Source organism: Ailuropoda melanoleuca, chromosome 8 (genome assembly GCF_002007445.2).
Source record: "Ailuropoda melanoleuca isolate Jingjing chromosome 8, ASM200744v2, whole genome shotgun sequence".
Lineage (NCBI taxonomy): Eukaryota > Metazoa > Chordata > Mammalia > Carnivora > Ursidae > Ailuropoda > Ailuropoda melanoleuca.
This window is the reverse complement of record NC_048225.1, coordinates 20,959,851-21,029,846: the sequence shown is the minus strand read 5'-3', so window position 1 is coordinate 21,029,846 and position 69,996 is coordinate 20,959,851. Positions and strand designations below refer to the sequence as shown.

Genomic DNA, 69,996 nt, shown 5'->3' with positions numbered 1-69,996 from the left:
TGATACTTCCAATAACTTGAACCAACAGAGATGCTAGTAACATTTGCATGGACTTCCTTTTACTGATTGTCATATGCCCCAGAAATGTACCATTCCATGTTAAAAAGAATTCTTACCTTTATTCCCTAACATTGCATAACTACATCATACTACCAGTCAGTGTTATGTGTCTTCTATCTAACATGCCTAAATCAAAGCCAAATGAAATGTCTTCATGAGACTCTTCTTATAATTTTGGAAATAAAAAATATATTCCTGTAATTCCAGCTTTTGTTAATGATGGACTAGCTCGATCATCCACAGGTAATAATGATGAAATCTGGACCATTTGGAAGTATTGGAGAATAACCAGAAGCAGGCAGAAACTGAATAAATCTAATTTTGAAAGACATTGTCCTGACATTTGTTCATGGATTTTTGCTGGAGGGCATTCTCCAGTCTTGGGTCAAGGGCCCAAGCAGAAAGTGTCAGAGGATGGAATTCACGACCGACAGAATAACCAGAAAATTAGAGGGGGGAAAACAGTAAAAATTACTATACATGTGAAGAAATAGAAAAATGTGATACTTAAGGGAAAAAATGTCAATAGAAACAGACCCTGAGGTGACACAGATATCACAATTAGCAGGCAGTAACTTAAGGCAGCTATTATAAATAGGTTCAAGCACCTAAAGGAAGATAAACACACAATGAATTCACATATGAAGAATTGTAGCAGAGAAATAGAAACTATAAAAAGGACCAAATGGAAATTCCAAAGCTGAAAAGTACAGTTAACTGGAATGAAGAATTTACTGAATGAGCTAACAGCAGATCGAAGACAACAGAAGAAAGAATCAGTGAACTAGAACATCAATAGAAATTATCCAACCTGAAGAGCAGAAAGAAAAAAAGAAAACACATATCTTAGATGAGTGCAGGAGGTAAAAGTAGGGCAGGATTGAAATGCTCAGTGCTAATAAGTTCTAGCAACTATTCTGCAAAGAGAAAAGTTTAAAAATAAAACCTGGATTTTTGAATGTCCAATCCGTGTAGTGTTTTTTTCAAGGGTGAGAAGGAACATATTATCTGATTTCAAAGCAGTGTGTTTTTGTTGGCTTTCATAAGATTAGTCCGCTCATGTGGCCATAGGTTTCTTAGCTTTCTGTTTTCTTCTTCCTCTTTTTCTCCCCCATTCCTTCCAGTGGCCAATGGCCTTTTTCTTCTGTGTGCTATATTCAGGAACCAGTTAATTATGAAATGGAAGACAATTTCAGACATGGACCAAGACAAAGGAAGCCTGTGAGATAGGTCCTCACCTATGGTTTTGTTTTGTTTGTTTTTTTTAAGATTTATTTATGTATTGGCAGGGGGAGGGACAGAGGGAGAAGGAGAGAGAGTCTTAAGCAGACCCCGCAGTCAGCACGGAGCCTGACGCGGGGCTTGATCTCATGACCTGGAGATCACGACCTGAGCTGAAACCAAGAGTCAGATGCTTAAACAGTTGTGCCACCCAGGCTCCCCACATACAGTTTTATTCTTAAGTGGTGCATTCTCTTCCTATATTCCATTTTAACTGTAATTTTTGAGTTCTTAATATCTCAAATCATAGTGAATCATTTCATTATTTTTAAGCACTAATCTTTCTTAAGAGTCTGTGAATACAAAATCCCAAATGGTATTTCAAAATACATGTGTTTTAATTATTGATCCCTCTAGACACAATTCTGTTTCTTTTGGTTGTATTTTGTAGGTGTTTCACCAAAACTAACAGCACTTTCAGCAGCAGCCCCCTTCCTGTGGTCCCAGTGGTAGCACCTTACCCTCAGGATGGTTTGGAAATGAAGCCCCTCAGTCACATGAAGATGTCTGCATGTCTGGCTTCCACAGCCCCCGACTGTGGCCAGTCACCTGAGGAGAGTTGCAAAGATGACACGGCACCAAGACCTGCTCAGCATACTTGCTGTCAGGACAGTAGGAATGAGATCAATTCTGAGTGCACAGAAGATACAGCAGAGTTCAACAGAGGTACTGCGAGGCATTATAAATCGGAAGTTTCTAGCTAGTCTTCAGTTAGCTAAGACCTCTATGAGGGCAGTTGCTTTCAGGATGTTCTCTCTGTGATCATCTCACATTATTTCTGAAATACTGGGTGGGGGGGGGTATTAGGTACTTCGAAAAAATTGACTATATAAGGAATTCTGTGAAATTCTGTTATTCACATCCTTCATCTCAGGCTGTTAATCCCATTACATTTTGGAGACTAAATCCAAGTAGACTTTGATTTGGTTTGCGCCCGGACGGTAGACTTGCTGGAAGAAGGTATTTTGTGATCATGGGCCTCTTTTATCATTTGAGTTGCTTCTGAAGTTGTAGCCTTTCCTTGAAGTGGTTATCTGCGGGGTTTTAAGGGTTTTAGCCCTCAGATGAATTGTACAACTGTTCGTGAGAGCTCAACCTTATTTTAAATCTTTGAAGCTTTCTTTCTCTCTCAAAGTCAAACTCAACATAACTGGGCTCATTATTCTTTCTTTATTGCTCAAAGCAATGTTGTGAGACTGTTTTTAAAAGTCAGCCTTTCTGGTTTCTTAATGCTTCCAAACCTTTGTGTTTTTCAGGAGACAGCTGCGTCCATTCAGAACCAGAGAACAAGATTTTAAGTTGGAACCCTCTTATTTTGCCACATGTGTCCAAGGACTGTACGGAAAAGACTACCTGGTCTCCTCCTGGCATTCCTTTAGACAGCCCTGCAGGGGTCCTTCAGCAACCCCGAGAAACCTGAGGGTGTGCAAATGACCAGTCGTGTTCCTGCTTCAAGCCAGTAACTGCACAAAACAGGCCTGGGGATGGACTGTGTGAAGGACATGAATTCAGATCAGAGAAAATCATTATTTATTTTTTGTAGTAGTAATTTCCTATGAATGTATCTTAAAATGTGTGCCCTTTTATATTATTTATGCCTTAAAATTTCCCTCTTCCTCCTTCCCCCTCAGTAGGAAACAACCTAGTTTTGCGTAGTTTTCAATCATCTGAGAGTGGTGGGATCATTCCATGTTTCCGAGAACCTCAGTGACCATAAGTCTCCTCCTGCAAGGATCCAGCCTATTGGCAGATTCGGCTAGGAGGGAACTGAAGTTTTCACATGGAAAGCTGTCTTTCGATGTATTGTGTTATCAGACTTTCTGAGAACATTTGAAGTCACGCTCAGTTGTAACCTAGCGTTTGTAATAGTAGATGTCTTATGAATTTTATGAGTGCCTTCCACAGAACTCATAGGTGACCTGTTGACGCTCTGTCTGCACATGGGCACAAATGATGTGCAGTTTTCTAGCACTAGTCCCAAACGGTGTCATGAACATGGTTGAGGTTAAGGTCTGTAGAGTTATTGCCATATGCAGACAGGGGACCAAGGCCAGAGAGAAAAAGATAGCCCCCTCAGGTCCCACTGCATTAAAATTGGATTGGTTTATTAAATTGTCACTATAGGGCTCTTTTTGACTGTTTCTAAGAGTAGGAACAAAATGAGTTTAAAGTGGCAGCTTGGAAAGAAAGAACCACATTGTGCTCCCAGTGTCATGCCACCTGAAAATTATTATTTTTCAAGCTTCCAGCTTGGGCAATACTTGGAAGATGTGAGTGTCAGAAAAGATTTAATTTGGAGGGAAAGGGGTATGGTTTGAAATTTCCTGACGTTTTTCAGAATGTCGTCACTGTAAACACACACGTGAAGCTTTGGTTAGCAGAGCTCATAAATCAGTTACGGCTCCCTCTGAGAGACAAGGGCATTTGCAGCTGCCTTTGGAAGGCTTTTCTTCTCCACATCTTAAAAAAAAAAAAATCCCACAAAAAAAACACTACTCCTATTTAATAACTATTTTAATAGCTTGATTCAAGCTTCAATAGATCACTGCTTGTTTTTGGATTGTGCATCCCTTTGGGGGAAAAAATAGAAAATGCTTCTCTTTATGTAGAGTCAAGCAGTTTCAGCATCAATGAGAAAAGTTCACAGTTTCCCAGAAATTGCAGTGAAATAGACTAGAATACTATGTTAATCAACTGTTTATGTAAATGCATCAGTATTCCCTTATATATGTCTACGTATCTTATAAATAGAGCAGTTTGTGAAATACGCTGTCGGAGCTGGGTCCCTATGCAAGAATGACTTCGAGTAGAACATAGTATAATTTCAGGGTCAGGTATTAGGGATGCTGTAGGATCAAGTTCTGCATTCCCAGTGTCCATACTTAGAGTATACTGGATTTATTCTTCATGTGGTGTAGATGCAATTAGCTTTGGAGGCGGATAGCTGCATCCCTTACTTCTGTGACTAGCAAAGGACAGAGTCCTCGTGCGCAGAATATGAAAACATACCCTGTGTTTTGCCAGGCCAGATACAACCATGCTGTCACAAAGGGAGTTTCGGAGAACTGGGGAGTAGATGTCATGGGCAGTTGTCTTGATTCAGGAAACAGTGGTGTGCTAGCATGAGCCTTAGGCCATAAACTGCTTTGAAAGATGGAGTTTGAATATGGGATTTGTCCACTAGGAAGAGGAGACGACTTTACCTTTAGGGCAATCTCATTGTGGACTGCTTTTATTTATATTATTAGTAACGCTGTTTTAAGTGTTATCCCTTTTATTGTATTTTATTTATAAAAAATGCCTTTATATATTGAGACATATAAATATAAATATATAAATATATAAATATAATTGCCTTACCGCTTAGGAGTTATGCATTCTCCCTAACATTGAGTTGTTCTGAACTTGGATGACCTACACGGTCACCAAGGACAGTCCTGCCTGATGTCGCTTCCCCAGGAAGTCAGAGGACACAGCAGCATCTGCGGGGTGACCGCAGCGTCCCAGGCACCGTGCTCGGTGCTGCTCTCGGCTATCTCGTTAACCCTCACAACAAATCTCCAATACCGTCCCCCACCTCAGAGCCTGCATTTCAACCCAATTTACCCAGAGCCGTAATCCGAGCTCCTTCCAGTTTTCCAGACGGCTTTCCAAAAGCATGCGGTTCCCTCTTGTGATGGAACCAGCCCAGTTCTGCATGCTCCCGCCTCCCCTGCCGCAGGGTTCCTCTGACCCCGCAGCCCGAGAAGCCGCCCTCTTTCCCACGCAGGCAGAGCTCCGTGCCCATCACTTGGCCTTCCCAGAGTCCCCATGTCTCCTGGTGACAGCCCTCACCACCCCCACCCCCGCCTGGAAATGGGATCTTCCCTGGGCTTAGTGAACACGTCATTGGTTAGGCCTCTTCATGTTCCTTCTCGTCTTAGAATTCTCGTTCTTTGTTTAAGCGACAAACTCCACCCCTGCCCCTGGTGTATCATTTTACTGTGTCCTTTGTGCCCCGTTACGAACCCATAGTCTACCGATAGGTACGGTACAGGATGTAAATGAACTCGTGACGTTTTAATGCCTTGTGAAGTGGTCTTTTTGAAAAGCATGTCTTTCTGGGTTTTGGTTCTGTGGAGTGAGTCTGAAGACCAGCACATCTGTATAGGCCGACTGTGTCACGGAGAGCTCATTCCCGGATCGAGTACTGCCAAGAACTTGACCCCATGGCTGGATTTCACCTGTGTTGCTCTGTTTTTTAAAGTAATGGCTTTGAGATGCATGTTTTTGTATCCTATTGAAAAGTGTGTTTTATTTTCCTGAAAGTTGTAATGTTATGTTTGGAGCTGTACATATTTTAAATGATGTAGTGTTGACAGGTTTTATCTGCTTGATACGACTTTATATTAAAAGAGAATGCTGCTTTCCTGTAGAGTAGCACGTGAAGATGGGGACCCTCAGATCCTCCCTGTTTGTATAAAGCTGCTTGTAGCTTGTGGTCGGGGTGGGTGTACGTCTTCCTCGGAAATTCTTTGGAACCTCCATCCCTGTCCTCCCCTGAAAATCCCCATGGCACGTCCCAGGGTTAATCCCTTCTGTTCCGACTGCCGAGATCCAGGCCCTGAGAACAGGATCTAGGACAGCAAGTGCTTTATGGGGAGGCTGGGAGAATCCCTGAGCCCAGGAGCTGTGTCCAAGCAAGCGGACGCCCCTCGGGGGGACTCAGTATCTCTTCAGAAGGAAGAGAGGACGGGGGGCGGGGGGAATAGCAGCCTGAGGAACGTGGGGAGGAGGGGGCCCTCCTCGCCTGTTGTCTGTGTTTACCGTTAGCATCCAGCAACATCTGTGTGAGCTCCTGGGCAGACATTTAGCCTCCTCAAGAAAAGCAGCCCTAAAAAACAATCAACGTGTCTGAGCTGCTTTGACCGGAAAGCCAACAGGGTCTTTGGCGTGGGGTGGGGCCTTGTTATAGTTGATTCCCCATGTCGAAATAAGCCTCCCTTAAACCTTAGCTCCAGCCCCGAGAGCCTTGAGAGAACTTGAAATCCCTTTTCTAATAAAGTCTAAATCTGTGAGAACCTAAGAAGCAACTGAAGTTTCTGTCCGTTTCCCGTCTCCTTCCAGGCGCCACTTATCCTGGCGAGCTCATCCGCTGGCTCTCCTGCTGTTGCCTCTCCGAGTCCCCTGCCGAGGCAGCGCCAAGTCCTGACGCTTCTAGTCCGTTGAACAAGCATTCGTTTGTGTTTCACCCAGATTTCAGACACGCGCGCGCACACACACACCCTGGAGCCAGTGAGTCATGCTGGCAGCTGACACAGTATGACTCTGGAACAGCCCCCGTCCCCTGTCAGCCAGCTCCCCCGGACCTGGTGGCAGGAAGCTACTTCTGGAATACCTCTGCTCTGTCATGTTGGCACAGACGCCTGGAGTCTAGCGCCTGTGCGTCCCTCTGATGGCTGCAGACTCGGGGATGCTCCTCCACCCAAGAGAAGAGAGAGACAGGGACGCAGGGATGGGCACCTGGCTTCAGTACCCCTCTGATGAAGCCGGTCCCATAACTGAAGCTCGTGTTCTTGCGGAAGGAGTCTGAGATTTGGGAAAGAACTAGAAGAGCATGTTTCTTGCTACCGTTGAAGGAAGGGAGCACATACCTACAGGTCTCGCTTCCCATCTCCTCGCTTCCTGCCAGGAGGAGAGGCTGGGACCCGGCTGACGCTGGGGTCCCTGCGGGAGTTGCAGGGAAGGAGTCTCTCCTAGTGACCGCATCGAGGAGGTTTATTTAGCAACTGCTCAGTTCACCGGCTTTGTGTGGAAGCGACTAGCCTGCTCGTAGCGCACCCGGCACCGTTCCCAGAACCACCCTCGTCCCAGGGCCTTGGACACCCAGCTCGGCTTTTCTCCAGTTAGCTGTCTTCCTCATCCTTCCGCCCCTCTCTTCCCCCAGCTGGGCCAGGGCTTGTCCTGTAGCCAGGTCACTGAGAGGCACTGCCGCTGAGTCTTGTCCTCGTGTGAAGGCTGGGCATTGGGGGGGAGGGGTAGCCGGTGGCTTAGCCATCTGGGTTTTAAGACCAAGCGTGACACAGGCATCTTTGCAACTCCCACCTGTCTCCTCTGTGCATATCTGGGGCCTCACGGAGTTGCAGTCACAGTGATGGTGACATGAGCTGGGGCATCTGTGGGTTTTTCTGTGGGATCTGGACCTGGGGTGGTGGGTGGTGGTTCGACGCCTGTGAAAACCAGACACAAGCAAAGGAGACAGGTGCCGCAGAGGCGTCCCAGATTGTTCTCAGGACCAGAGACCGAGCGTTATGCGTGCAGCTCCGGACTGCTGTCCTCACATATGAGTAATCCTCCTCGGGATAAAATCCTTCTCACCCGCCGGTGCCTCCAGGCCTTCTCCTGAATCCCCGTATTGGTGACTCTGCTCCCTGAGGGTGACGTGGGAGAGTGACGTTAGTGACAACTACACTTCCCCAGCCTTCCTTTCCGGTTAGAGGAAAATCCCAACCCCCGGAATGACTGGGGTTCTATACTTCCGTGGGAACAAGCAACTGACCAAGGCCTGTAGGAAGAAAGGAAGGTGTGTTACTCCAGCAACTTGAGCATGGGTTCCGGGAAAATAACCCGCCCTTCCCCGATAGGCTCCGCACTGGAGACCCCGGAACCCAGAGGGGTTAGCCCCAGATCCTAAGGTTGGCAGTTGGAGCCAGGATGGACAGCTAGCATTGGGGAGAGGTCACAGTTAAGGAAGAGCCTAGATTCCTTGCCCAGGGGGGTCTGCCTCTCTCCTTGGGTAGGTCTAGACCTGGCCACCTATGGAGTCAAGCAACCCTGCCCTTGAGCTTCCCACTCACAGGGGAGAGTCTCCGGGTGCCGGGCAGCATACTGGAACACCAGTAGGGAGGCCATGCCAGTAGGGAGGCCACGGCCACCACCACCACTCCTGTGCCCGCTGCACCCAGCACTGCTGGATAGGCGCTGAAGTGTGGGGTCCGCTAAGAGGGGAGAGCGCTGGTTACACGGCTTTGGAGCCACTACTGAACTTCCACAAAGGCTTCGAGGGCAGCAAGCAGGCAATGCTCCGCGGTGGGCAATCAAGAGCAAGACTGGACCCCAGAGTCCGGAGGTCAAGTCTTTCCCAGGGGAAGAGGTGCTCTGCATGCCTCGTGCTCTTGAGCCTTCGAGTCCCCAGCCAAGCCCCCCATTTCTGGCACAGAAGGCAGGAGGCCAATTATCTTGGCAGCTTGGGGCTGAAGGGAAGGACGCCATGAAACACGAGCTCTCCACTGGAGAGAGAGCAGCGGGAAGCTGAGGCCCACCTGTGCCCTGGGAGATGAGACTGAGGCACAGAGCTGGGCCCCTACTCTTACTAATCACCAGCACCCTGTACCCCACCCCATTCCCATTTCTGTTTCTTCTGATTCAAGCTGAACCGTGGCTCCTACCCCCAAGCCCGGGACCTCCAGAGCCTCGCAAGGAGGAATGGGGAAGACAGCAGTGGAGATGACCTGAGGGGAGGGTGGAGAAGAGGAAAGAGAAGGATGGAGGCCAAGGAGGGGATGGAGGCATTCGGTGGGAGGGAGGCCGAGGAACAGAGCAGGGGACGCCCTGTGCGGACCAAGATGACCCTGGGCTCGGGTTCTGTTTTGCCGAGAAAGGGTGAGTCCCTCCACGGCTTTAGGCCCAGCACCTGGTGTCTTCACCTCAGACGGGTGTCCAGCCGTGCGGTGATTCAGAGCCAGGACGCGGAAGGCGTAGCGAACACCTGGGTCCAAGCCCCCCAGCGTCCGGCCCCTGCTCTCAGGCTTGATGTCCCCGGCTGCCGTCTCCCAGGCCCCGGCTGCTGGGCTGCGGCCGCCGGCCCTGCGCTGCACCAGGAAGCCCGTCAGGTTCCCGGGGCCCTGGACGGCCCACCGCAGCAGCACCTCTGACCGGCTTCTCCCTTAGGTCAGGCGGCGGATGGTGACGTTGGGAGGAGCCGGGTATCCTGGGGGAGGGGCGGACACACACTGGCGCCTGCACCCCCACGACCTCACGTCGTGCGTGCGCCCCGGCACCCAACTTCGTTCCCGTTTTGTGGAGGGACAGCCAGTAGCTTGGCACCGCGCGGGAGCGCCGAGACTCCATCAGTCCTGTGTCCTTCTGCTCTGTGCTACCCCAGAGTCCTATAAACTGAGCCAAAGGTGATGCGGACAGCAAGGGGACTGCTTGCCTGCCTTCGAGAGTGCGTCACGGTCCCCTTCACCTAAGCCCAGCTGGGCCCGTGCTGCGAGGGTCTGTCGGTCCCTGGGGGGCTCCAAATTTTGGAGCAGGGGATTCCTGTGCCTTTCCCCTACAGGGCCGTGGCTGGAGGTCTCCCCTGCCCCTCGCCACACACACGCCCATGACCCCTGCCTCACTCGGGACCTCCAGCAGGACGCTGCGACTGCTGTCGCCCACAGTGTTGTGGGCCACGCACTGGTAGGCCCCCCTGTGGCGCGCGGGGTCAGCCTCCCAGATGTGAAGGTGCAGCTGGGGGGCGTCGGGGTGCAGCATGAATCCGGAGGTGCCCGCTTCCACCTGTTGTCGCTGGGGTCCCAGCCACCGGAGCTGGGCAGGCGGCGTGCCCCCCAGGAGGGCGCAGCCCAGCCAGGCCTCTCCCCCTTCCAGCACCGACACCCCGGGGCTGAGCCACGGCCCCCTGCGGAGCTTCTGCAAGGGACAGAGCGGGTAAGGCTGGAAGGGGTCCCCCACGGCGGGGCTAGGGGGAAGAAGGCTTGGGGGTGAGGTACTGGCGGTGGTGAAGGGGTTGGGGAGGGGACAGAGAAAGAGGAGACTGGGCCAGCGGAGTTGGTAGTGATGCTTGTCTTGGGTCTGTCTGCCACCGCTTCCAGGCTCCCATTCCAAGCCAGAATCCGACCACTATCTGCTCCAAGATTTCCTGATAATAACAGTGTGCCTCCATGCCCCTCAGCCACCCCACTCCAGTCGCAGCTCCTCCAGGTGGGGCCCCCCCCTTACTCACCTCTGTATTAACCGCCTCCCTTCCAGCACCTGCCAAGGGGCCTCCTGCTCCCTAATGGCCCACGAGTTCCTTGCCCCGGGCACAGGGCTGGGCCCAAAGCAGGGGCTTGGTTTTTATGTACTGAGTCCTAAACACCCAGAGTTTCAGGTGTCAGTGAATCTCCTAGGATGGATTTTCCAGCCCTGAGACTGAGTAATAAGGGAGGGAGATATTCCCAGTGGAGGGCCTCCTGAGAGCCCCCGGAGACCAAGATGTGAATCATTCTGTGCGAACTGTTCTATATGCCTGCTCCTCTGTGTGCTTTTCTCACACTTTTCACTTCAATATTAACTCTTTTTTCTGGAGTTGGCAATAAATAGGACAGGCAGGTCCTGATGAAGATAGAAAGAAAGCAGACCCAAAACACATAGAGGCAGTGAGAGAGGTCGAGACCTCTGGCGCCTGAAACATCCATGCAAGGCAGGAGTATAATCAGGCACCGCTCATGCAAATTGATGCAAATGAGGGAGACAGAGGCCACGGCCGGCCAGACGGAGCTGTCCAACAGCGGTAGCCCTGGCCACATGTGACTCGCAGTGTGGCCAGTCCACGCCGACATGTGCTGTGACGAATTACAGCAGATTCTGAGGACAGTAGAATAGGATATCTCATTCATAATTTTTTTTTATTATTATACATTGAGGTAATAATATATTGGACATCTTGAGTTCAATAAAACATTTCTCTTGTTTCTTTTCCTTTTTCACATGTGGCTACTAGAAAATTTAAAATTATATATATGGCTCACATTATATTTTTATTGGACAACACAGATCCAGACCAAACCCCCTGATTTTATGAATCAAAAAAGTGACTCGGTCTCCTGACTCACTTTGCATTCCAGCAGAGACAGCCCCCAGAGCCCCTCCTCCTGGTTCCAAAGGGCTGCTCTCCCACTTCGGCCCCAGAACCAAGACACCAGCCCCTACTCACCCAGCTGGAGCCGGCAGTGGGCGTCAGGGACCCTGAGTGGGTGCGTGCCCCTTTAGGTGAACTCTCGGCCAGCCAGATCTTCCCGGGCCTGCAGGAGGTGGGCGGCCAGCGAGGGGCTGCTGCTGTCCATTCAGCCAGCTCAGCATGGCAGGGGCTCGCCTCCAGGCCACTCACAGCTCAGCGTGATGAACTGGTCTCCGACTGTGGCTGCGGTCCAGCAGGTGGGGCTCTGGAGGGGATCCCCTGGACAGGGAATAATGGCTCAGCCTGGCTCCACAGGAGGAGGAAGGGCTTGGTAGGCCCCCCCCTTCCTACTTCCCTCCCTTCCTTCCTCCTACCTTCCCTCCCTCCTTCCTTCCTTTAGATTTTGTTTATTGGTTTATTTTGGAGAGAGAGAGAGAGCACAAGCAGAAGGGGCAGTGGGAGAAGGAGAGACTCTCAAGGAGACTCTGCATGCATGCAGAGCCCAACGCGGGGCTCCGATCTCATGACCTTGAGATCATGACCCGAGCTGAAGCCAAGAGTCAGACGCTTAACCAGCTGAGCCACCCAGGTGCCCCTCCTTCCTTCATTTATTGCTTCACTCACTCATTCCGCCATTGACTCAGTGACCCATTCGTTCGTTTGTTCGCCATTTATGGAGGGCTAACCATGTGTCAGAGAAATCGTGGGAAGAGACACCAAGCAAATGATTACAATATCATTTGATGAATGCTTGAGTACAGGAACAAAGACAAACTGGGGCTTCAGGGAGGAGGACTTTGAAGATAGGATGGCATTTGAACTTCATCTTGGGCGGTGGGTAGAAGTTCTCAAAGCAGAAAGAAAGCTAAAGGCACAGTTCAAGACCAGCATGCGAGGGCAGTAGTGTGAGGTCAATGACAGCCTGCTGCCCCGGAGGCGAGGAGACAGGAGAGTGTCACAGGGCTCCAAGCCCAAACTGCAGAGGACAGGGCAGTGTGGCGGAGACCGGGCTGGAGTGAAAAGGCGCTGGGAGGGAGGTCTCAGCAGAGTGCTGCCCACGTCCTTATTACACGGCGAGTCTTGGAGTCTGTGATCAGAAGCCCCGTGCCAGATCCCAGGGCCCCTCTAGGGCTCTCCCCGGCCCCCACCCACAGCTCGGCCTGGAACATCAGAGCCCTGCGGTGTCCTGAGTCCACTCACGCAGTGTGTATTATGTACCCACTGTGTCAACCACTGGGCAAGGCCCCCAAGGAGCTCAGAGTCCAGGGGCCATGAGCACAGTCAAATATAGGTGTTGAGGGTCCGTGGGGGCAAGCTCCCAAGGCTGCAGGAGGCTTCCCGGAGAGACTGAGGTAGGGGGATGGCAAGAGCTGGCTAGGCAGGAGAATGGGAGGGCGCCAACCTTCCCGGTGCGCCCACAATCGAGGGGCTTCTTGGGACCGGGACAGTTGGCCCCTCCAGGCTGCAGAGGGCAGAAAACAGGATTGAAGTTGCCCCAAGCATAATCCCAGAGCCAGTCCTTCTCACTTCTTTGGGTCACTGCCTTCCCTTTTTTCCTGTGTCCCCTCTTTCTGCCACCCAGAAAGGACTGAATCCTCCACCTGCTTCCATTCTGCTCCTCTGTCTTTCCCAAGGACCGCTCACCTGTCTCCTCCATGGTCCTAAGTTTGCAATCCTACAAACCACCACCCACAAGACAGACAGGACATCACTAGTCCCGGCTTTTGAAATCCTCTAGACCAGCACTGGCCAACAGATATATACAAGCCACAGATTTGTTTTAATTTCCTAGTAGTCAAATCTTAAAAAGGAAAAACAACTAAACCCAACCAAGCAAAAAGCACCAATGGGTTTTAATAATTTTAATAATATTTTGTATTTAACCAAATACATCCAGAATATTGTTCCAATGTATAATCAAATATAAAACTTATTGATGAGCTATTTTATGTTCCTTAATTTTTTTTTTAATACTAAGTCTTCAAAGCCAGTGTGCTGAGAACACCTGTTTGATTCAGGCAAATCTGTAGAGCTTGGAGCCCCGCGAATGGCAGCCACATTAGAAAGCATGGCTCAAGACCATCCTGGTCTTCTTCCCATAAACGTCTAATTCCATTTTTAAATTAATTTTTTTTAATTTGCAAAAGTTCCTTAGCTTTATTTGTTCTCTTTACTGAAAGAACTACTGTGGTCTTTGTCCACTTTTGTATTAGGTTGCTGCTGCTTCTCATTGCTTGTTCTGGAGTTCCTTGTAAGTTCTGAAAAGGAACCCTTCCTTTGCTCTTCATGGGCTTTATTTATTCTTTAAATGTTATGTATTTATTTGGGAGAGAGAGAGAGCAGGAGCAGGGGAAGGGGCAGAGGGAGAAGCAGGCTCCGCACTGAGCGGGGAGCCCGCCATGGGACTCGATCCCAGGACCCTGGGATCATGACCTGAGCTGAAGGCAGCCGTTGAACTGACTGAGTCACCCGGGGGCCCCTCTTCATTTGCTTTAAAGACAGACTTCTGATTTCTGAGGCTCTCAGCCTTTGACTTGGGACCAGCCTGCTGCCCTCTGTACCCACTGTGTCCCTCCTCCCGGTTTCCTCAGGGTTCAGTCGGTCTCTGAGAGGCCTTCCTGCTCAACCCAAAGGCAGGCTCCGCGGGCCACCCCTTTCACAATAATTATGGGTAAAACTGTGACTCCGTATGTATGCTCATTTTCCTGGGAAGAGGGGCTCACGACCTGGAAAAGCCTAGAAGCTCTGTCCTAGATCCGTATCTGGTACCAGGGTTACGGTGCCCTGAGGTTCTCGCCTACTGGAGCCGCTCAGCGGGCTGGGGCACTGTTGGGGGCCCTGAGGTGTGTTGGGAGGCAGGGTGCAGATGGGAGGGTAGGTGCCAGCCCTGAGCGCTCCCCGCCCACCCCCCATCCCCAGTCTGACTCACAGATGACATCAAGGAAGGTTCCATCGCTGCTCAGCTGGTTGACGGCATTGTGGGCACTGCATAGGTACCAGCCCAGGTGTGTCCTGTTGACCGGGTCTAGCTGAAGCCATCGCTCTGTCACCTCCAACAGCACCTCCTCCGGGTCTCGAGGTGCCTGATGTCGCCAGGCAAACGTGACAGGCTCTGTGCCCTCCCGGACTGCACATGTGGCCACCACGGAGGCCCCCTCCACAGGGGACAGGTCGTTCAGCCTCACCCAAGGCTTTGATAAGGGCACTGGCCGGAGGAAGGAGAGGCCCCGCATTTGTTATCACGACCCATGCCGGGCTGGCGGGGGGGGGGGTTGGCCTGCCCACGGGGCCCTGGCCCTCCCTTCCTTGTGAGTCCAGGTTTTCTCACTCCCTGGAGGCAAGGTCCCCTGGAACCTGGGCCCAGCCCAATGCAATGGGAAACACATGCAAAAAGAGGCAAAGCAGCGTGCAAAGCCACTCAGGCCACCGCGTCCCAGCTCGGGCCCTCACCCAGCACGGCCAGCATGAGGTAGGAGTAGGTAGTGTGCAGCTGGCCCCCAGCTGCGTGCAGGGCCTGGCACAGGAAGCGGCCTCGGGCACCCTCCCACAGCTCCCGCAGCACCAGGCTGCTGTTCCGGAGACTCGCGGCCCCCAGAGCCAAGGCCCCAGCCTCCACCTTGGACTCCGCTCCATTGGTGACAGCCACAGGCCGGGGAGTCAGCAAGCCCAGGGGAGTGAAGCTCCAGAAGACCACGAGTGGGGGGGGTCCGGAGCCACAAGCCAGCTCCACAGAGCCGCCCCGCACTCCTTGAACGGATGTGGCCCCCTCGGCAGGGGCTCGGTGGGTCCGGTGGGGCTGCCCTAGGGACAGAGTGGGAATGCAGGACATCTAGGCTGGGCTCTCCTCCTCCCCCTCCTAGGGCCCCTCGTCCTTCTCCTTGGAGTTGGTGGGGAAGAGGCCGTTTCTGAGCGAGCTTCGGAGTTTCCTATCCAGCTGTGCTGTGGGAGCAGGCGGCCCGGGGGAGTCCTCGACTGGAGCTGAGGCTCCCATCCCCATGCGCCATCCCACCATTGTGAGAGCGTGATAAAAATATATACTCCGGGGCCTCATGCCAGACCAGGGACTCCGCACCCCCAGGGCAGCAGGAATCTGTATTTTTAACAAGACCCTGGAAGTCAATCTGATGGTCAGCCCCAGATGGGGAGCTCTGCATGGCCACTGGCAATTCAGGCTCTGGGGGGGGGGGCGTCCTCTGTGTAAAGATTCCAGGGGGATTCTCCCGACTCACTGCACCAAAGGGAAGGTGACACCAGCCAGCCGTCCACCCATCCAGCATTTAGTTGTCAACTGCTAATTACCGGCTGCCTGCCCTGTACTAGGCACCAGTGTTACAATGACAAACGAGCCGCCCCATCCCTGCTTTCGGGGAGCTTTCAGTCTACGCTATCCTTTTCTGCTCAGGACCTAGCATGGAACGGCAGCATGCTGCGGAGCCCCACGTTCTCCTGTCCCCCGTGGCCAGGTAACTATAACGTGCAGAGCTTCATGGTGACGATAAATGCCTCAGATGACACACAGGGCACAGGAACTAGTCCCACCAGCTTCCGTTTGTTGAATGTGTTTGTGCGAGGCCCTGCACACGTTAGCTGTTGACCTTAACTGTCACAGTCATCACATCCCCCTGAGACTCTGAGCACGACGTCGCTTCATCTAGAACTGCACGGCAGGTGGGGGAGCTCCCAGCTCCCCGTCTCGGACTCTCCCTACCGCTCCTGGCTTCTCCAGAGAGAGAAGGCAAGACAGGCATCGAGCGGGAGGGAAGGGACCAAGGGCAAAACTCTGCCATTCAATTGATCAAGAAGCAAAACACTTAACCTGGAAGCTGCTTCTTCCCAACCGTGTGGACGCTGCTCTGGCCCGAGCTCCCAGCGTCTCGCAGCTAGACTCCTGGTCTCCCAAGTGCTCGTAGCAACCTGAAGATCGTCCACTTTGGAGGGAACTTTTGGAAGCCCAGATCTGGCCATGTCATTCCATGCTTACTACCCGACGGTGGCCGTCAGGATAACTCCAGACTTGGGAGGGTGACCCAGCGTGCTCTCTGTGCACAGAGCCGTGGCTCAGATCACACTGGCTAAGCTCCAGCGGATAAACAAAGTTGATGGACTTCATTGAATGGCCATGCAAGCATTAAAGAGGGATCCCGGGGAAGACAGGGAGAGAAATAGCAGGATGTGAGTGGGGGAATGGGGCCACCATGGGGGGGAGGCTGAGTATCACTCACCAGAGGCCCCTCCATGCAGAAGGCAGAGGGGGATCAGGACCAGGAGACCGAGCAGTCTGTGTGGAGCCCTCGGACCCACCGTGGCCTCATCTCCCTGGGTGGCCGTCCATCTGGGGCTCCTGCCTGGCACTCGGGTGCTCTCTCTCCAGAGCAAAGCCCAGCCCCAGAAGGACTGGGGGTCTGGCTCGGATTGCCAACCTCAGCCTTCTGCCACCTCCACCCCTGCTCTCCTGTTACCCTCACTGGCCCGATGACAAGTGAATTATGTACCAGATGACTCACTCCATCCATAAAGCAGAGTTGGGGAGGGCAAGACCTGGCTGGGACAGATCTCGGGGACACCCCCCTGAGCTTTCTGCATTTTCATTTTAATGATAGCATAAAATCAGAGAGTCACTGAGCATAGAGTTGAAAACGGCCCCAGTCTCAGCAAGTCCAACCACCTGCCCAGGTGTGGGAGCCCTGCGTGCAGTCCTCCAGACTTAGGGACAAAGAGATTCAAACATGCCTTCGAATGCCCTCTTGTGTTTCGCTCACGTTTTGTTGGGAGAAGTTGGTAGAGAGTGGAAGGAGCTCGGGGGTCAACCACAATGCCAGATTTCGGGTTTGATTGACAGACTGTGAGACCGGGAAATTTCTGAACCTCTCTGAGCTTTTGTTTCTTTGCAGATGAATGGGGATAGTAACACCTTCTTTCTTGTAAAGATTATTATGGAAATTAAGTGAAAACTTTATATTAGCATATAGGGGGCTTCTTGGATGCTAGATATCCTATTTCTTGACTTGGGTAGGGGTTACAGTCCATCAAACTACACATTTGTTTTTAGAAACTTTTACAGATACTTGATAAAACTCTCTCTCACACGCACACATGCACACACACAAGCACGCACACTCGGGCAAACAGTGCCCAGCACGTAGCTGGTATGCTGTCCTTCATCCCCCCCCCCCAACTCCCCATCAGATCTGATCTACGAGGAGCAGACCCTGATGCTGGAGCAGAGCCCAGCTCTCCCCTTGTCCTAGCGGTCTCGGACAGACAGCCTGACGTGAGGTCAGCTTTCCATCGTCTGGGGTTGGGTGTAGGGTGAGATCCCCGGACCCTGGTGAGATGGGGGGTCTGATGTCAGGTCTCAGGTTCATCAGGACTCAGCTGGGACAGGAGCTGTCCGAGCGGAGTGCCCCGCAGGCTCCTCGTGGGCCGAGACGTGCCCGCCGTGGCTCTCTCCGTAGGGTCATGAGCCCCTATTCCCTTCTAACTTGGCTTCGAGCAGCATGGCAGATAGTCCCTGGGATTCAGGCTTCCATGTAAGGGAGATTCTGGAAGGGAGAGTCAGGGAAGGAAGTGTATTAGGATTCTCCTGAGAAGCAGAACTGATAGGATGTGTGTGTACAGAAAGAAAGAGATTTATTATAAGAAATTGGCTCACATGATTGTGGGGGCTGGCAAGTCCCCAGATCTCCAGTCAGCACACTGGAGACCCAGCAGGGCCCATGATGTAAGTTCCAGTTTGAAGACTGGCAAGCTCAGACCAAGAAGAGCTGATGCTTCAGTCCAGGTCCAAAGGCAGAAAAAGACTGATGTCTCAGCTCAGGCAGTCAGGCAGGAGGCGTTCTCTCTTATTTAGGGGAGGGTCAACCTTTTTGTTCTATCCAGGCCTTCAACTGATTGGATGAGGCCCACCCATGTGGTATGGTGGGGGGCAATCTGCTTTACTCAGTCCACCCATTCAAATGTTAATCTCGTCTAGACACACCTTCACAGACACACTCAGAATAATGTTTGACTAAATATCTGGCCACCCCGTGGCCCAGTGAAGTCAACATATAAAATTAACCATCCCCCTGTCCCCCCAGGGCAGAGCTGTGGTCCTGTCCGGAAGGGAAGAGGAGGCAGGACCAGAATGGGAGAGCAGGTCCAGGTCTCCTGTCTCTGATGCTGTGGGAGCTCAGGGGCCAGGAGAGGCAAGCTCTTCCACTTCTGAAAGACAAGAAAGTACAGTGGTCAGAACACAGCTTTGCCGCTCCATTATCATGTGCCCTTAGCATGGAACTTATTCCCTCTGAGCCTCAGTTTCTTCATTTATATCATTGCTTTCCTGAGAAGAATAAATGAGGTTATGCATATATAGCACCTGCCTATTAAAATTATTTCTGTGCCTTGACCCGAAGAATGTCAACAATTCTACAAACATTTCTTGAGCATCTGCTAAGTGCAAGGCACTGTGCTGTACATGGCAGGACACCTCCCTCTCTCCCTACCCCTCTTTCCCAAACAGCATCAGCCAAGCCAGGGTCACCTGGTACTGTGCTGTGCTCTGGGCATGCTCAGTGCATAGGCCCAGCGGTGAGGGAGGCTGTAGGCTCCCCAGGTTTTGGTGCCTGTTTCCCATCTTCCCCTCCTGCTCAGGTGGATGCAGGCCCCCTCACTGTGGGGTTTCCATCCACAGCCTACCTGGGTCCCAAGGGCTCCCATCAACCCCTGCACCATTGCTTTGGGAGATCCTGGAGGGAGGAAGAGAGGACGGTGTGGAGTTAGGAGCGATGAGAGGCCAACAATGAAGTCTTCTCTCAGCTCAACTCAGAAGGGAAGAGCTTACAAGGATGAACTTGGGGATCCAGACTCTTGAGTGGTTTGAGTGGGAGTTTTGGAGAACCAGGCTGAGGGCTCTGAATGGGTGAGGTCTGCAGCCTTCTGGAGAGATGGCCCTTCGGCCCCCAATGACCAACGTTGGGTGGGCACTGCAGGAGCCGCGTGACCCCGTGCAAGCAACACGCCCTGAGCTTCCTTGTCCGCATCTTTCAAACGAGCATAATACCGACTACGCCTCAAGTTGTTGGACAGATAAGACGCAAGCACGTGTATCAAGCACCTTGTAAGCACCTCGTATGCATGCAATAAACGTTCATTCTTGCCCTCCTTCTGTTTCGGGTGACCTAGAATCTGCTTCCCTCATACTTCTAATGTCAGGGTTGAGTTCTTTCACCGAAACTTTGCAAAATTATTCATGACCCCCTTCCAAACGAAAGTCATTTGAAATTTGAAACAGCATGTTCGGTCTTTTTATTCTCTACCTAAATAAGAATACAGGTTACCATTTCTCGCCAGGCATGTGCTGTGTTCTCCACACCCCGGGAGATAGTCCCGCTCTCCACAGTTTACCAACGGGCTCAGGCTCTCTCTGCTCTTTTCCTCATGCTCCTTGCAGCTCCATTCCTTTGGGCCTTCTCCAGCTGGTCCCCACCTGAGACTGTCCCCTCGGGGCTGGCCAGGGGCCTGTGGAACTGCCAGGTCCCTTTTCCCTCTGACAGGGAGACCCTGGATCTCTCAGTTACGTGCTGTGTGGGAGTCTTGTTTACCCGTCCCGTTAACACGTGTGGTCTTCTGAGGAGGTAGTGGTCCGGCGGCGACGAGCGCTCAGGTTTTCTCCAGCCTGTTGCCACCATTTTGAACCCTGGTTCTGAAACCTCAGGCTTTTGGGGGAGCAGAAGGTGGAAGGATAGGGACAGCTGGACTGGAGCAGAGGAAGCAAATGCTCCTGGAAATGAATGGCTTTTCCATGTGTGTCCATGTGTGCCTTGTCAGAGGCCAGCCACAGGCCCCCGGGGACCCCGGCAGTAGATGAGCCGAGGGCTGGAGAGGAAATGGGCCAGAGGCTCCGCAGCCGACATGGCCCCCACTGTGCTCCTGGCTGATAGGAGGAGGGGGAGGGCAAGGGGGACAGAGGGCCTGGCAGGGGTCACTGCTTAGTCACTTTGTTAACTACTCTTCGGAGACCAGAGAGGAAATGAGTGAGGCCCTAGATAGAGGGGTGAAGAAAGGGAGACCAACAGACCAAGGGAGGCAGGCAGGGGAGGTGGGGAGGCAGGGGAGGCCAAGGCCGAGGGGTGGCAACGGTGGCTAGAGCCGTCGTTGGGGGACAGGAAGGAGGCCTGGTTTCCGTGCCAGCTCTGCCTGGTAGCTAACCCTCCTTCCGTCTGCTTTACCATTCCCGGAGACTTTCCCAGCCAGCCCCCCTGCCCCACTGTGGGCAGGACACTCCGTTTCTCCAGGCCTCAGTTTCCCAATCCTTAAAAACAGGGTTGTCGTGCCCATGGCCCAGGGGCTTCTCAGAGCTGCTGTGAGAGCTGGAGGAGTGGGTGCGTAGAGAGGACGGCGCGAAGCAGAAACCACTGTGCAAACCCAGGGGTGTGGAAAGGGCAGAGCTCGGAACCAGGTCAGCATTCAGACCCCGGCCCTGTGGCCCACCAGCCGAGGGACACCAAGCACGTTCCTTCCCCCTCCGGGTCTCAGATCTTCCCCGTAAATGAGGCTGACTCTTTATGAGACAACACCAGACAAAGGTTATTCATTCTGTTTTGTGAGATAATGGTTTTGCCATTAGGTGAGACAGTGTTTCTAGTTTTCTTAATACTGCAACATTCGGGCATGAGATGTGATGATGTCTTCAGCTTACTCCCCGAGACTTCTGCAAAAATAAAACAGATGAAGCTTTGGCCAGGTCTTCAGTTCTGCGTTGCCTCGAAGATGTTTGCAGGCCAGACACAAAAGCTGCTTCACACCCAAGTTAACCATTTTAATTTGTTTAGAAGCAGGAAGTCACTGAAAAGTTGTATTAGGTGTTCACCATGGAAGTGGTAAGAAGGAGTAAGGAGCATGCCTTTGGTGGCCGTTGAAGAGACTTCTCTGAGTTTGGGGACAGGTCAGAGGTCACTGGGTCCCTGAAAGAGGATGAACCTTGAGAGGCCAGGCCCATGACCCACAAGGGCAGAGAAATGGAAAGTCCCCCAAAGCTCAGCCAATGCAAAGGTCAGCAGCAACCACCTTGGAAGCGTCCCCCTATTTCTGGGACTTCATATGTAAGTCTCGAAGATTCTGGTGGGGCTCCAGGATGGGGGTAGGGTCCCAGTAATGGAGTCAACTTTATTTGAATTTAATAGAGTGAGATTCACATCCACCTCACTGCTATTATTATTATTATTACTACTATGTTGCGCTGTTATTATTCTGAAATAGACTGGAGCCGGGGGGTGACACTAGGTGTCAGTGTGTGCTGTTCCCTGCTTCAGTGATAGGAACTTAGGAATGGCTGAGGCTCCTCCCCAGAAAAGGTTCCAGGGTCTTCCCCGCTGCAGCTGCCAACGAGGCTCCCACCGTGCCTGCAGCCACGGCGGGAGGACAGGTTTCTGTGGCTGAGGGCCTGGTCGGAGAACTTGGCCTCGTCTGGACCCAGCAGGTATCTGTCTGGACAGGGCCGGGGGAGCCAGCCGGGCATTTGAGGTCCATGGAGGAAGCGAGGCCTAAGGAAACCTCTCGTCTGTCTCTCCATGTGCAGGCCTGGCCAGCTCCCCTCTCCCGTGCCCTACCCCCTGAACCTGGCGAGATTCTCCTAAGTTCCCTGGCTGGGGAGCAGGAAGGAGAAGGGAGTTTCCAGAACGTCTCTGTAGAGCTCCAGGGGGAGGCTTGCAAACTGGAAATTGTCAGCCGTCTCCTTGACGACCAACAGCCAAATAATTCTGGGAAAGGAGGAGGGAGGGGAGTTCCCTGCAGGGCGGCCAAGAGAAGCCGCCCTCGGCCCCCAGAAAACTTCCAGTCCCCATTACCTGTGTCAGTTGGGGTCCAGTCAGGAGACAGAAATCACACCAGTCAGTTGAAAAAAGGATTAAGAATTGAGAACTAGGTATAAGGTTGTCCGTGAGGTCACGAGAGAATGCCCAAGTATCCTGAGGAAGCAAGAAGAAGAGATTGCAGCTACTAGCCCAGAGATGTTTGAGGAGGGACCCGGAGCTCTGGGGAGGAAGTTCTGAGTGGGAGAGAAGGACCCGTGGGCTTGGGCCCAGACCTCCGAGGAAGGGGCACCTGGAGCTCGAGTGTGGGGTGCGTGGTGGATGGAGAAGCTGTGAGTGATGGAGAAGCCGCGAGCATCCAGCTGCTACCTCGGACGGGCCGCTGCTGGGGTGAAGGTGGTCGGGGCAGCCCTTACAGGGGACACTCAGATGCAGAGAGAACCCTCCCTCCTCTGGCCTGCAAGCCTCCCTCTAGTGGCTCTGGTCGCAAGGATCGAATAGGGAAAAGCTGGCAAAGCAGAAATGGGATTCGCAGGGCCCAAGGCCACTTTCACAAAGCGGTGTATCGAGGATAGGTCTGGAGCCGAGAAGCCAGAATTTTGACGTATCATTAGTCACTGCAGTGTGGGAAACTCTGGGCTTTCAGCCCCAGGTTTACTGAAAAGAGCAGTGCCAGGCACATGGTCGGTGTTCGTCTGATACCGTCCGGCCTCTGCCGTGGTCGATGGCTGAGAGCACAGGGGCAGGCTTTCCCGGACTTCCTCGGGCTTGTCTTGAAAAGTTACCGACATTCACAGGCTGTGACGGCTGGAAAGGACTTGCATCATGGTAACGATGAAAACAATGACATCTTTAGGTAAGAGCGGCCTTAGGAACACTGACTCTAAATCACTGTGATCAAATCATACATTAAGGGTAAAGGACAAGATAAATAGGTCCAGGGGACAGAAAGAGAACCGAGTCCAGAAATCCACCCTAGTATATATGGATAGTATACAGTAAAAGTGCTATGTCAAGCCAGTGGGGAGAAGGATGGTTTATTTAATAAATTGTGTAGGCACCACTGGCTCCCTGAAAAAAACAGAGCAAGGTTCATCTTGATGCCTCACAAATTTCAAATAGATGAAAGATTTAAATGTATTTAAATTTACACATGTAAAACACCTTGCGTATTGTTCTCCATATTTAAACAGTTTCATGAGGAAATATTTAAAACCATTTTAAAAACTGTTTAAAGCAATTTAATGAGGAAAACATTAGAATATTTATACAATCTCTGGTTTGAGGAGATTTTTCTAAACAAAACAGAAAATCCAGAAGCCAGAGAGGAAAAGATAGACATACATTTTTTAAATTTTCAAAGGATTGCAATGCCTGGGTGGCTCAGGTGGTTAAGCAGCTGCCCTCAGCTCAGGTCATGATGCCAGGGTTCTGAGATCGAGTCCTGTGTCGGGCCCCCTGCTCAGCGGGGAGGCTGCCTCTCCCTCTGCCTGTTGTTCCCCCTGTTTGTGCTCTCTCTCTCTGACAAATAAATTTTTAAAAAACTTAAAAAAAATAAATTTTCAAAGGATTAAAAGATCACGTAGAGTCAAAAGACAAATTACAGACTGGAGACAGTATTTCAGTGTCTGTCTACCAGCGACAGAGAGCTGACACGTGTAACACACAAGAGCTCCTCCGCACAACGAACAATAAGCCAGCAGGAAAATGGACAAATCATATGAATACGAAGCATCTGCATTTCTACTGTGAACGGCCGATGCATTTAGGGAAAGGTGCACAACCTCACCAATACTTAGAGAAATGCATACTTTAAACGTGGGGCGCCTGGGTGGCTCAGTCGGTTAAGGATCTGCCTTCGGCTCCGGTCATGATCCCAGGGTCCTGGGATCGAGTCCCACATGGGGCTCCCTGCTCAGCAGGGAGTCTGCTTCTCCCTCTGCCCCTCCCCCTGCTTGTGCNGCATCTGCATTTCTACTGTGAACGGCCAATGCATTTAGGGAAAGGTGCACAACCTCACCAATACTTAGAGAAATGCATACTTTAAACGTGGGGCGCCTGGGTGGCTCAGTCGGTTAAGGATCTGCCTTCGGCTCCGGTCATGATCCCAGGGTCCTGGGATCGAGTCCCACATGGGGCTCCCTGCTCAGCAGGGAGTCTGCTTCTCCCTCTGCCCCTCCCCCTGCTTGTGCTCGCTCTCTCTCACGCATCCTCTCTCTCAAATAAATAAAATAAAATCTTTAAAATAAAAGCATGACACCACTCTTCCTTCGTCAGAAGAGCAAAACTTAGAGCCAGGGCTGAAGGAGAAGTGGGGGGCAGGGGGGGCAGCAGTCACAGCTGTGAATATGGGGATTACCCAGGCTTCTGAGAAAGGTTTCTGGATGAAACCTAAAAATATGCATCTCTTTGACCCAGCTCTGTCATTTCTGGTAAAGGGAGGGAGGGAGGGGAGAAGTAAGAAAAGAAGGAAAGAAAGATAGGAAGAAAGAAAAATAAGAAAGGCAGCAAACTTCAGTATACAAGGATATGCATAAAGTAGTCAAACTCATAGAGACAGAAAGAAAAGTCGTTGGGATGCCTGGGTGGCTCAGTCAGTTAAGAGTTTGCCTTTGGCTCAGGTCATGATCTCAGGGTCCTGGGATTGAGTCCCACGTCAGGCTCCCTGCTCAGTGGGGAGTCTGCCTCTCCCTCTGCCTGCTGCTCCCCCTGCTTGTGTGCTCTCTCTCTCTCTGACAAACAAAATCGGAAGGAAGGAAGGAAGGAAGGAAGGAAGGAAGGAAGGAAGGAAGGAAGGAAGGAAGGAAGGAAGGAAGGAAGAAAAGTGGTTACCAGGGGCTGAGGTGGAAGAGGGAATGGGGAGTTGCTGTTGAATGGGTACAGAGTTTCAATTTTGCACGGTGAAAAAGCTCTGGAAGTGGGTTGCACGACAATGTGAATCTCATTAACATTAGTGAACTCTACACTTAAAAACGATGAAGATGGTAAATGTATATATTTTACCACAGTTTAAGAAAAAGAATACACTGGAGGGATTTTCATGATGTTAGGTGAGAAAAGCAGCTTGTGGAGAAATCTAGGTGGAATTTGTGAAATGAATGACATATTTACATAAATGTGAATAAATGCCTTGTGGTAACGCAGACCTGCCTGGTGTGACCTGAGTGCTCTGATTCCAGAATGCTCCCCGCCCTCCCCAAAGCCTGGGATTCCAGCAGGAGCTGGCGTTGGACTAGGCTCACTAGCTTTCTCAGCTTTTGGGGGGCAAAGCACCCTTTAGACACCCACCCTGGTGTTTCCCGATTTCAACCCTTCTCCCCCAAACACCAGGCCCCCACGGGCTCTGGCCCCGCCAGCCAAGGCCCACAGCTGTTTCCAATACTCTGCACAAACTTTATTGAAGTGAGAAGCCGCGTTCATCATCCCTCTGGCCCCAGCTCTTCCTGATCAGGTACGTATGACCTGACCTGTCAGCAGGGCCCAGCCCGCAATCAAAGAGGAGATTGTTCTGAGCCAGGAGGTAAGGGGGCAGGAGCCTGGGGAGCTGAAAAGGCCCAAAGGGGTTTCTGACCAGCCAGGGGTGGATGGGGAATATGCTCAAACTGAGGAAGTGGAGGGCAGGGCTGGGTAAATTCTTTAAGGGCCACTGGTCTGTTTGTCTTCTGTGGCCATACCTTCTCTTTCTTGCCTCCAAGCCTCTTCCAAAAGACGTATCTTGTAGCAAGAATATCTCCCCATCCCCAAGCTCCGAACTCAGCCCCAATTTCTCTTTCCTTTCACCTCTGAGCCGTACCAGGAAACCCCTCCAGGCGTAATAAATTCTACTCCTCCTCGAGCTGCAGAATCATCAATGCTCAAATATTGAAAATAGAGATTGGCTTAAGTCTAAACTCCCTCTCAATGGAGAAAATCCCTCTACCTAGTCAGCCTTCTAAGCTATGTGGTCCAACAGGATAGTCCCTAGCTGCATGTGGCTCTTTAAAAATAAATCTCACATCGGGGTATACATCCAAAGAAAGTGAAATCAGTATCTCGAAGACATGTCTGCACCCCCATGTTTTTTGCAGCATTATTCACAATAGCCAAGTTATGGGAACAACCTAAGGGTTCACCAAGGGATGAATGGATAAAGAAGACACGGTCTAAATATACAATGGAATATTTCTCAGCCATAAAAAAAGTAAATCCAGCCATTTATGTCAACATGGATGAATCTGGAGGGCATTACGCTAAATGAAATAAGCCAGAGAAAGAAGAATACCATATGGTATAAATGGAATCTTACATGGGGAATCTAAAAAAGGGGGGAGGAGTCAAACTCACAGAAACAGAGTGGAATAGTGGTTGCCTGGGGCTGGAAGGTGAGGGAAAAGGGGGGAAATTGATCAAAGTGTTCAAACTTTCAGTACAGCATGGAGACTATAGTTAATAATACTCTATCATATACTTGAAATTTGCTGAGAGTAGTTCTTAAGAGTGATCACCAAAAAAAAACAAAAACAAAAAACAACAAAAAAACGGTAACTATGTGAGATGATGAATATGGTAATTAACTCAATCACAGGGATCATTTCACAACGNACAAAAAACAAAAAAACGGTAACTATGTGAGATGATGAATATGGTAATTAACTCAATCACAGGGATCATTTCACAACGTACGCTTATATCAGATCATCACACTGTACACTTTAAATACATACAACTTTTTTGGTCAATTACTTCTCAATAAAACTAGGGGGAAAATGAACTCAAACTAAAAATTCAGCTTCTTAGTCACGCTAGCCACATTTCAAGTGCTCAGTAGCCACATGTGTTGGACAATGTGTTGTGAGGAAGGTGAAGAATCTCGTATCTTCCCCTAGTTGCAAGCTAACAAGTTAATCTGCCAGTTCACAATGTGGGCAGAAGACAAAGGGCTTTATTATTTATAGCAACATTGGTAGCCAGAGTGTCAGCATTTTCTTGCTCCAGTTTCCTAAGCTCCGGTTCTCATGAGGAGGGCCAGATGATATGTAGTGGGTGGCAGTACAAGAAAGGAAACCCCAGTTTCGGGAACCCGAATTTTTTATAATGGGCAGGAAGCCGGCTGTTTTTTGCTCCGGAGGAAGACATGATCTCTACCGTCCAAGACTGTTGGCTACACAAATGTCCTTGAAAATTGTCCAGAAAAAGATAGTCAGTGCTTCTGCTTGAAAAAATGTGCAGAAATGCAGAAGACCAGTGTGGATTTGTCTCCCAGGACCATGCCGATATGGAACACCTCCATCACTGCAAAGAGTTCAGCTGAACGGAGCTGTTCTAAACAACGGAGAGAGCTAGCTGCTTTACTAGGTCCTCCTTATCAGTTCTGAATTCTGACCAGAGGAATTGGAGAGAAATGAGCTGGCATTGGCTCTCTGCACCCATATGTGTAAGGTTCAAGGTGTCTTCCTTGATGCAGGAGTCATTCACATCACAATGCTTGTCTTTCTTAACTAAGCTGTGACAGGCTGGGTCTGAGTTAACATCTATGTGGTGCTTCACCCAGGGCTTTCGTGTGCTTTGTGGTCATGAGGACACTGTGAGAGCAAAAGAGACACAACCAGGACGTTCCTGAGTGGTCCAACACTCCAGGGTAGTGGTTCTCAAACTTCAGTAAGCGTGGGAATCACCAGGAAGGCTTGAGAAGAGAACTTGCTGAGCCCCATTCCCAGACCTTCTCATTCGGGAGGTCTGTGGTAAGGCCTGAGAATTTGCATTTCTGAAACATTCTCAGGGGATGCCGATGCTGCCCGTGTGGCCCCACACTGTGAGAGCCACTGCCCTCGTGGGATGAGGGCACGCTGGGCAGCATCCGGCATTACACCCATGACAATTTTTGTCTCATGCATATTTGTGCTTTAATGCATGTTGGAAAAATATAACTAGCACACATCAAACTTGTTCCATTTTTAGGTAAAAATAAATTGATTTAAGGATATATTTACATATATAAATCACAACCTCTCAGCTTCCACATTTATAAAATGGCATTATTACATTCCTATGGGAGTTTCCTGGGAGTTGTGAGGATCTCCTTCCTTCTTCCATTCCCTCACCTCCCTTCCTTTGGAAGAAGGCACAGTCCCCACAACCTTATGGTCCCCTTACACTCTAGGGGATACACTCTGTCACCTTTAAAAGACAAGAAATTTTTAGGAGTTATTACAGTCCTGGGTTCCCCACCCTAAGACAGAAGCCACCCTTCCCTCTGTCTGAAGCATGAGGACTCTAGAGAGAGGAATTAGTCTTAGCATCGGGGAGAGTGGAAGGTCATGGAGTCACTTCCCAGATGGGCCATCCTGGGCCCTCCAGCTAGCCAGCTGCCCTCGGCCCAGGACTAAGCAGCACTACCCTTCCCTTGAATTAATAACAAAGCATCCTGAGCCCCAACCCATGTAAAGGGATGGACCTGAGCTTGGCCCAGACAATCCATCCAGGATAGATTCCATGTTCCTTTTCTACAATAAGGCCTTGTCTCAATGAGCCCAGTATTAATGATCATAGGGCCACAGGAATGACAAAATAGGACTTAAGGGAAACAAATACTCTCGTGACCATTAGCGTGAAGAAACCTCTCTCAAGGAGCCCTTCAAGGAGCTCCGGTCAAACCAACGGGTCTTGTTCCTGTCTGAAGGCCTGCTAACTGGTGGAGACAAGACTGGCAGAGAGTCAGCCTTGTAAGTGAACCCCTAAATTCAGGCTTTTGGCTGAGCCCTGTGGGCTTCGAGTGGTGTTTCCATCACACCATTCATTCCACAGGTCTTTCTGCTCCCTGCCCTCCTCGTTTTAATGATCTCAGACAGACATAAAAATGGCTGAGCTCAGCACAAGTGACTGAGACATGAACGTTGCCTCAGGGTCCCCGTGGACCCCAGCTGGGTACCATGCCGCCCTCAGTTCCATTTTGACAGGATAAAGTGAACTCATTTATTCAGTTGTTTTAAGTGAGCTCACGCTAGGCAGTGCCAGAGAACGGAGACATAAATCTTTCCAGCATATGGAGTCATTGCCAAACACCTTGGATAAAACTTTCTGCTTGTTCAAGACAGTTTTTCCTCCCCACTAAAAATGAGGAGGGGAAAAGCACTAAAAATTGAAGGGAATGGAGGGAGGGTGTTAGCAGATTCTGGGAATGACAAACTTGTCAACGCTTTGGCGTAATAAAAATTCTTCCAGTAAGAAAGGCAAACGTTTAACTCAGAGATTTTCCTTCGTGCTTTCAGTGGGTGTGGAGGGCGTCACTGGTCATTGGGTCCAGCAGCGGGTTAAACCCTCGACGAGGAACGAGGGATTTTCTGACTCTCTGAAGGCGGCATCTTCACCCTTTGGGCAGTGGCTGTAGCCTCAGATGCTTCTAGACAAAAGCAAGCCCAGGCAGGCTGTTTGAAACTGCCCCAGCGGGGCAGTCACCCAGAGAAGGGACAGTGAGTGGTGTGGCCTAGCTAACTTCTTGTGGCTGCGGATGAACCACCTTTGTTTTTCCCGTTCACTAAAATATTTTTTACAGTTTTTATTCTTTGCAAACACTTTAAAGCAACCCACACATAAAAGAAAGTCTCCCATCACCTTACTATCCCGATAAGGTATCAAATGGCTTTGTGTTTCTTGTCTATACACATACTTTGAAAACACAACGGTGACAAGGACCCTAGCCACCCCTGCCCCCTGACTCAACTTTTCTTTTTTTTTTCCAGCCAGGAATTCCCACACAGGTCCATGTTCTAAAACTTTTACTACTCAGGGTGTGGTCGGCAAACAGCACAGGCACCATCCAGACCTGCTCTCGGAGAGCTGTGGAATCACACGTTCTCTGGGTTATTTCTGTTTACACTGCAGTCTGAGACCGGGTGCACTCAAACGCATCAGCTAGGACAAAACTCTTCTCTACACTGGGGCCGCATGGTTTCGCCCTCGGCCACTTCTTCCCCACAGCACAGAACACCTGTGAGGGCTCCGCACTCGGTTGGGTGCCAGGACCCATAGGATCTGTGAGGAGGGTCTCTGCCTTCCCGCCCTGTGGTCTAGCAGAGGTGAAGCAGGAAGGGCACTGCGGGTCTTCTACCACATGGGGCAGAGGGGCAGAGGGCTTTAGAGCTGGAAGGATCCTTGGGGGGCGAGGCCACGGCAGGTGAAGTGGCTTTGCCCTGGCACAGAAAGGGCTAACAGTATTCCAGGTATCAGAGTATCCGGGTCCCCTGACCTCTGCAGGGCACGCCGGTGTCCCTCGCCTGGACTCCCTCTCTGACAGACAGGTCAGCGTGCGGGCATGCATGCCCCAGCCCAGGTACAGCCCCCTGAGTCCTCCCAACCCCTGTGCCCCCCAGCAATCGCAGCCTCCCGGCCCAGGCCATGCCCGGTCCCTCTGTGTCTGTGTTCCTAGCGTGCCTCTGCACATTGAGACAGAAGAGACCTACCTTGTAGTTAAATACTGCAAATTAATGTAGGGACTGAATACTTATGACTGCCAAATGGGTACAAACCCAAATCCAGAGGGTGTTTTGGAAGTTGATAAAATGGATCTAAAATTAATATCAAAGAATAAAACTGGTAATGATATTTTTGAAAAATGAGGAGGGGGCGCCTGGGTGGCTCCGTGGGTTGAGCATCCGACTTGATTTCGGCTCAGGTCATGATCTCAGGGTCGTGGGATAGAGCCCTGCATTGGGCTCAGTGCAGAGTCTGCTTGGGATTCTCTCTCCCTCTGCTCCTCCCCCTGCTCGTGCACACGTGCTTGAGCCCTCTCTCTCTCTCTCTCTAAATAAACAAATAATCTTTTTTAAAAATGAGAGGGAATTGCGGTAACCAAGAGGAGGAACAAGTCCTTAAAACACATTATGTAACAATACTTAGAACTGCCACTGGCTCAAGAATAAAGGGGATTAAGTAGGTGGTCAGAATCCTATTTTATGTGCATAGATGTGTAGAAATCTAATATGATAAGGGAGATATCAGAAGAAAATGGAAAAAGGAAAAGATCTCTCAATAAATGTTGTTGGAATTAATAACATTTTTTAAAAAAAGAAGTGGTGATCCATTTGATATGCCTCACACCAGAATAAATTTCAGATGAATTAAAGTCAAATATCTTTTTAAAAGATAAAAATCACAATAATAACGGCAAATAAAACTGAGTATTTTCTGGACCAGTGCTAACATCCTAGAAGCCGCAGTCAAAACTCACAAAATTATTGATATATTTCACTATAAAAATTAGATAATTTTGTGGGTAAGCCATAAATTAAAGAGGCAAACTGGGAAGATGTGGTTTAGGAAAAATGGTTAATATCTTTATTTTATTTGGAAAAATCAACCCATACATGTATTTCACACAACTTGATAAGGACATTAAGCTCTCACAAGATAAATGGGCAAAGGACACCACAGATGTTTTTCAGACAATGAACCATATATTTAAAAAATCCAATCTTGTTAGTATTTAAAAAAATGTAAACCAGAAAAAGTTACCGAGCAATTTGAAAATGAAAATACCCCTTGCTGGTAAGGTGAGGGAAAATCAGAGGGACGGTATACGGTATAAATGGCCCTCTGGAAGCAATTTGTCATCATCTACCAAAAGCCATAAAAATGCTCCTGTTTTTTTATCTAATACTCAAACTGAATGTCTCCAATCCCAAGAAATAATTTAAAATAATGGGCAAGAAGATTTGCTGCATTGTTTATAATTACAATATGCTGAAAAACTGGACACCACCTAAATGTTCACCAAAGCTAGGAGTATGCACGGTGTTATACTCACCTGACAGAGTAGTATGGTCAATTATTATTTTTAATAATTCCAAAGACTACGCAGCAATAGGAAAAAACACTTGAATATTTCAAATAAAGAGACATAACATATATGCACGATGATTAACTACAAATAGTTGTATTAAGATGGAAAGGACTACGTCAAGATAACTGTTATGATGAAGAAATATTTTTGCTAATTTTACCCCTACTACTTTTATCTGCTCTTTTATCGCTTTTATCATATAAATAGTAAGTGGAAAATAATCCACATTCTGCGTAAGTTGATGAAGATAGGTATAAAGAGATGGTCACATGGGGAAGAAGCCAGTGAATCCGAAAGCTAACACAGTGTGCAATCAGAACTTAATCACTCCATTTTCCTTTCGTTTGTGGAAAATGATCTTCCCCTGTGCAAGGCTTCTATGGCTCATGCTCTTCCATGCGTGCAGCTCTGCTGTGTGCACTCATGGAAACATGGTATTTTAGAATGCACAGAATCCCTGAGATCATTGTATTCCAAACTCCCAGCTAATTCAAGAACTAGAAGTACAGTCTCTATTGCAAGTGACCGTAACGGAGGCTTCTGATGGACTGAAGTCTTCCCATGAATGGGGAGCTCACTATTTCACAAAGTAGCCTGCTCAATCTCTGCCTTCTAAATCATGCCTGAGGCTGTTATACCTGACCATGCCTCTAACCCTCACAAAAACCGGGGCACCCTGGGTCAATCATTTCCTTCCAGCTGGGATTCCAAGCCACAGATCACAAACTACAGGACTAGAGTGAAACCACGTCATTCTTCCTAATACAATATCAAAGCTCAGAATAAGACATTAGGGGCGCCTGGATGACTTAGTCAGTTAAGCATCTGACTTCAGCTCAGGTCATGATCTCGGGGTCCTGGAATCAAGTCCCTGCGTCAGGCTCCCTGCTCAGTGGGGAGCCTGCTTGCCCTTCTGCCCCTCCCCCCACTTGTGCGCGCACGCGCGTGCTCTCTCTCTCTCAAATAAATAAATCAAATCTTTACCAAAAAATAAGACATTATCCCCACTCATGGAAAATATGTTCTAGAAATGGGAATATAGAAACCCATAGCCATTCTACTAAATAGAAGAAAATAACAGGCAAAGATGAATTCCCAAAGAAGTGTGAGATAGTTGCCCAGTTTCTCTCTAAGGACTGAAGACTTTAGATCTGTAAAGATACTCATTAAAAAAAAATTCTTTCATTTCTTCTGGAATATAAGAGTGGGAGAGTCATCTTTTCAGTGCTCATCTTTCCTAAGATATTAGAGCTTCTGGTCGTCTCTAACCGAGTAGAATCTGAAGCTAACTAACTGGGGGAGGAGGGCTGTCACCTCCACACGGGCAGTGGGACTCGGTAGATTTTCAGGACACACCGCTCCTTCTCTGGCCAAGAATCATCCCATCTCAGGTGTGTTCCTTCTCAGTATTACATTAGAAGGGTCTAAAAGTTGCCTGTTTAATGGTGGGGTGGAAATGCACATTATAAAAGGATAGTGGCGTTTCAACCTCACCCAAATTTTAAATCACAGTGAATGGAATGGAATGGAATGGATATGGATAGTTTGTAAGTGATGGATTGCAAAGTGCTATTTGGCAGGTGGGACACAATGTTTGTTCCCCACCCCACCACAAATTCATAAGTTGAAGCCCTAGCCCCAGTGCAACTGTATTTGGAAGTGAGGCTTGGGGGAGGTAATTAGGTCACGAGGGTGGGTCCTGGTGATGGGATTATGGGCTCAGGGATGCCAGAGTGCACTCAGCTAGCTAGCGCTCTCTCACTGCCATGTGAGGACATAGTGAGAAGCCAGAGGAAAGTCCTTGCCAGAAACTGAATGCTGCTGGACCTTGACTTTGGACTTCCCAGCCTCCAGAATTGTGAGAAAAGAAATTTCTGTTAAGCTACCCAGTCTGTGGTATTTTGTTATGGTGCCCGAGCTGACTGAGACACAAAGCAATAAGGAAAATTAGGGGAAAGAGGGCAGTGTCTCGAGACCATGGCTCTGACAACCGGCCCCTGAGGGGCGCCAGGCAGCACAGCTGGGGTGGGAGGGAGGGGTGTGAGAAGGTGAGAGCCTGGCTGACCCCTCCGTCCTTCGACAGCAGGGAGCACGAGAGCCAAGAACCTGGGAGAATGCGGAACCTAGAACCGAAAACATCAGCAGGGCCAGGGGGTCAGCAGACAGAAGTAAGAAGGGCAAGGCCTAACTCTCCTCTCAGCCATGGGTTACAAAAAAGTACACAAAATTCTGGAGCGAGTTGGTTTTGGATTCTTCCAAGAATAGAAAGTTGGTATTCCTTGAAGCATAGTCTGAGATATTTCAAGCAAGACTGTGATATTTCATAGGTCATGGGTTACAATGTTATGAGTGTCTTTAATACACATGATGGTTCCTTCCCATCACTGCAGTGGGGGGGGTTGGTTGGGCTGAGGAAGGTAGGATTTAAGAGGACCCAACTCTTCCCCGAGTCCTGTGGTAAAAGTAACATATGCCCACCTGCTGGGCCCCACGTACCCTCTGGATCAGCAAGCATGGGCTCTCCGTACAACCGTAGGGAAAGAACAGAGAAAGGCCCTCAAGCTCAGAGGGCAAAGAAGGGCATGCCCGCGGGAAGGTCCTTGCTCTGAACCCCCTTTTCACCTTCCATTCCAACAGCTGTGGCATCTCTGTTCGGGTCCTCTTTCCAGTGGGGTCCCTCCTTGAATCAAAGGGAGGGAGACGGAGCCTCTGAGAGGACCAAGAGCAGAAGCAAGGCTGGACCCAACCAGCTTCTCTCCCCACAGCTGGAAATGTACTGCTCATCTCCCCCTCGGCCAGCAAGCCTCTAAGACTTTCCACTGTTGATCACATGTGCAGAGACCGCCAGCGGCTTTCACTGGGACCAAGCTTTGCTGAGGGGATCAACACTTTCTCATGACCAAAAGCAATAACGTCTCTTGGGAAGGGCTGTCAGACATCCTACCAGACTATGACCAACGCGTTTGCCTTTCCTATTATTCATAGCTGCCTTTGATCCAGCACCTAACATCATAGGAGCTGTGCTCCAGGCGAGGTGTTCACTCACAACTCCCACTGGGAGTCACAGCCCCGCTCTACGTAATTGTGAATTTCAATATGCTAACAGTATCAAGCTGGCCAAGATCAACTCAATGGATTTGGTTTAGTGTTTGGTGCCAAGTAATACACAGCTGATGAACCCAGCCCACAGATGCACTGAAATCATCTGGTTACTCCTTGCCTCTCCACAGACTCCTTCCTCAGGCGGCATCAACTGAGAGATGACCTTGGCCAGGCTGTGCACGGAGATGCGAAAATGGCTTGCGGTTCCCAGCAAGGAGCTGCACCCTGCAAAACAGCCTTCAGATTGTTGACTCACCAGACTGGACAGCTAGTGCTAAGACAGCTGTGAGGCACTCAGAACACAGGATGGCTTTGCTGCCTCCTAGGTGGCGAGACAAAGGAATGTGAGGAGAGGGGCAAAGGGGAAGGCCGAAGAATGCCCACTATTTGCAGACCCTATGGGAACAGTTGCCAAATGGAAATTACCAAAGACGTTTGTGAGGGTAACCGGTGGAGAGTCTATGGGAGATCTGAACCAGACAGGGAAATGGCAAGGTTTTATCTAGAACTCCCCAGTACGGAGCTGAGTATCATGCACATTCCCACTGACTTTTCGCCAAGAGAGAGCAGGCCATCTTGATAGACTTCCTATGCTCAGTCACCTTATACCATATAATTGCAGTTCAGAACTCGAATGGAAAACATCAGGGAAGAACGTTAGTGAATGAAGAAAATAGCAAAGATTATTTACTCGGCAAACATTTACTGAGCACCTGTTCTGTGCTGGGCACTGCGCGGACAGGAAGACACCACACGCTGATCACAGCCCCGTGCGAGCCCACACAGCAGACACCGTGTGAGGAAAACCGCGTGGCCATGCAGAGGTGGGAGTTCCACTTTGTACAAATTCTGTCTCTGGAGACTTCTCTTTGCCTTGGTGTCTCCTCCTGAAGACAGGGATCCTTATTACCTTCTGCTTTACCCCCTGACACTGTACCTTCCCTGACGGGCCCTGTCTTTGGAGGGTCTGGCTTCTTCCACCCGGGGAAGGACTGTATGTTTTTTTCAAGATCTCCCGGTAATTGTGGTGATGAGCTGGGCCTGGAACGCTGCCGCATTGGGCCCGTGCTAGATAAGTGGAGGGCGGTCCCGAGTACACGACCACAGGCACCATTCAATACATACTTCTCTGTCTAAGAGGAGACAGAGTGTCTTCTCTGGGAAGCCGGCCCGGTTGGTGTTTGGAGCCCCCCCTCAGAGCCGCACCAGTGACCCGCACAGCCCTCCCTCCTTCGGCACAGTCTGTTATCCTGCTGGCTTCTTCTGAGGCTGCTGTGTCTCTGGTCTGCGACGGCTGTAACATTTTTTTTTGTCTCCTTTGCGCTGGTGTCTGCTGTAAAGGGTGGACAATAAACGCCCCCAGGGAGTGAGGCCGCTGCTGGTTTTCCTGTAATTCTGAGCCCTGCTCACAGGGATAAAACGCGGGCAGGGAGCTCTGCGCATGGAAAACCACAGCAGATAGGCCAGAAACACCTTCAGGCCAGGATGATGGGGGCACTCCTGTAGCTGCCAGTGAGGCCCTGGTGGGCCAGACGGAGCCAGGACCCGGGCTCTAGCTGCAGGTCACAGACCTGCTCCAGCTTTCTGGGAGAGTATCAATTTCCCCGGTTTCCTCAAGCCCACCGTTTCACTTGTTACCAGCAAATGTGAGAAATGAAAAGCATCTCAATGGGACTTATAGGAAAACGTCTGGGATTCTCAGATATACCGTGCATGAAATGTTACTTCTTTAATATGGCGAATGGGTGTTTCTCCCCCCCCCCCCCACTGCCTGTTTTGAAGAAATGCCTATAACAAAGGCAGGTTTTCAGAGACTATTAGATAGCTGATGATGGATTACATCCGCTCTAATTTAAAGACATTAAGAAGCCAAGCAGGGAATATATGTTCACATTCTGTATATCAACTGAAACATTAAAAAAGCAAAATGTTCTCTTTCAAATTGTTTTACTTTTTGAAGGTTGCACCCTGCACTCCCGCCTAAGGGGTGTGTGTGTGCGCGCGCGCGCACGCATATGCTCCTGAGGGAGCAGACGCGTGAGGGAGGAGGACACGAGTGAGTGAGACCTGAAGCTGGGTGGCTTCTCTGCCCCGCGCTCACATTCCCAAACCACTGAGCTTCTACTGCCATCTCGTGGCACCATAAGGTGTGCTCAGCTCCTAGAAATGAAGTCCCGCCACAACCCAGGAGCCCAGACAAGGACGCTGACCTGTAAGTGAGATTAGAATAAGAAATAATCTTGCTTTTTTATTCAAAAAGATCATGTGCTTCACACCAATCTGGTTTCAAAAAGACCTCAGGTCTCAAGGCTAAGGCTACCATGACATTTATTTTGCCATATTTAACAGTTTCACTTTGAAAAAGCCCCAACGGAAAAAATTACCTTGGAAACCCACTGGGACATTCTCACATAAACTAGGATATTTCACAAGCAATAAAGTTCTGTCTTCAATATTCAATCTTTTCAATTTCATCCATGTCTTCAGGGTCGAGTTGCTTAATACTGCTGTCTAGAAGAAGGAAAGAGAATGGAATCAGTCTGAGCTCAGGGCCTAAATGGAATTTCATTCCACTCAACTCGGAATTTCTGAAGACAGTGACACTTATGCAAATATGTGTTCCTGTGACCCCTTGAGAGAGGAACGTTCTCAAGATTACTTGAGGAGGAGATGGTATCAAAATAACCAAGTAATACTGACCCAAGATAGCATCAAATGCATCAAACAATAGAATTTGCGTGTCTAGACACCTTGGGGCAGGAAAAAGGCCAGAGTGCAAGGGAGGGGAGCCTGGGAAGGGGCCTGGCCATGCTAGGAATGAAGTGGGCCTGTGGGGGGTGAGTGTGTGTGTGGGTGGGGGTACAGGATGGCAACTGGGAGAAGGGCTAAGGCTCACTTCCCAAGTCTAGGTCATAAGGCGCTTACCATAGCATGAGTAATCAACTTCCCTGAAGGGGCCATGGACGTGCTACAGTCTGTAGACTTTTCAAAATTGTATTCCAGACTGCATACATATGCCTCTGTGCATTTCCCCAGGACAGTGTCCACTGCTTCCCACAAAAGTTAAGTACCATTTTCCCAAAAGGTGAAGATATATTTGGGGTCATTTGGGTGTCCCTCTTCCCCCGCTCCCCAGCCATATCCATGGGCTTTGCAGTATGGGGTAGTCTGAGAAGTGGACACCTCAGTTTAGGTCACCCTTCCAGTTTCCATCAGTTCCCATCAGAGGGCAAGCTGCCAGTCCAAGAACCCCAGCCGGTTATCAGAGCCTGCCTTGTTTGGATGGGGGGCTGGAGGAAGCACAGCAGATCTCAGAAATCAGGACCGTCCTTGTTGCTAGGGCGGAGCCAGAGGAAGGGAAAAATGTAAACATGAGAGGAAGCTGCGGACATAATATAATCCTAAAGGACTTCATTACTTTGTTTAGGGTAGTGCTTTACAGGACATGAAAAGCTGCTCCGGGTCCTACAATGGGCAATAACATAAACCTGAACTCATATTAATTCCACTGGACTTTTTGATTGTTCTTTACCTACCATATAGGGATGATTTAATCAACCGTCTCACTGTAGGAACTCTGGCACCTCCTACTCCTTGGCCCCTGCCCCCTGTGCTACCCTAAGCCTCCGGGCATAAGGTCTGTGACACACGCCATCACTGTCACCATCAGCAGGGTCCACGGTTCTCACTGTGACAGGTGCTACTTACTAAAGTGATCCTGGATCTTCATAAGTAGGGGCAGCTTATCCACTTCAATCATGTTGAAGGCGAGGCCCTTTTTTCCAAAGCGTCCTGTCCGCCCTATGCGGTGAAGGTAGGTCTCATAGTCTGGCTCCTCAGCTTGGTTTACAGGGAGATCAAAGTTCACCACAATTGTGACCTGCTTCACATCGATCCCTAGAAGAAGAGAGAGGCTGAAGGGTCCTGCAACTGTTTTCTTAGGACATAGCTATTCACAAACCACTTTTGCCAAGGGAACTCTCGTGTAACAGCCACGATTTACTAATAAAACCTGGTTTTACATCATGGAAGTGGATCCTTTGGTCAGCAGTTTGCTGGCCCGATATGTCTAGGATGCTAGATTTAAAAGTGTCAGGAGACGCTAGTTCCCCAGAAGTCTAAATATGTACAAAGATGGTGTGTGTGTTATGGACGGGGGCTCTGACCAAGCCCATAGAGCCACCACCTCCTCTCCACTCCCCCTGTGCTAAGTCCCCAGCAGGCCCCCGTCTAGTGTCTCCGACCCTTCTCAGGACCCCACTCCACTCCATGCCCTAGCTCATCATCCCACCCAAGTCATTTTTATCCCCTGCCTCACTGTTACAACTTCCAACTGGGTTCCCTTCTTCTCTCCTCCTCTAATTTCTCCAAATACAGTCACCACGGCAACATCCAGAACACCTGTGTTCAGGACCTGACTGCCCCAACTGCACAGGATGAAGTACAAACAATTCCAGATTTCCACACCACCTGAAGTCTCATCTCTTCCTCTCCTGACTCAAATCCAACACTACAGTCATAGTCTTGCCATTTCTCACGCAAACTGTCAATTCTTACAAACTGGATTCTCTACCCTTCCTACAAAACCTTTCGTATCTCATGTTCCTTAGGAAGACTTCTGTGATCCCCCAGTGCCTCTGTCCCCCAGCACTAGAAGGCAGTCTGGGTCACAATCCTTGTCTTCCTTGGAGCTCTTGGTGCCCTCTTTCCTCCTAGGTCTAGAATCATGCCATCCAATATGGCTATCCAAGTTTAAATTAATCCAAATTAAACACTCATTTCCTCAGTCACACTAGCCATGTTTCAAGTACCCAGCAGCCATATATGGCCAGTGACTACTAACTGAACAGCACAGAGTAGAACATTTCCATCCACGTGGAAAGTTCTGTTGGATAGCATTGGTCTGGACAGTCGAGTGTCTAGGCACTGAGCTCCCGGGGGGCTGGGACCTCATCCTTGTTCAGGCCCCCATTCTATCTGCTGAACTAAGAGTGAATTAGGAACCATGGTTTAAGCATGGGGTCTAGGCAAGGGTACAGGAAAGATGAAGACTGTAGGAAGGACCAGGTCTTGAAAAAACAGAGAATTTTTTCCCCCAGTAGTCAACAGTTTTGAAATTAAAAGTGCCTCAGAGATGATTGACATCATTAGGGAACATGAGTTAAAAACACGATGAGATGCCACATACACGTACTAGAACGACTAAAATTAGAGAGAGACAATACAAATGGCTGGCAAGGACGCAGAGCAACTGGAACTCTCCTACTTTGCTGGTGGGAATGAAAAATGGTAGTCACTTTGGAAGACAGTTTCTTATGGAGCTAAATATACATTTACCGTATGACCCAGAAATCCTACTCCTAGGCATTTATCCAAGAGAAATGAAAACGTGTCTCTGAAAGACCTATACATGAATGTTTATTACAGCTTTATTCAAAATAGCCCCAAACTGTGAATAATCCAAATGTCCATCAACTGGTGAATGGATGAATTAATTGTGGTACATCCGTTCAATGGAACACTACTCAGCAATAAAAAGGACTGAACTACTGGCACATGTCACAGCACTGATGAATTCAAAAGCATATGTCAAGTGGACTAAGTCAGACACAAAGGCTAACTACCATATGATTTAATTTATATAGCATTCTGGAAGAGACAAAATACAGAGAAAGAAATCTGATCAGTAGTTGCCAAGGGCTGGATGATAAAAGGAAGAGGCTAGCTGCAAAGGAGCACAAGCAAGTTTTGGAGGGAGAGGGAAGTGTTCTGAACTTTGATTATGGTGATGGTTACCTGACTCTGTATGTTTTTCAAAACTCACTGTAAACCTAAAATCAGTGAGTTTTATCATATATAAGTTATATTTCAATAAACTTGACTTTAAATGTGTACACCCACACACACACACACACACACACACACATACACACACACACACCTCGAGCACAGACATTGGTTGTTATAAGAACTTTCTCTTTCCCATCCCGAAACCTCTGAATGATGGAGGCTCGCTGATCCACTGTCAGTTCTCCGCTTAACAGAGACACTTGGTGGCCGTCCTGCATCATCTCCACAGTCAACCACTTGGCATTTCGACGAGTCTACATGAAAACACAGAACCCAGCATAGCACCCCAAGTCAAAGCAGACAGGCTGTGTTTGCAATGCTCACATACACACAGCAGGGAAGCCTTTCCAAAGGGCTGCACGGGAGTTTTGCTTTACCTCTCCCTCAAGCCCTAGAGGAACCTTGGAATGGGGCACCTGCTGTCTTCTCAGGGTCACGTGCTCTCAACCTGCGGGAGCTTTGGCTTTTCAGCCAGGAAGCAGAGATAAAATGCTCACTTACCTCAAGTGGTAGGATGATGACAAAATGGGATAACACAGTAAAGACAACCTCAGGCACTGTAGGAGTGCTTCCTGTCTGCCCAGCGTCTCACCCAGATCTTTACATGCATTATGGTCATTGTTCGCACAACAATTTGATGAAACAGCTACCTAATTTCATTTAAAAAATTTTTAAAAATCCCAAACCCGAAGCTTAAAAACACAGAGTCACCTGCCCAAGGTTTCATGGCTAGTCCGTGGCAGATGCGAGCTTGCTTTCATTCTATAAGGCTTTCAGGGCTGTCCCTGTGCCAGCCAGGCGCCAGTCTTGTGGGGCTACGAAAGTAACACAGATGTGGTCCTGCGCTCATGGAACTTACAGTGTTCACGCGGTAGAGAGAAAACAAAACCAACATGCGAACATGAAACACATCGGAGAGCAAAAAATAAATATGAAAATAAAAATAGGGTAATATTAATAGTGAGTGACTGAGTGGCTACTTTACTCATAGTAAGTTAGCAACTAGACAAGAATATTCTTAATCTGATGGAGGAGATCTGTAAAAACCCCACAATAAATATCAACTTATATGGGGGTGTCAGAAGCAATCCTTCTAAAATAAGGATATCCTCTATTTAACCTCATCTTGAAGTCCTATTCCGTTACTTAATCTTTCTAAGTTCCACCCATAACATAGAGATTCATTTCTATCCCAAGTTGTTCCGAACATAAATCCCCCCCTCCCCGTACCCAAAGTGCTGACGGGGGTGGCTGGCTCTCTGGCCCTTATTAGCATCATGTCCCCTCCGTTCCCCGTGCCAGTGAGTCCGGCACGACGAGACAGATCGCGGCACGGTTACCTGGCAGAAGATGATGGCCTGGCCGATGGTGATGCCGCCATAGATGTTGCACAGGGCTTGGTACTTGTCCTTCCTATTCTCACACAACACGTAATACTGTCGGATGTTGTTCAGGGTCAGCTCCTCTTTCCGTAACTTGATAACGTTAGGGTCAGGAATGATCCGCTCTGCAAACTGCCACACGGAGTCCTCAAAGGTCGCTGAAAACAGGAGCATCTGGCACTCAGAAGGTAAAGCTCTGTAAGAGAGAAGGGAAGACGACGCTGTCAGCCACGGCCATCCCTGTCGCTCTCCTCGGGGGCGGCTTCAAGCATGTCCTGCCCACTGCCACCAGGGGTCAGGGGGTGAGGGGCTTCCTACCACAAGCTCCACCTCTGTCCAAAGGGCCATGTGTCCTGCCCCTCTTTGCCGCCAAGAATTTGGAAAAACCCACGAGCTGAGTGTGGAACTCAAGAGCAGCGTTTAGATACGTATTTTGGAAGGTCTAGGGTCTCTCGTGCCCATTTTCTTCTTAAGTGAGGCAGAATCAGGAGCCCCGAGTGTTCGTCTAGATATTCCTCCTGGTATTTGTCTCACACAAAGTGGAATGCGAGGAAGGAAACAGGCTAGTCGTTCAATGGCAGGTGTTACACTTCTTGGGAGGAAAAGAACAACAGCCACACTAACTTTCTTTGGGATGGGAAGGACCCGGATAGAAACAAACGGGGAACAAAGAGGAAATGCTACCGCATGCAAAACATGAGCTGAACCGGTAACAAACACAGGGCTGATTCACATAAAGTTTGAAAATGGGCAAAATGAATCTAGAAGCTGGCAGTCAGAAGAGAGGTTAATCCTGGGGAGGAGTGGGCGGGGATGAGGGTGGGCAGAGGCTGGTGACAGGAAAGGAGCCGTAGGGGACCTCTGGAGTGCTGATAAATTTCTAGTTCTCAGTCTGGGCCACCATCTCATGAACACAGCCTCTTTGAATTTTCACTCAGCTGTACACTTGTGATTCATGTATTTCTCTGAGCATATTTTATACATCAATAAATTTTAATTTAATCTGATTTCACCAGAGAGAAATCACAGCTTTTGAGAAGAAGACAGAGCACCTAGAAGATACGGCGTTAGTGCTAAAAGAGAGTGGGAGAGATCATGGAGTCCAGTGACTCTCAGGCACTACGTCAAGCCTGGGGTGTGGGTTGTCTGGGAAGCTTTTCTAAGTAAAGACTTGACGGACTTCTGGGCAACAACAGTAGACTGTCTGCATGTGTACCTCCCCAGGTTCCCACATACCATGAGTATGATTATAAAGAGATAGAAAGACATGAACCCACAACAACATGGAGAACAGAAGAGAAGAAACTGGTGGATGAGATAACTCAGTGTATTTCTGTTAGACGGGAAAGCATGGTAACCGACAAAGCGGATGACGGCCTCATGTGAGTGGTACAGATTGAAATGGTGATGCAGACGGTGGCAGTGGCTCCCTCAGAACCTGAGAGCTCTGGGAGCTACCAGCACCGGGGGCCAGAGAAAGGAGGAGTGGTGTGTTAGAAGATACAAGGAAAATTCTGCATTAGCTTGCTGCGTTGGTGCGGGGCGGGGGAGTGGGGGGACCTCTTGGCCGTCTACTGTATCACGGTCCTCCAGATGGAAAAAGATGGCACCAGGACTGGCATCCCAAGGCTTGTGCCATTTCATTCCAAAAAGACAATGTACAGAGATTACACAAGGAAAGGAAACGTGGGCTATACTACAGAACACTCTGGATTTCAAAGACTTAGGGTGAGAAAAAGAATGTAAATTATTCCACTAATAATTTTTATATTGATTAAATTGATTACTTGTCAAATGCTATTTTTTGATATGTTGGCTTAAATAAAATGTAACATGAATTTCACCTTTTTTTAAATGTGGCTACTAGAAAATTTAAAATTACACAAGTGGCTTGTATTATATTTCTACGGGACAATGCCATGATTTAATCTTTTTTAAGCAAAAGAAGAAAATCAACAATGGAAGAATGAACAACCAACATAAATGCCCTAATTATTACTTAATATTCTCTTGAAGAGAAAGCCCTTTTTGACTATCGGATCTTTCCCAGAATTCTGAGTCTTTCATTCTCGGTTATACATAACTATACCAACTTATTGGTAAGGGATGGCAAGAAGGGAGTCTCACTTGATCTTTGGCCAAAATTATAATTTTTCTAAAGATTTTATTTATTTATTTGACAGAGAGAGAGAGAGCGAACACAAGGAGGAGGAGCGGTAGGCAGAGGGAGAGGGAGAAGCAGGCTCCCACTGAGCAAGGAGTCCCATGCAGGGCTCTAATCCAGGACCCTGGGATCATGACCTGAGCCGAAGGCAGACACTTAACTGACCGAGCCACCCAGGTGCCCCTGGCCAAAACTATTTTTAAAAAGGAAGACTGGCTGAAAATGTGTATAAGGAGCAGCTGGGTCCCACGTTACTTCAGACAGTTGGGCACGTACAAGTAGGAGACCAGAGGTTCATTCTGTGCAGAAATCCCAGACTTGGGGATACCAGCCCCAACTGAAGGTGAGAGTAAAGCAGAGAGCTGAAAATAGGGAGTGACTGAAAATATGCATATGAGAATATGCAGCCCATTCCCTGGCCCTGCTCCCAGGAGGCCAGCAACGAAGTGTATGTCTCCTAGGGAAGAGATGAGACACATTCCATAGTTCTAATGCCCTGCAAGTAACGATCATCCTAGAAGAGAGCCGCCCAGGTCACAGGCCCCAACCATGAGCCCAGAGCTGTCAATAAGCTTCTCAGTTCCCAACCACAGATTCTGAAAGGCTAGCCAGGTATCACCAGATACGAGCGGGAAAGGTCCACCACAAGAGACAGAGACGTAGCAAAGAAACCAAAAGAAGAAACTCAGATAATTCACAGCCAATGTTGAGAACAGAAAAAAAATTTAAATACTATAATTAATATTCTCAGAGAGACAACAGCAGCATATCGCATCCATCACAAGAGAAGGAGGTTACAAAAAAGAAACCGAGAAAGCCAGGGCAATCCAGACAAGACAGAAAAAGAAATTCAGACGACTGTGTTATTTTAATGACAGAAAGGAGGACCATTCAACTGGAGGAAAGAGGTAAATACCAGAACAGAGCCACTGCATGGCATCAAGGAAGAATTGGGGGCGAGGCACGGCGGGGAAGGAGCCGTGAAAAGCACATATGGAGACTGAAGCTCCCAAGTTCCGAATGAGACAGGCAACATTTCTAAATTCAAAGTCGTTTTGCCTTTCAAAAGCATACAGCGCTCAGCTGGAAACAGTGGATGCAGAACTCGCTCGGCCATACGCACGGATGCACACGCATTATTGCATTCCTCCCTTGATATCTCTAGGAAACTGAGTAAAGTTATATTGCCTGCTTCGGCACTTGCAAGTAAAACGTCCTGCAGGTGAACAAATGGAGACATTTTGACCACAGGTGTCTTAGTGCTTTCAGTGGAGAGCTAATTCTATAAGATCTTACCAATGATCATGCTTTGTACACGATACCAGGTGATATGTCAAATCAGAGCAACAAAAAATATATCCCCCCTAGCTCTTAGGATTTGAAAAATGGAGTTCAAAATATCTTCTTGACTTGTATGAAGTTTTAATAAGACACAGAAAATCTAAAACAGAAGACTGCTGATAATCACATCCAAATACAAACTAGCTTCTGCTCAACTGTCTGCATGGGCAGCAGACAGTGCAAATGTCAATTCTGGCAGCTTCCACTCAGTCTATAAACTTATCAAAGAAAATGAAAAGACCCTGCCAGCTAAACACCCTGCATACTTTGTGCCCAGCACTTCTAAAAGGCGAGTCATCTGCTTAACTGTGCTACTGAGCTTCTGTTATCAAAGTGTTTCCTTACTTTTCAGTTTCCTCAAAACTTGCACTTAGTAAGATTTTTACCTGTATGGAAATGGAAGAAGAGAGTCACCTTGAACATCTGCCTGTATACTATCACTGTCGAGGCCACAGAAGAGTTAAAATGTTGGCCAGTCATAAAATTTTATCTTCAAAGTGTGAGACAAAAAGAAAGTCCTTCTCTAATCTGAAAATATGCTGAATATGGGAACAGAGGAAAGGATTATAGTAAAACAGAAATGATACGCTGTTTCTCCAAAACTGTGATGACCTGTGAAGACGCTTTCAGGGGATTGCTTGTGCCTGAGCTGTCTGACGTGACCCACAAATACTTGTAGCAAAAAAATTACTCATTTTTTAGGAAATAAGGCTGCTGGGGAACTAAAAAATGTTACCAGAAAAGGGCAGCCCAGTTGAACAAGACTTTCTTGTTCCTTTGCTAAAAACTCTAACTTACTCGGAATCCATCTTTGATTTCACAAGCCTAAATCGCCTCTGTGCTTCACCACCAAGTTCCCTGAGAACCACAATGGTAGCTAATGTACTTCAGAGCGTTTAAAAGTAATGGACATTTTAGATGTGGATAACCTCAACGGCGGATTTACAGACGTGAGGGATCTGAATGACAAACAGCTCACCTACCAAACAAGCCTGCAGACAGAGTTGATGCGGACATTTCCAGAAAGCTAGACACGAATTCTTGCGTGTTTAAAAACCTAGTGTTGCTAGTAAGTAAACTCTTAAATAGTCCATGATTAACACTTTTGTGAAGCGGACAGCACACTGGACTAGTAGCAGGAGTCAGCATGAGAGCTGCCAAGTCAAAATGAGTTTTACTTTGGACTGTATTCAGTTTTCCTGCCACACACACAAAAAAAGAAGGCTGCCGGTAGTTCAGAGAATTATTACTAGAAGAGGAAAGGGAAAGAGTAGAAACAGCCTACCACACTACGAGACAAAAAGAAATAGGTCACTGCTGGATGGGTCTTTAAACACAGGTAATAGCTGTTTAATTAGTCCTACTGTATTGACATTCTCCTCGTAAACAGTTGTATTTGAGTATTTTAAGAATATAATACAATGGCACAGAGTACAAAATTTAAGCATCCAATAATGAATTTAAAAAGATTAAAATAAATTGCTGTCAAAGATGACATTATAAAATACTGTTATATGTTTCTCATACATATTATTCATTTAATTAGTTGTACTAATAATTACGACTAATTGCCACTGTTACCTAGTTCTGTTGTTTTGCTTAAATAGTAGCATTTATGCAACAAAAAATACAGGATGATATATAATTTATTTTATTTTATTATTATTATTTTTAAAGATTTTATTTATTTATTCGACAGAGATAGAGACAGCCAGCGAGAGAGGGAACACAAGCAGGGGGAGTGGGAGAGGAAGAAGCAGGCTCACAGCAGAGGAGCCTGATGTGGGGCTCGATCCCATAACGCCGGGATCACGCCCTGAGCCAAAGGCAGACACTTAACCGCTGTGCCACCCAGGCGCCCCCGGATGATATATAATTTAAAAGAAACATATATTTCCCATATTTTTATGTTAATAACACACGTGATGACTATTTTTTCTATATTATATTATTACATAAATATATTTTTTGTCTGCTATGACTGTGTTCTGCTCTCTAAAAAGTTGGTCACTATAGGGAAAGAAATAACTTAAGAATTAATTTTCCCAGATCTGGCAGGCACAAATTTTACAAATGAACAGGATGAGCACGCTATGTGTCTAGAATAACGGATGAGAAAAAAAGGACCCAAACCAATGCATATCACTGAGAAGTTTCAGAGTATTGTGGAGAAGGAAGATTCCAAAAGCTTCTAGAGAGAAAAAACGGATCACCTACAAAAGTCTGGGGATCAGGAGGACATTAAACTTGTCAGCAACAACACTGCAACTGAGAGTATTAATTATAGGATCTAAAAAAATTTCATTTACAACATTGACTTTGAATTTACTGGAAGAATTCTTTAACTTGGATTCTACGTCCAAGCAAACTATCAATCAAAAGATCAGGTTTACAGTACAATGAAGACATTTTCAGACATGTGGGAGATGGAAAGTGAACTTCCTAACATTCTTTTTAGGAAGCCACTAAAGAATATACTCCTGAAGACTGAATAAACTGAGAGTAAACCAAGAAAAAGCACCCAGAAAACAGGAGATGCATGTTAATGAGGGCCGGGGAGACCTACAGTGACAGCTGTACAACTAGTCCAGCTTGAAACTGGAGAGAGCTTGGGAGAGTTTCAGGAAAAAAAGACACCGATGGAGTTTTTAAATGTATTTGCCTATTTGGAGATATCACTGACATATGACACATATGATGAAATAGGCAGAGAAAAATTAAGGATCCCTACCCAGTGATACTAACCAAACGAAGGAAAGCAGGCAATTACTAATTCTAGGGGAAACAGCTGTACAAGAAAAAACATAATTATAACAACACACTGTGTGACAGTGAACAATATTTATAATGTCCTAATGATAACAATACTATTATTGTACCCAGCTCTTACAATGTAACCACAGAGAGGTGGCAGAGGGGACAGGAAAGGGGGGAGAGGGTGGTGGTACAAAAGAACTGGATTTCCACTTCCTATACTAGCAGTCAGTGACACATTAAGAAATAGCCATTTGAGCACACTATTTAAACATATGAGGGTTAACACCAGAACAGAGAGGTATTCTCTAGAAGGGGCACTTTTTTTCATTACAGGTCTTTCAGTACTGTTTGGTTTTTGGGTTTTTTTTTTTAAGATGTATTTATTTCTTTGGGGTGGGGAGCATGGGCGGGATGGGCAGAGAGAGAATCCCAAGTGGACTCCACACTCACGATCTGAGCCAAAACCAACAGTCAGCTGTTTAACCGACTTAGCCACCCAGGCACCCCTCGGTACTATTTGAATTTAGTAAGTGATATAGATTCCTAGAGCCCACTCCCAGAAACTGTGAACCAGTGAGGCTCAGGTTAGGCCTGGTAATCTGTAATTTTAAGGCCCTGTGTGATCCTGAGAGAGGCCCAGGAAAATAAGAGGATATACTTGACAAATGAGAGGGAAAGTCAGGACTAGACCACGGGGCTCCTGATTCCAGGTTACTGTGTTCTCTACTCTCCAGCAGTTAGCCTCACAATAGCTTTTGCAGGCTTTAATAAATTCTCTTTAGACTCTTGCTCTTAATAGAAAAATCAGTGGCACAAATTGGTGGGTTCCATGTGTAGGCCTGCAGTGAAAACGAAAGCAGTCAGGCAAGATGACAAACTAAAGAAGTGGGAAACGACAGCAGTCTAAGGGCCCGGTGAGCTGTGAAAATGCTAAACACCCAAATGTGTTTTAAAGGCAAAGGAAGCAGGGAATCAAGCAGTGAAGACAATTGGGAACAGCAGACAAATCAAACACCCGCTCCAGACCGAAGATCCAGGAAGAAAAAGGATGAATATGAAACTTACCTCTGAATACGGATGCTTTGATCTGAGAATCCTTGTGTGTCAATCATCACGTCCGCTTCATCCAGGACAAACACACGAATCTTAGTCAAGTCAATTAATTTTCGCTTGAAACACCAATCTAGGACAGTCCCAGGAGTGCCAATTATAATCTGTTTGGTGACGTCGGTGCCTCTGGGAACTAGGGAGAAAAGGGTTGAAAGACTTCTTCAGAGGCAAAGGACCTTCACAGTCCACAATTCAGGGCCACGCAACACAGGACTGTGAAACGAAAGTATTATCTTGTGACGATTTTCCAAGTGCAAACCGTAAGGGTCATCACGGATTTGGATTTTGCAGAGTTTTAAGGTAAATCCCCCAGTCTCTAGGTTTAAAGTGGTAATATTCCTGCCTATTGGATTCTGCCCCATGGTGGGTTAAAAAGCCCCCCCTTCGGCAATCCCACCGCCTTACAGAAACACCGGCACAGTGGTGAGAAACCTACCAACTGTCCCCAAATGGAAAAAAAGCACAATGTCTATCAATGGGTTGCATTAAATAAATTATGGAATACTATGAAGCTAGTCAAAACAATGAGGTGGGGCTATGCGCATGGACATGGAAAGACGTCCCAACATATGTTTTTAGACACTATGAGAAAAACGTTCCCATTTTCATAAATATTCTACAAAAACATATACACGTGCATCCACATGTGTATGAACTGAAAAAAGAAACCAAACCACAAAGCTCTGTGAACAAAACTACTATCCTTGGAAACAGGTGTTTGGAGGACAAGAAAGAATAACTTCCACCTTTACCTTCTGACCTCTGTTTTAAAGACTTTTTTCCTGCTACGCATACATAATACTTTAATAAAAACATTAACCCATACAAGCTGTTCTGCACAAAACAACTGAGCCTCAGGAAAACCCCAAGCCATCATCTTGCAGGATGTGGAAATGACGCAGCTAATGTGTACATGGTCCTTATTACGTGCCAAGCGTGTACACGGTCCTGCATCTGCATCGGCCCATTTCATTCTGGTCACAGCTCTTTGGTTCAAGTGCTGTGATAGCTCCCATGTTAAAGACGAGAAAGCCAAGAAGGTGCAGAACATGGCTGCTGATGGTGGAGTCAGGACTTAAAAAATCCGCCAGGCCTGGCTTACTGGTACATACTGCGATTCCCTCGAACGGCGTACATCACTTGAACATCCACACAGAATTTTCCCATCCGTTCGACCACACGACCAGTTTGCAAAGCCAGTTCATAAGTAGGAGCTAGGCAGAGGCACTGTGAGAGAGAAGAGGGAAGTCGCAAGGCTCACACAAGCCATCGTGCAAATCTGACATACAGTTAAAACTTGTACGAGGAGACGCAGGGGTGCGAAACTGGGAGATTTGGGTTGAATAAAGTATTTTCAGTTGAACACAATTTAGCAGCTGATAGATCTGAGGTGAATGTTGAGTATGGGAGGGGAGAAGGGGTTGAAGGACAGAGAAATACCTTTTATATTCCTCTCTAAAGAGTTATGAAGAACCACAGATCCTGTTTTTTTTGTGGGAGAGAGTGGGTTTAAGGAGGCTGGGAATCAAGAAGAAGGGAAATGTAATGTGAATCACTCCTTGAGTGTCACTCCCATCACTTCTTGCCTGCTATTAAAAGTCTGCCTGTTTCCAGAACACTCCCTGCTTGATTCAATCCACTGTATACACCTCTGGCAGAATACTCCCTGAAATTGTTACCTCCATCCTCCTATATCTGGTGGTTGCTGAGGAATGAAGATGTTGATGCAAGAAACTGGTGATATTTAATGCATTTATGTGCTTCAATTAAGGATCTGTGATACAGAGGAGAGGAAAACATAGCTAAAGTGCTAACAACTGTTTCCACGTATAGTTCTCAACATGGATTCAAGTGCAGCTTTTCCTGAAGAATTTTTACTCATAATACCAAACCCTGAATATGTATTTCAGCGAACCTGTCTAAAAAAGCACAAAATTTTATATACCAGGGATCAATCATCCACATTCACAGCTTATCTTGCTGATCAAACTGTAAGCTTCCAGAAAGAACCCTTTGCAGGGGGTGCACTCAATATTCAGGTAGTCAGCTTGTCAAATGAGTTGATGAGCACAGCATGGAGAAGCAGGGAAAGAACACCAGACACTTTCCAAAAGTGGAAGCTAGACCAAGAGAAGAGCAAGCGCATTTCCAGTCCCTGCTCAGTCACTCTCGGACATCCATGGCCTCATGTGAGACACTTCCCTCTCCAAGCCTCAGTCTCCCCTCTGCTAAAGGAGGAGGTGGACCAGGTGATGCTTTGGTCCTACAGCTATATGGCCACCACTAGGGAATGCTCACTTTCAGGCCAAGCGCAGTGGGACTCACCTAAGACATTCTACTAGTAAGGAGACAGACTGGGATTGGAACCAATCAAACTATAAAGCCTGTGCTCCCATCACTGTCCCATCCTGATGCCCAATGCCCTGTGATTTTATGAAAGAATGTCTATTCTAAATGCTATCATATCTTGGCAGTAATATCACCCATTACTAAAATATCATTGGCATTGCAAGCATTCCCCTCTCTCCCTCAACCTTTCCTTACCTGTGGGAACAATTCCAAGGTATTAACTCTGCTTAGCATTGCCAAGACAAAAGCAGCTGTTTTTCCTGTTCCAGACTGGCTCTGGGCTATGAGGTTCTGGGGTCTGTAGAAGAGAAGAGACACCTGGGCATAAACTGCATATAGGAGACTAAAAACCAAGTTGGAACAGCACTGCCCTGGAAACTCACGGGTGGGCCAGCATCATAGGGAGAGCCATCTCTTGGATTTTGGATGGTCTGTTAAATCCCATTGCATAGATCCCTTTCAATAACTCTTCCTTCCTATCGAGAAAAAAAAAAGCACACACTTAAAGCCTACGATTGGTCAGCAGCCTCAGAAATATGAACTCAAAAGGTATACTTCTAAATTAAGCCACTCTGCAACTGAGCTTCAGAAGTAATATCTAGAAATACACGATTTACACCTCGACTCCCAAACATACACAATCATGCCTGTACAGCTGGACCACTCAAACAATAAGCTATGCTACAAGCTTAGGCTGAGGACAGTAATAAGAGCCTAACGTTGAACTTTCCAGTTGAACCAAGCAAAAAAGGAAAAACTCATCTGATACAAGTATATCAATTTGCCAGAAGAGTCTAATTTTCCACACAAGCAGAAAACAGAGATTTACTGTTTAATTCTTTCTTTTAAGAGATTATATTTTTAGGTAATCTCTACACCTAACATGGGGCTTGAACTCATGACCCCTGGATCAAGAGTCCCATGCTCTTCCAACTGAGCCAGCCAGATGCCCACACTGTTTAATTTTTTTTTTAATGAATGAGACTCTTTGATTCTTTAACAGCAATTTGTAGAGAAGACAAAATTTTATTAAGGTAATTCTTACATCAATTCTGTCTAGGAGCAGAAGACACAATATTACCTCATCCTTCTGAGCCAACTTTTTTTTTTTTTTGGAGAGAGAGAAAACACACAAATGGGGGTAGGGTAGGGGGGTAGGGACAGAGGCAGAGAAAGATTATCTTAAGCAGGCTCCATGCCCAGCGGAGACCCCAGAGGCGGGCTCATTGATGTCACGATGCTGAGAACACGACCTGAGCTGAAATCAAGGGCTGGACGCTTAATCGACTGAGCAACCCATACACCCGAGCCAGCATTTTTAAATGCATCTTTCCTGGGGTCTCATGATAGATGACAGAAAGAAGAGAAAATGAAGTAGGTTGGAACCCTTCCACCTTCAACAACATGTACATTTTGCATTTGGTTACTTGGCAGATTACTGGCAGCCAAGTGTTAATCATAGGTAGGCTTCTTCTTTCATTTAGAAAATGTTGGGGCATTGGGATTTTGGATTTTTCCTCTCTATATAAGTCCCTATCAGTAACTCTACCTGTTAAAATGAAGTTCCTTAATGCTAGTTAATAGATCCCTAGGAAATGCAAACCCATTTGGGAAAGTTTTTCATTTTAATACCATCTGAAACAAAATATAATTAGGAAGGCAAAAGCTTATAACTTATCTAAAGGGGGTGAGGGAGGGTATTTGGGCCATCGATGTCCCTATATCTGTATTATCGTATGGAGAATAGCAATATGGCTCTGCTGAGCTTAGCTATCCCCCTTAGCGTGTCAAGGTTAAAATATTTCACCATCAACATATTCTCAATTTGCTGCACACTCAGGTATCTTAGTGCTCCTTTTTGAATTATATTTCAACTGCATGCAAAATGTACACATCTCATTTTAATATTGAATATTAGAACATGAAGGGGATTCTGAGAGTTTTTATTATTAGCAGATTACTTTGTTCTGTACATTCTTTCTGGCGTCTTCCCGCAATAAATGAGTAAAAACACTCACAGCCGCAGCTCTTCAAATGTTTTCACTGAGTAGAGCGGAGAACTGGGATCCTTTTGTAAGACTTCAACTCGGTGACTGGATTCTACTAAGGACTGCCGAAGTAACTTGTTTAAGAGTGAATTAGCTGCCAAATCCACTAGAAAAGCAAAAATAAAAAAAGGAGATATTGCAGGAGAAAATCCAGCCTCCTAAATGAATCTAATGAATTGTTCCTTCCCGTTCAGAGATTGCATTATCAAGCAACTGTTCCTACTCTCATCTTTTCTCTAGAAGGAGGTTCTAGAAAGAAGGACATAACACCGAGAATTCCTTTTTACACGAGAATCCAGTTTCTTATGCTCTGCTGCTATACCAACCTGTGTCCTGAAGCAACCCTACATCTATCACCACCAGACCTATTTTTCCTTGCCAGCTGAAAATTCTTATCCCATTCCTGCATATTCCATTTCAACTTCCCCTAAAGAAATATGGCCTACTCCTAAATTAGTATGCTTCTGATAGTCACTATTTATAAAGAAAAAAGAAGACAGTTCTTTTCCAATTGAGATTATATTATTTGCTCACATTGTGAAAATCACGATTAACTGATAGAGTGCTAAGTTACATGCAAATAAATTTATCTCCTACCTACATCTTCTTCATCAGCTTCTTCCGTGTTATGAATAGAATCATCTAAAAGAATGGAAGAGAAACAATGAATATCAAACAGAACTGTAAAGTGTATGATCCCAGTATCTCTCACCATCTCCACAGTACGCACTGACAGCAAAGGATATCCAGTGAAGGAATCATTAAAAGACTGGGCAGGTAGTGGAGGACCTTGACAGTTAATGAGAGCCGGAGGCATTTCAGTTGCCAGGGACCTAAGAAAAGCAATGCTTTTTAATTAATTGAGGCCAATCTGCTTTATCTAACAGCACTCACCTATGTTTGGGGCTGTAGTACTCTTAATACCCTGAAGGTTCTTCCGGGGATGGAAGAGGTTTGAAAACTATTGAAAGACACAAATTTCAACCAATATTAGGAAGCAAGCCACCAAGCAGCCCAGTGCTCCCCCCTAGCAGGGAGCGACCCACCCGAATACTGTTTCCTTTGCAGTGTCAGGTATTAATTCTGACACTGGATTCTTTTCAGAAATAGATCACCTCTGTGAATTATGCTAAAATCGAAGGAGACTTTCTGCTGCCCCTGTACCTTTAGTTCCTCTTTATAGTCCTCTAATCTAAATGTGGCAGTCCTTGGGGGTCACAGCACGAGGAAGGGATGGTGGGTAGCAAAGCGCGGTGGTCGGTAAGATGGAAGCTAGCCGAGGCTCAATGGTCAAATTGGGAAAGCAGAAAACTCCAAGGTCTAGTTGGGACTATCAGCTGCTTTCTCTCCCGGGACTTCTAGGGGGGTCTTCATTTTGCCCTTTCAAACCAAAGGTCTGTGTCTCTCTCGGGGTCTCCTGCCCCCAGCCCTCCCCACATCCTTGCCACATCTCCCCTCCACCATTTGACACCCCACTCCACACGCTAGCGGGGCTCTCTCCTCCCGCCCTCCCCAGCAGATTTCCCTCTCAAAGTGCAGTTCTGGCTCCCGCCCACTTGCCCTCCCCGGCTCAGCGGCGGTTACATGGCCGTTCAGCCGCTCGCTCTCCGCCGCCCCGGCGTCGCCTCCCCAAAGTAACGACGCCATAGTCGCGATCGCAGCTGCCGCCCCCAGCACGTGCGCCCTCCCCCGGCACGAGGCAGTGCCCGGCTCCAGCCAGCGGCCAATAGGATTCCTCCCGGGGCAGGCTGACGCGCCCGCGACCACCCGCGGCGCGACGCGCAAGCGCGCGAGCTCCAGGGAGGTGGGCGGAGCCAGGGGAGGCGGTGGGCGCTGCGGGAGAAGAGCCTTCAGGGGCAGGTTTGCAATCGACAAGCAGCGCGTCGGTGCCGGGTGTTAGAAACCCGCGATGGGGCGCCAGTGTCGTGAACACTCGCCTGCTCCTGACCTCTGCCGAGACAACAGCAGCTTGAGATTGTAAGCCGCCGCAATTTTCGCACTGATTCGAGAGTCCTACCTCCCCTACCCACCACTTATTACGCAATACTCCGGGCGGTGAGGCTGGACCCTCCCCTCTCCCCGCCCCCCACTCTGTGGCTTCAAGCACTCCTGCCCATGTTTCCCCACATATCCGCTTCTACATTACAAGATGTCAGAAAGACCAGAGAATTTCATAGGAAAGTAGATGGCGAGTTTCATCTGACAAATGAATTCAAATGCGAAAGATGCGAAGAGGAAGTAAAGTTCAGGTTCTAACTGTCGCCCTTGTTCTCATACCTGTGGTGTTTCCACATACCGGCTTGTTTTAATTTTAATTCTGGTGTGTGCCCTTTGCTAATGCAATCCTGAGATAACTGTTTTCCTTGCGGCACAACCTCCACCTTCTACCCGTATCTGCATAATCTGGCATAGATTCCTTGTACTACTGACTGCTAAATTTGGATAAAAGAACTAGATTTCTTTCAGTTTTCTAACTGGAATCTTGAGATTTGGATCAGCATCTCTGCAAAAACCCAGGCAAAGCAAAAACCTAGTTATGATCTCTCCGTGGTGCTGAAGCAAGGCTCCCCAGTTCTGTTCGGTCACTCTAAGGCATCTCAATCGTTTGTTTTGAGGTTATCAAATTCCTTTTCAGACTTCACATGTGGATTCCAATAGCAAACGTTTTTGTCTTACAATGGTAACTTTCTACTAATTTAAGTAGGTATAAAATCGGGCCAGGTTCTTTAACGTTAGTTTTCATATAAGGATAGAAGACATTTGAAAAACTGCTTTTCCGTTATTTTATCGCACTAGAATATATCCTTTTATTCTAGGCCCCAGATTCTGCTTTATCGGAGGTGGAGAAGACTAGATAATATTAGGCAAATTTCAGCGTAAAGCCTGCACCTCGGTCTCTTGGAACTACATTTCCCACAAGAGTGGACTACATTTCCCATGAGATCCTGGGCGGGCGCGCGGAAGACGTAAAGCGACAGCTTCCTGTCTCGCTAAAAGCTGCGCGGTCTACAACCGGAAGGTAGGTAAGGGGGTTCGGGGATGAATTATTTTCTGGGTTATACAAAGAGGAACGGATAAATGGACAAACAGCTGGACCTTTTTTCCCCCTTTCCCATACCTTAATCTTCAAAGCAATGATGGGTATAAGTGGGATCTTGCTTAGGACCGTGTTTTTGTATCTGGTGCTTTTTGAAGCTCCTCTCATAAACTCACAGCGTAGGAACTTCTTTAATTCGATTCTTAGAGGGCCCTTGGACTTGGAGTTAAGTCTCCGCTGCCTCAGAATCGTTTGCTCATAAAACTAAATACTAGTAGAGGTCAGGATTCCAGTAGTAGGTGGGGAGGGAGGCGTGGCGACTTTTCTCAAATAGGGAGCTTGCGTTCCACGCGATTGCTTTTCACTGTTAATGATCATAGCGCGTGTCTCCTGATCCTTTGGCTATACCTCCTCCTTCCCTCTTTGGCTTAAAATAAGGTTTATCGTGGAAAATGCTTTCTCCTACTCCACTGGTTATTAATATTTTGAGATTTAAGTCTTGCAACGTCAAAAAATGTATTGAAACTCTAGCGATAGCGGATTATGCTTACAGTCGATGCTCAGTGCACACACCAATTCCCTCATTGTGGTAATTTGGCAGCCCGTTTCCAAGCGTTAGGTCTGCTTAGGGTTTGCTGTGGTGTGCTGGAGGAAGCTCTGTACTGAGTCAGGAGCCTTGGCTCAAGTCTTTTTGCCACAAATCTTAATTACCTGTGCTTAAGCCCTTTGGACTAGTTCTTTGGTTAACTATGGGTTAAACTAGGTACTCTGGAAACTTTTTGTGTTGGTAATTATTGGGCTTTGAGATAATATGGAGGTAAGTCTTTGGTGTAATTTGCATATAAAATGCCATGTGGCTTTTAATTTTAAAAATAAGTATAAAAACTACCTTTAATCCCACTACGTTTTGATTTTTCCTTGTGCTTTGTGCACATGACTGCGATCATATAGTTTACAACCTGTTTCATTTACTTTGTACTTTTTCATTAGTTTCCCGTTATTTTCAATGGCTATTTTCTATTTAATCATTTCACTGTTGTTGGATAGTTTGCAGTTTTTACTTATTTGCAGTGAGCATTTCCTACATCTGTCTTTGAGTTACTGATTATTTTTTTCCTGATAAATGTCTTGCAGTGGAACTGGATGAATGATGTAGCTTTAATATTGTGGAGAAGATATAGCAAATAGTAATGGTCAAAGTTACTCATTTCTGCATTGCACAGCTGTTTTCCCTTGAACAAGCTATTTCTGCGTTCACTCTAATTAATGGCTTCAAATGCTAAAACACAATCTCCAGATTTTAGATGTTCCTCCGTGGATTAGAAGCATCAATAACAGATCCAATTTAAGGTGAACTGAATTAGTGTTTTGGTCCGTACCCAAATATGCCAGGTTCATTTTGGTATTCGTGTCTACATCTAGTTCCAAATGTTAATAAATTCTTTTTGAGTGGGAATAGCCTTCAAGTGACAGGCATAATTTCCAAGAAAATCTCAGTGGCAAATTATAAAAAGCATGGTATTCCAGAAGTGACAATTGGAGGGCAATAAATTATTGAAGTAATTCTGAAATAAAACTTGGGTTAGTGGGGCGCCTGGGTGGTTCAGTTGTTAAGCGTCTGCCTTCGGCTCAAGGCGTGATCCCAGAGTCCTGGGATTGAGCCCCACATCAGGCTCCTCCGCTGGGAGCCTGCTTCTTCCTCTCCCACTCCCCCTGCCTGTGTTCCCTCTCTTGCTGGCTGTCTCTCTCTGTCAAAATAAATAAAATCTTTAAAAAGAAAAAAAAGGGGGGGTTAGAATCCTGTATGTTATATAATAGTTATTGTCTATTAAGCATTTAAATTTTCTAGATTTAGTATGTTCCTTTAGTAATGGAGATATGTTGTTACTTTTCTTTGTTCCTTTAGGATTGTGTGCATAAAGGACAGTTTTTTGTTCCTTTCCTTTGGCTCTCAGTATTTAAGTGGTGAAAGTATGATAGGGAGTAATGATTGGAACCAGAGTCATAACTCAGTTTTGAGATCATGTTACTTTGGGAAGTATTAATAAGTAAAAATAAGATCAAGTTCACAAAATCCCAATTCTTTAATGAATAAGCTTAATGCCCAACAACTTTAAAAACAGCAACTCACGTTGGCCAAAGGTTAAAAACAGTATAGAACAGAAACAGTGCTATCTGACAAAGTGAGAAGACTAGGTCTGTTTTTCTTTGGCATGATTTCTCTTGCAATTAGTGGATTTGAGAGTGGTAATTTGGAAGTGAAGTGGTATTTGATACCAATGTGATACAGACCTAGGAAAGACCAATGATGGGTGAAGTCCTTACTGTATAATGTTCCATGGGCTTTCAAGTTAGTTTCTATTTAAATAGAAGGACAGAGATAAAGAACCAGGTCACCCCCAAACAATCCCATAACAGAGGTTAAATAAAAAAACATTTAAGAAGGAAAAAGAGGGAAGGGAAGCTTCCTGGGCATGACACCATTTGCAAGGTCACAACGAACACCCCAACGAAGGGCAGATCTTTTCTTCTCAGTTGGCACCAAGTAGTTGTTTGGAACATATATGTGCTGAGGCTTGGACTGGGGTTCTGCTCGAGAAAGCATCTGCTCTCGGACACCCCAGCGTAATTCCTTTCTGTGATCCTCACCAGGTAACCTCATTGAGTCCCAGTCTCGTTTGTACTCAAAATATCGGGCTACCCGGTCTACCTTGCCTCGGTTTCTGCTCAACTGGTCCAGTCTTGGGAGAATAAAGGACTTGGGTCGGCTGGCAACAATCAGGTCTTGTTCATAAGCCGGAGGGCCCATTCCTTCTCTTTGTAGATAGCAGATGAGCTGGTCTTGAGAAATTCCTTGGTATTCATGTGGTAAATTAAATTTTTGTGAAGTGTCAACTGGGGATTCCCTATCTTCCTGGAACTGAAGACTCATCAGCCTTTGTCTTAAGTCCCAGAGATCCATATCACTTTCTGTACCGGACTCTGATTCACTGATAATTGACTCATCTGTCACTAATACTTCCCCACTTGGCTTCTTTCGCAACACCTTTCTCTTCATCACTGGCTTTCGGAGTCTTTGGGAGGCCTCAGAGACTGTTTCTGAAGTGGCATTACTTTCTACATGTGGGTACTGCAGTTGCAAAGGAAAAGCAGGTCGCTTTCCTGGGGTTACTGAAGCTTTACTGTAGGGATCATACTGGATAGGCTGGGCATCTCTCCTGACATCTCCCTCACCCTGCCCTGCACAGATATGGGTAAAAGCTGTAGCGGCTGCCAACATTCGTTCTTCTGGATCCATATTGGCCCACTTTTGTTCATCGGGTCCCATGAGTTCCTCCACTGCTTCCCCTACACTGTAGGACCTTCTGCAAGAAAAAATACTGATCAGATTTCTGGTAATTCCCAGTTCATAAATTGTTCATTACCTTTTTGTGTACTATTTTATTGTAGTCAGATGGAGAAAGAATGGCTAAGGCAATCATAAATGTAATAGTTATAAAATAGATTATAGTACAGGGTAATATGGTAGCAGTTTGGAGGAGCATTAACTCAGCTCTGGAGAATCCATCATCTGCTTTCATTTCCACTCTCTTCTTGTTTGCCCCCACTTTCTAATGCCTGGTAGTTCCTGCTACCTTTAGTAGCTCCTAGGACCGGACAGGTGAGTTCTGGCATTAAAAAAGCTTGTGACTTGGGGCACCTAGGTGGCTCAGTCGGTTAAGTGTCTGACTCTTGTTTTTGGCTTAGGTCATGATTTCATGGGTCGTAAGATCGGGCCCTGCATCTGCATGGAGTCAGCTTGAGATTCTCTCTGCAATCACCTCCCTGCTCACACACACTCTCTCTCAGTAAAATCTTAAAAAACCAAAAAAACAAAAACTTGTAACTACATGATATGGAGCATATAATGCTTAATGGATATTATACAACTTACACTTAGAGGAGCACTTTATATATCGAGCATTGTTCTATGTGCTTAACATTTATTAATTCATGTAATCCTCACCTGTGAGGAAGTGGTACTTTTACCTACTTTCAACAGATGAATAACACGGGGCATAAAGTTAAATAACTAGCCCAAGGTTACACAGCTAGTAAGTGGTGGAGCTGGAAGTCTAACTCAGGCAGTCTGGCTTCAGAGTCCTTTCTTTTAACTATGAGAGTGACTTAATCCAAAACCATCACAAAAGCAGTGATATGCATATAAACACTCCTATGCTTAAGAAATTTTTTGAAGATTTTTATTTATTTGCGAGAGCGCACCCATGCATACGCTCCCAAGTAGAAGGGAGGAGGGAGAGAGACAAGCTGAGCAGGGAGCCCAACATGGGGGGCCTGATCTCACGACTCATGAGATCATGACCTGAGCCAAACTCAAGAGTTGGATGCTTAACCGTCTGAGCCACCCAGGTGCCCCTCTATGCTGACGTAATTTTAATACATCTTCAGTTGCCAAGCTAAATCTGTTCATCCCAGTACCCTGTCACTGAAATAACTTTTATAACCCAAACCAATCAAATGCCCAATGCTAGTCTCCTGACTGGATCTAGAACAGGTAGCTACTGCCCACTATTTCCAATATCCCTACAATTTTTCTTTTGTTTTTTTTTTTTAATAACCTACAATTTTTCTTTTTAAACTGAAAAACTAGTAATGCACATGGCAATTTTTTTAAATTAAAATATAGTTGACATACAATGTTGCATGAATTTCAAGTGTACATTTGACAAGTTTATAGGTTATGCTAAGTTCACAAGTGTAGCTGCTGTCACCATAAAGTGTTATTACAGTACTACTGACTTTATTCCCTATGCTGTCCCACACATGTAATTTTAAGTAAGGATCTCCCCTTTCCTACCAAGCCTATCTCTCAAAGGCAGTTTCTTACGCTTTCTCTAGTAATCTTTCCATATTCACATGTACATTCTTATACCATAAAGGAACATATTATGCAACTCTTATGAACCTTAAAGACAGTTTCGGTTGATCCAGCTATATCAGCACATGGAGACTTCTTTCATTTTGTTTAAAGTTGCATAGAAATCCAACATGGATCGACCATAATTTATTCATTCAGTCCCTGATTTAATTTAGGTTACAGTCTTGTTAAAACGAATGTTACAACGAGTATCTTTTAAGTTTTTTCATATTTGTGCAAGTATATGTGTATGTTAAATTTCTAGAAATGGAGTAGGTGGGTCAGAAGATGTGTGTGCTCTATTTGCTGGCTGTTGTCAAATGCCCTCTGAAGCAGCTGTATTGATGGCATCTTCCAGAGCCTGTTTCTTCATTCCCTCTCCTAAGTGGTGCACTATCAAACCTTCTCTGCAGTTTGGTAAAATATAGTTCTCCTATGAATGGCATTTAAATTGAGCAGACTTGAACAACTTCTCACACATTTTTATAAGCTCCCCCCCCCACCTTTTTGTATGAAATGCTTTTCCTTTCCCATTTACCTCTCAGGTTGTTGGACTTTTTCTTTTTGATCCTTAAATTAAAACTGATGTATACATTCATAAAATACTTCTATATTAAGAAATTAGCCCCTTGCCATAATTATTTTTCTTCCAAATTTGTTGTTTACCTTCTGATTTTATTTCTTGCTGGTACAACTTTCAATTTTAGGTAGTCACGTTTTTTGGTTTTCTACAGTTTCTGCACTTCCGCAGGATCTTACTTAGAAATGCCCTTAGACTATAAAAAAGGTTTTCTTCTAGTACTTTTATAGTTTCATTTCTTTTTTTGTATTTAAACTTTTAATCTATCGTAGATATAAGAAACCCTCAAAGGCCAAAAACTAAATGAGCTACCAAGAATTAGATAACATGGCCTTAGAAGAGACTTGGAGATAATCCATAACTAAAGTGACCGTCAGTCATAGATTGTCTAGCACTGTCCCAAATTTAAGGATGTAGTACATTTGTCCCCATATTTTTGAAATATGACAGGAATTTAAACATCTTAATTACATTTTCCTGACTGACTCTTACAACTACTGGAGGTACAGAACATAAATTAGACTTAAAAAAAGGATTGTGATGCTTAATTACCTTTTTTCTGCCATCAAAACTGCTTTAGAGTGCGAAAATCTTGACTTCAGGCTCTATTTCCAATATGAAGTGCAATCATTGATAAGTTTCATCAATTGGGCTAGTCTGTACTGTAGCACCTTTAAGACAGAACTGAGTGTTAGATGTTAGAACATACAAGCCACTAATTTTATCTGAAATATTGGAAAATTAGTAGAAAAAGGATAGACATTCTATAGGAACAGATTTTATGATCAGAAAGACTGCACAAGTATAATGAAAAGTCAAAAAAGGAAATGTTTTAAAGAAGAAATATCAGTAACATCAGTCCTTAAATCATCTCCGCTAGCGAAGAAAGAAATGGGATCTACAAACATCTTCCCCGACTAAACTTTAACGATGCTATTTCTTATTCTCCCTTCCTTTTCTTTTCCCCTGTGAACTGGCCAGACAGGATGGAAAAGAAGAGCATCTGTGGATCCTTAACAATTAAGCTAATGCTCATCTCCCTGGACAAAAGCAAAATATATCCTTTAGGCATTAAATCAAATCTTAGGTACTATCTGCACATAATGGAATGATACTGACATCACCAAAGTAATCCACATTGAAACTTATATCCTTTTACTCTCTTTTCAGGTAGAGTGGACCTATATGATTCCTTTATTCGTGGGGTTGGTTGTCTTATCATGGCTGAAAATGAGATAGATAGAATCCAGACTGAGAAACTCCTAAAGAGAGTACAAGAACTGGAGCAGGAGGTACAAAGACTTAAAAAAGAACAGGCTAACAACAAAGATTCAAACGTGAGAGAAAATTCTTTAGGAGCTGGAAAAGCTAAGCGTGCATTTGATTTCAGTGCTCATGGTCGAAGACATGTAGCCCTAAAGATAGCCTATATGGGCTGGGGATACCAGGGCTTTGCCAGTCAGGAAAACACAAACAATACAATTGAAGAGAAACTGTTTGAGGCTCTAACCAAGACTCGACTAGTAGAAAGCAGACAGACATCCAACTATCACCGGTGTGGGCGAACAGACAAAGGAGTTAGTGCCTTTGGACAGGTAAGGGCCCCTATACTCTTTCTCAAAGCAATTGCAATACCATCATATTCTAGGTGTACATATTAAGAATGCAGACTGTGTCTCCAAAACAAACGTCTGTCTTTAATTCCACAGGTGATTTCTCTCGACCTTCGTTCTCACTTTCTGAAGGGCAGAGCTTCAGAGGATTTTCATGTAAAAGATGAAGTCAGCGATGCTGCTAAAGAGATTCGCTATACCCACATTCTCAATCGGGTGCTCCCTCCAGACATCCGTGTACTGGCCTGGGCCCCTGTGGAACCTAGCTTCAGTGCTAGGTTTAGCTGTCTGGAGCGGACTTACCGCTATTTTTTCCCTCGTGCTGACTTAGACATTGTAACCATGAACTATGCAGCTCAGAAGTATGTTGGCACACATGACTTTAGGAACTTATGTAAAATGGATGTTGCCAATGGAGTCATTAATTTTCAGAGGACTATTCTGTCTGCTCAAGTACAGCTAGTGGGCCAGAGCCTGGATAAGGAGACATGGCAAGAAGCTTTCCAGTTGTGTCAGTTTGAAGTGACTGGCCAGGCATTCCTTTATCATCAAGTCCGCTGTATGATGGCTATCCTTTTTCTGATTGGCCAAGGAATGGAGAAGCCAGAGATTATTGATGAGCTGCTGAACATAGAGAAAAACCCCCAGAAACCTCAGTACAGGTAAGTTAAAAACAAAACAGACCAAAAAAACCAAAACAATTGTTGTCTTTAGAATACTTTTAAATATATTAAATAATTTAAATGATTAAAGGTTAACATATCTTCCTCTCCCAACAACTGTCTCATTAACTAGGTCACCTGTCTTGTAGAATGTTATGAACATGCTCTCCTTGTTCTACCCCATTAGTAAGAAATAGGTGTTTGGACCAGGCCCCTTAAATAAAGTAACATTCATTTCTAAATTTTTTTCCCCTGAATTTATGTTAAGAGGTATTACTGTTAGGTTCTGGTGAAGTTTATAAGTGAGCCAAACTATTCATATTAAATCTTCCTTGCTTTATATTATTGGGTAGTCATACTGTTGTACTTTTGAATTTTTCCTAATATTCAGCGTCTGAAAATGGTAGGAAAGATGGGAAGAATAGTCAGACTTTTCTTTTGAGCGCAGGCTGAGGTCAGATAGACCAACAATTCATTCCTAAGCAGTGAAATCTAGTTTTCATACCATACAAAAGTAACAAGTTTGGAAAAATAAAAAAAATAATTTTATAGCATTATGGTTGAGGCAAGTTAGCTCACTTCTCGGCGACCTGTTATCACTGAAATTTACCCTAATATAGATCAAAGCCTAACTAGTTGATCCATGGTTTGTTGTTTTTTTCTTTTCATGATAAAGTTGTTCAAGGTTAGGGATCTTTTTTTATTTTCTTACCTTTTGGTCAATACTGACAGAGTTTTTCCCCTTTTAACCCAATTACCTACCCTCCCCACCCACCATGTTCTTAAAAAACAAGGCTGTTGGATGGCTGCTGTGTATTTTCATGCTGTGTTTCTTGTCTCTTTTTCTCTCTAGTATGGCCGTAGAATTTCCTCTAGTCTTGTATGATTGTAAGTTTGAAAATATCCAGTGGATTTATGACCGGGAGGTTCAGGAGTTCAATGTGACCCATTTACAACAACTATGGGCTAATCATGCTGTTAAAACGCACGTGCTGTATAGCATGCTACAAGGACTGGACTCCGTTGCAGTCCCCTGTGGGACAGGTATAACAGGAAGATCCTTGGATACGTTTACTAGAACCAACGTTATATGGGGTATGGGGGGAGGTAGATTTATATAAAGTTTGGAGGTGATTCTATTGTGGTAAAGCATCCATGTGATATTTGATTGTATATATTATAGGACCAAAGATGGATGGAGTGATAGAATGGAGAAATGTTAAGCCCTCTGTCATAAAGCAGACCAGTGCCTTTGTAGAAGGAGTGAAAATGCGCACATATAAACCCCTAATGGATCGTCCTAAATGCCAAGGATTAGAATCCCGGATCCAACATTTTGTACGTAGGGGACGCATCGAGCACCCACATTTATTCCATGAGGAAGAAACGAAAGCGAAAAGGGACTGTAATGATACAATGGAGGAAGAAAATACTCTTTTGGAGAAGCCAACAAAGAGAGTCTGTGTTGATACGGAAATTAGAAGCATCAGTTAACCATAACAGGATCTGGGAGGCAACAACTACTTAGTGGTAGGTGAACAGAAAAGAAATCCAAGATAATATGTACTGCAAGAAGTCCTAAAATTCAGATGATTGGTTCTTTGAAGAAAAAAAAAAAACAAAAAACCCAACCCCAATGACCATTAAGCCCTATAAAGGAAGTTCTAGCTTGAATTAAGAGTTCAAACATTCTCATTCCTCCCCAAAAGGATTAATAGATAGAAGAAGCAAAAAGCAATTGTGAAATGGAGAGATTTACATACACATGAAAACCTGTGCCTTGTGTTCAAATTCATTAAAGGCTGATCCTGCAAGTGTCTAATTTGTTATGCTGTCTTTTTAAAAAGTAAATGAGATACTACTCATCTGAATTCTTGTAAAGAGCTTTACCTGAGTGTCTTATTTTTTAAGAGAGAAATTAAAAATAAGAACTTTAATCAGTTAAATATTTGGTACATTGGTTTATGAAAGGCACACTACTACCTGAAAGTGACCTAACTAAATAAAACAAAGCATCTCTTATAAAGCTAATCAGTCTAGTGCTGTGAGCCACAAATGGTCTTGGTTACACAGTCTTTTTTTTTTTTTTTTTTTTAAGATTTAATTTATTTGAGAAAGAGCATGAGCAGTGGGGAGGGAGAAAGAGAAGATGACTCCCCTTGAGCAGGGAGCCTGATACGGGACTCAATCCTAGGACCCCAGGATCATGACCTGAGCCAAACGCAGTCACGTAAGTGACTGAGCCATCCAGGTGCCCCCCTTTTTCTTCTTCACAACCTTTTACATATGTAAAAAACATTCTTAGCTTAGTTCATGGGCCATATAAAAATAGGCCATGGAGTTTACCATCCCCTGGTGTAGTGGTTTTAGGAAAACTCTTATAAAGAGATTTCCAAGCTAAATCTTGTAGAACAAGTGGGAGCCAGTTAAAGTGGGGATAAAGAAACAGAACTTTTAAGTGTGTCCAAGGCAGAAGATGCAGTTTGTATAAAGCATGAGAAATAGCAGCATTTGCTTGCAGGTAATTGTAAATACAGGAGTCTATGGCATGACACTGACAAGAGCATAGTTTAGAAAAGGAAGCAAGAGTCATGTTTGTAGAGTCCTGTAGGCCTTCCTAAAAAAGCTTAGATTTTTATCTTGAGAGGCCACTGGGGGAATAAAAAAATACAAGCCAGAATTGTGTAGCAAAAATACTGCTCTGGATATGGTGTGAACTGGAAGAGGGCAAGACAGTGGGACCAGTTAGGAGGCTCTTAGAGTAATCAAGGAATTAGATGATGATGGCCTAGACTAGATTTGTAGTAAGGGGGATGGAAAGAAGTAGATGAATTTGAAATTAAGAAAGGAGAAGCAACAGGGTTTTATGGCTGAGTGAATGTTAGGTTCAAAAGTAAGGAGGCTTTCAGGATAATACCTAGGTTTCAGACTTAAGCACATCTAAGACACAAGGGGCAGGAAAATAAGGTCGGGCTTTGTTCTCAAACATAAGTAACCCTCAAAATATTAACACCAATATTTATTCAAAAGAGTTCAAAGTTCTTTTAAAATGATACATTAGCTCTTAGAGCATTACAATAATAATAAACATCAAATGAACTCAGACCTTTTGCCTCGATACTAATTTTCATCACTGCAGAGTGAAATACTTCTGTACGTTTAAGAAATAATTATGTGTCTGAGATCCAAAGATTTACTTACCAATCAACAGTTTGTTCCTACTTAGGTTCAAAACCCCAGGGATACAAGTATGGTTTATAACCTCAAGCTGCCAGCTAAGACAACATATGGGACAATTACAAACAATATTAACATATACAGACTAAACTGATGCTGTGTTCAGGGCCACAGAAGCTTAGTAGCTGGTGGGCCACAGATAAAAGATTTCGCTGAAAAAATTCCAGGTTTAGGATGTAAAATAGTATAAGAAAAGTCAAGTGACCTTGGAGTACTAAAGAAGACACATAATAGCTTTTACATTATAGCAGGGTAGGAACTGGAAAAGATCCTCATTTTAGAGATGGGAAAATAGTGTACAAAATAGCTCAGGTTTATTCTTACTAGCCAATTGCACAATCCAAGTCGTCTGGATTTTGAATCAGGTCATTGGTTTTTGGAACCTGATTTGCCAACATTTCCTAATACCCTGAATGTTCTTAAAGTATTGCTTTCTCCTTTAATTTTGATGTAAGGATCCTTTTCAGTGTAATGACTGAATACAGTAGAATATCCTCACTTTCACATGTTAAGGACAAACCAAAGCATTTCATTTTTTTCAACTTCCTACCTGATTTCAGTGGATCTCCACTGCCATTAGTTTTTGAGTTAAAGAAAAACCTGGAAAAAGAACAGTTTATGAAATCACTATTTAAAAAACATCAACTCTAAAGAAATGATATATGGGACAAAAAAACACTAAAAAGCCATGCTTGGCAGATTCTATAGAAGCAAAGGAGTTAGAGGATCAAGGTCCTACATCTTAAGTAAAATCCTTCAAGGTTATCTAGACTATACTATCAAATCTAGTAGAATAAGCATTTAGTGATAATATCTTTGGTAGTTACCATAGCTCAACTCAAGAAAATCATCATAGATGAAACTATGATGAATCCCAAAATGTAACTTTGCAAAAGTACCTAAGTTATCTGAGGTAATATTTGTTATAAATTTGAGCTTCTGACTTAAGGTAGGAACTAAATAAACATTAGAAGTAGACCTTAGATCTTCCTTTCTTCATTGGAAAAATGGAATTATTCCAATAGGTGGTGAAGTTGAAATGACATTATACACATTATATATGAATATATAACATGTAATATATATTATATGTAACATTATACATATATAATAAATAAAATAGTTCTTCATGAAAAGTATTACACCATTTATTTCAACGTTCATGCAATACAAAACTACCTACTAAAAATATAAACAATGAAGCAGGGACAGAAACGGAATAGCATTCTGTCCGGGCTAGGAAGATCTCCAACACTAAAGCCCAAAGAGATTTTTTAGGGCATGTGTACTATACTTCCCAGTGATTAACCTGTTATCTTCTTTGCATTTAAATTATGGCACACTCCGTTCTTTTTCTTGAATGTATGAAGATGGGTATTTGTAAATAACAAAATATAAACTTTAGTAAGGCCCACAGGTAACTGTAAATTCTTTATGTTTAATATAAAGACCTGATAATCCTTTTGCTTTACTTGGGAAACTTTCACACAGAAGCTAGAGCAGCTTATATTTTGCAGATTCTGGTAATATTGACCAAAATACCCAACAGCACCTTCTCTTCAAAAATCTGGAGCAACTCAGTGTCCCAGGCTTAGTAGTTGCAAGTGAAAAGGTTTCCGGGGTGGAAGGGGAGGATTTTAAACCGGAACAGTAGTTGGATTCTAACCATTACAGGGGGGCTACTGCAGAGTTACAACAAATTCCTCTACCTCTGGGGAGGTAAGTAAGCAGCTTAAAGAACTACAACATTAGAACAGAACAAAACAAACAGTGACAAAAGACAACCATAATCCAAAGAAACAACCGTTACACTTGTTAACAAGTGTTAACAGGAACACTTGTTAACAGGTTCAAAATCACAAATTCGAACTCTTCTTAGAAAGCTATTAAAAGGTACACAAACCAGAATAGGGGAAAGACAGATGATTTACCAAAGAAATAATGACTAATACACATAGAAAAGGATGTTTAATCTC

General features: G+C 46.1%; 4 protein-coding genes across 10 annotated transcripts in view; 2 read left to right on the top strand and 2 right to left on the bottom strand.

Moving 5' to 3' along the window:
- The window catches only part of CDON (cell adhesion associated, oncogene regulated), a 99,464-nt gene extending 93,063 nt beyond the window's left edge, over window positions 1-6,401 (top strand). For 2 of the 4 annotated variants that reach the window (XM_034666049.1, XM_034666050.1), the window contains exons 19-20: window positions 1,733-2,007; window positions 2,598-6,401. In XM_034666049.1, coding sequence (XP_034521940.1) covers window positions 1,733-2,007; window positions 2,598-2,761 — 439 coding nt within the window. In that variant the 3' untranslated portion in view covers window positions 2,762-6,401. Of the gene's footprint in view, window positions 69-1,732; window positions 2,008-2,597 lie in introns of those variants that run through there. The other 2 variants (XR_004627071.1, XR_004627070.1) reach the window with 2 other exon arrangements.
- Window positions 6,402-7,452: 1,051 nt separating this feature from the next.
- Window positions 7,453-19,932, bottom strand: VSIG10L2 (V-set and immunoglobulin domain containing 10 like 2). Its single transcript, XM_034665720.1, is given in 13 exon segments — window positions 7,453-7,550; window positions 7,699-7,747; window positions 7,857-7,885; window positions 8,178-8,244; window positions 8,247-8,318; window positions 8,997-9,310; window positions 9,723-9,981; window positions 9,983-10,014; window positions 11,300-11,542; window positions 14,193-14,468; window positions 14,714-15,064; window positions 16,486-16,579; window positions 19,846-19,932. Coding segments are annotated over 13 exon segments (1,971 nt in total).
- Window positions 19,933-37,217: 17,285 nt separating this feature from the next.
- Window positions 37,218-55,731, bottom strand: DDX25 (DEAD-box helicase 25). Of its 2 annotated transcripts, none has more exons than XM_002926458.4 (12): window positions 55,558-55,723; window positions 54,868-54,934; window positions 54,571-54,615; window positions 53,944-54,079; window positions 52,309-52,401; window positions 52,121-52,223; window positions 50,689-50,803; window positions 49,532-49,709; window positions 42,163-42,400; window positions 40,914-41,076; window positions 38,681-38,869; window positions 37,218-37,483 (listed from the first exon to the last, which is right to left on the bottom strand). In XM_002926458.4, the coding sequence occupies exons 1-12, from the start codon at window positions 55,618-55,620 to the stop codon at window positions 37,422-37,424; spliced, it is 1,452 nt and encodes a 483-aa protein (XP_002926504.1). In that variant the 5' UTR covers window positions 55,621-55,723; the 3' UTR covers window positions 37,218-37,421. The 2 variants fall into 2 exon arrangements, with proteins under 2 accessions (XP_002926504.1, XP_019662753.1); XM_019807194.2 differs by lacking the exon at window positions 37,218-37,483 and adding an exon at window positions 37,526-38,308 and having other exon boundaries at window positions 55,558-55,731.
- A 1,185-nt stretch (window positions 55,732-56,916) lies between these two features.
- On the top strand, window positions 56,917-66,604 carry PUS3 (pseudouridine synthase 3). 3 transcript variants are annotated; one of them, XM_002926459.4, is made up of 5 exons: window positions 56,917-56,992; window positions 63,679-64,103; window positions 64,218-64,783; window positions 65,637-65,827; window positions 65,967-66,604. In XM_002926459.4, exons 2-5 carry the CDS (start codon window positions 63,729-63,731, stop codon window positions 66,275-66,277), a joined length of 1,443 nt encoding a protein of 480 aa, XP_002926505.1. In that variant the 5' UTR covers window positions 56,917-56,992; window positions 63,679-63,728; the 3' UTR covers window positions 66,278-66,604. The 3 variants fall into 3 exon arrangements, with proteins under 3 accessions (XP_002926505.1, XP_034521939.1, XP_019662751.1); XM_034666048.1 differs by lacking the exon at window positions 56,917-56,992 and adding an exon at window positions 57,019-58,360; XM_019807192.2 differs by lacking the exon at window positions 56,917-56,992 and adding an exon at window positions 59,832-60,405.
- The last annotated feature ends 3,392 nt before the right edge of the window (window positions 66,605-69,996 follow it).

Bases quoted from the DNA above. Each gene is read 5' to 3' on its own strand.
- DDX25 (XM_019807194.2), bottom strand. From the start codon at position 55,620: ATGGCGTCGTTACTTTGGGGAGGCGACGCCGGGGCGGCGGAGAGCGAG. The intron at 42,401-49,531 runs GTAAGTTTCATA...TCTCTCTTACAG, and splicing joins CAAAGCATCCGTATTCAGAG to AGCTTTACCTTCTGAGTGCC. The intron at 38,309-38,680 runs GTAAGTAGCACC...GCTCCGCCCTAG, and splicing joins GAAGATCCAGGATCACTTTA to CAACAAGGACGGTCCTGATT.
- PUS3 (XM_019807192.2), top strand. From the start codon at position 60,261: ATGGGTAAAAGCTGTAGCGGCTGCCAACATTCGTTCTTCTGGATCCAT. The intron at 64,104-64,217 runs GTAAGGGCCCCT...TTAATTCCACAG, and splicing joins GAGTTAGTGCCTTTGGACAG to GTGATTTCTCTCGACCTTCG. The intron at 64,784-65,636 runs GTAAGTTAAAAA...TTTTCTCTCTAG, and splicing joins CCCCAGAAACCTCAGTACAG to TATGGCCGTAGAATTTCCTC.